At 54.3% G+C, this 68,914-nt stretch overlaps 4 protein-coding genes across 5 annotated transcripts; 1 reads left to right on the top strand and 3 right to left on the bottom strand.

Annotated features, from left to right (window-relative positions):
• Window positions 1–23,542: 23,542 nt before the first annotated feature.
• DEDD2 (death effector domain containing 2) lies at window positions 23,543–38,833 on the bottom strand. The gene is made up of 5 exons (XM_061139425.1): window positions 38,706–38,833; window positions 37,729–38,095; window positions 35,795–35,917; window positions 32,548–32,688; window positions 23,543–24,756 (listed from the first exon to the last, which is right to left on the bottom strand). Exons 2-5 carry the CDS (start codon window positions 38,054–38,056, stop codon window positions 24,362–24,364), a joined length of 987 nt encoding a protein of 328 aa, XP_060995408.1. The 5' UTR covers window positions 38,057–38,095; window positions 38,706–38,833; the 3' UTR covers window positions 23,543–24,361.
• A 1,811-nt stretch (window positions 38,834–40,644) lies between these two features.
• Window positions 40,645–45,625, top strand: ZNF526 (zinc finger protein 526). Its single transcript, XM_061139422.1, has 3 exons — window positions 40,645–40,731; window positions 42,759–42,859; window positions 42,962–45,625. The coding sequence occupies exon 3, from the start codon at window positions 42,979–42,981 to the stop codon at window positions 45,007–45,009; it is 2,031 nt and encodes a 676-aa protein (XP_060995405.1). The 5' UTR covers window positions 40,645–40,731; window positions 42,759–42,859; window positions 42,962–42,978; the 3' UTR covers window positions 45,010–45,625.
• Window positions 45,626–47,656: 2,031 nt separating this feature from the next.
• On the bottom strand, window positions 47,657–56,878 carry GSK3A (glycogen synthase kinase 3 alpha). 2 transcript variants are annotated; one of them, XM_061139424.1, is made up of 12 exons: window positions 56,581–56,878; window positions 54,683–54,870; window positions 53,308–53,391; window positions 53,034–53,144; window positions 51,279–51,409; window positions 51,078–51,184; window positions 50,045–50,142; window positions 49,871–49,966; window positions 49,328–49,514; window positions 48,924–49,016; window positions 48,284–48,336; window positions 47,657–48,005 (listed from the first exon to the last, which is right to left on the bottom strand). In XM_061139424.1, the coding sequence occupies exons 1-12, from the start codon at window positions 56,861–56,863 to the stop codon at window positions 47,943–47,945; spliced, it is 1,494 nt and encodes a 497-aa protein (XP_060995407.1). In that variant the 5' UTR covers window positions 56,864–56,878; the 3' UTR covers window positions 47,657–47,942. The 2 variants fall into 2 exon arrangements, with proteins under 2 accessions (XP_060995407.1, XP_060995406.1); XM_061139423.1 differs by having other exon boundaries at window positions 47,657–48,336.
• Window positions 56,879–60,934: 4,056 nt separating this feature from the next.
• On the bottom strand, window positions 60,935–68,537 carry ERF (ETS2 repressor factor). Its single transcript, XM_061139421.1, has 4 exons — window positions 68,391–68,537; window positions 63,719–63,953; window positions 63,221–63,336; window positions 60,935–63,106 (listed from the first exon to the last, which is right to left on the bottom strand). Exons 1-4 carry the CDS (start codon window positions 68,410–68,412, stop codon window positions 61,824–61,826), a joined length of 1,656 nt encoding a protein of 551 aa, XP_060995404.1. The 5' UTR covers window positions 68,413–68,537; the 3' UTR covers window positions 60,935–61,823.
• Between the last annotated feature and the right edge of the window lie 377 nt (window positions 68,538–68,914).

The following is a 68,914-nucleotide window of genomic DNA, read 5'->3' as shown; positions in this document are numbered from 1 at the left end:
ACCATCACACTACAGCGGCCCCCACACCCCTAGCAAAGGGAAAGAGACAACAGGCGGCACCGCCACCAGCTGTGACCCCCTCGCGCCTCATTTTCTCCACAGTCGCCCCTTCCCCAGATACAGGGTCCAGAAGGAGGATCCCGCCCAGCCCGGGGAGCCTGTCCAAAGCGCCCAAGCCGGCCGGGCGCCCAGACCGCCTTGTCTCTCCTCTCTGCGCTCTCTCCTTTTTGTATATGATGGCCCCAGCCGCGGTGTGTTTTATTTTCGTCTTTTTATTGGTGTAATTTTTTCTCCTCTTTTTCTTTATTTTTTGGCCCGGGGGCGGCAGCGATGAAAGCGCCCACCGCCCAGTCTCCTCCACCGGCTCCGGGCAGGTCGCTCTTTCTCTAGTCTGCGATCCTCTACCTCCCTCCTTTCTCTTCTCTGTCTCCGCTCGGCTCCTCCGTCCTTTCAGCTCCGTCCTCAGCCGACTGCTCTCTCCTCTCTCTATGGCCGCCTCTTCCACGCCTCTCCTTTCCCCTTCTTTCTTGCCCCTTCTCCCCTTTTTTCTCTCCCTCTTCACCTCCTCTTCGTCCCCATTTCTTCCCATCCCTCCCCACCCCCCCACCACGCACATCTCTCCTTCGGTTCCCAAGCTGCCAGACAGTAAGTCGACCCCCACCACACACACACACACCTCGCCCCCAAATAATAAAGATACCCAGCCAGGGGGCAAAGCCCCGACGCCGGGCGCCGGGAGGGAGGCGAGAGGGCCGGGGCCGCAGCGGCGGCGGGCAGCCGGAGCGCGGTGCGGTGCGAGCGGCGCCCGCCCGGCTCCCGCCCGGAGAGCTCTCTGCAATAGGCCGAGCCGGCTGCATTAAGCTTCTTGCAATCAATAAAGCGCGGGTCAGATTATGCAAAGCGCAGATATTAATATGCAAAGTTTTAAAGATTTTTAAATGGAAGGGCGAGCGCGGCGCGGGCGGGCAGGCAGGGGCTGCGAGGGGAGAGGGAGGAAGGGAGGGCGGGCGGGCGGCGCGCAGGCGAGCTGGGGAGAGGAGGAGGCTGCCCGCCGCCCGCCCGCCCGGCTGCGCCGCGCCGCCTTGCCTTACCGCTGCTCCCATCGGTAGGCGCCGCTGTCTTCGCCATGCGCGTCAGCTGCACGGCTCCGAGGGGATGGCCGAGGAGGAGCCGCCGCCGCCAACGCTACCCCCGCTCCCGCTCCCGCTCCCGCGCCCGCTCGCTGCCTGCTGCTGGCGCTGCTCTGGCCGCTGCTCCTCGCCTGAGCTGCCGGCGCGAGCCCAGGCGCGCGCCATCCCCGGCTCCCACCTTGTCCCCATGGCAACCCCGGGCCCAAGGATGCTCAGAGAGAGAGCGCGAGCGAGAGAGCGAGGGGGGAGAGAGGGAGAGGGAGAGGGCGGGGAGCGCAGGGGACACGGAGGCAGGGAGAAGCCCGAGACTCAGAGACACAGAGACACACAGAGACACACAGAGACAGGCTGAAACAGAGATGCAGTAACAGAGAGAGGAGAGTGGGGCGGGGAGTCGAGGGGGACACAGAGACAAGAAGACCACAGAGACCTACAGAGACACACAGAGATACACAGAGACATAGAGAAAGAGACAGAGGGGAAAGGGGGGGCAGGGAAAGAGAGGTGGATGCAAGAGCAGGAAGACACCCTGAGGCTCAGAGATTCACAGAGACACCCTGAGACACAGAGACATCCAGAGACAGAGAAAGGGGGGGAAAGGGAGAGGGAATAAGGCAGGGAGCACAGAGGACTCAGGCAGGGAAAGACTCATAGAGACAAAGAGATGCCCAGAGACAGAGTCAGAGAGACACAGAGATGCACAGAAACATATGAACACAGAGACAGAGAGGGATGGGAAGCAGGGGGGGACTCAAGGGCAGGGAGAGGCCTGAAGAGCCAGAGACTCAGAGAGACACCAGAGACACAGAACACAGGGAGGAAAGGGGAAGGACGGGCGTACAGGGGATGTGGAGGCAGAGATGCCAGAGACGCAGAGAGACATGGAGACACAGGCATGGATAGAGGGGAGAGAGAAGTGGGGAGAGCAGATGGGAACATGAAAGCAGAGAGAGGCGCTAAGAGAGACACTCAGAGACAAAGAGATAAGGAGAAGAGATCCAGGCAGAGACAAAGCGAGACGAAGAGCCAGAAAAACAGCCACAAAGAAGCAGACGCACAGACAGCAGATATGAATAGTTATATAGAGACAGAGACACAGATAAGAGAGAGAGACATGCAAGAATCAGAGATAGAAGAAAGAGCCACACTCAGAGAAAGAGGAAGAGGCAAGACAGAAGTTGGAGAGATACAGAGATAGGAAGACACACAGAGAGAGACAGGCGTGGAGAGATGGACACAGAGATAAGACAGACATCCAGAGTCAGAGATATGAAGACAGAGGAGAGAGGCAATACCAGAAAGACACTGACAGAGACCGAAAGAAAGAGACGGGGACAGAGACAGAGAGAGGGGGGCAGAGAGAGAGAGGGGCAGAGGGCTAGTGAGATGCAGACAGAAACCAGGATTCTGAGAGGGTACCTAAGAGACAGAAAGACAGAAATGTGCAAAAGGAGACACAGAGACCAAGAAAGAAAAAGGAACAAGAAGAAATACAGGCAGTGAGAGATGGAAAGCAAAGACAGACTGAAAGAGTCCAAGTGGTAATACAGAGAAACACAGATACAGACAGAGACATACACATAGAGACTGCAAGAGATGGAGGAGACATTAAAGAGACAGAGAGAGATATGGTGGATGGGAACAGACAGATACTGGAACTAGCTCCCCGGTGGGCAGAGATCCATAGAGAGATCCACGACAGAGACACCAAGAGATAAATGGAGAGTCCGAAACAGAGAATGGGAACTGGAAAAGGTGGGGGGCGGGGACAAAGAGACAGAGCCTAGGGAAAGCGGAAAGGTGCAGGCTGGGGTGAGAACAGAGACCAGGAGCGTGGCAAGGTCTAGGGGAGCAGCAAGGGGAGAGAGCAGGTTGGGGAGGGGAGCAAGGAGGGCAGAGTCTGGTCACTGAACACCTCCGGTGTGCGGGACACCGTAGGCTGGGGAGGTTAAGGAGGAAGGCACCCTGGGCCCTGGGCCAGCCTGCGCACGGTCTGAGGAGGACACGTGTCTGCCGGCCCCGGCCGGTGGGGGCGCTGCGGCGCGGAGAGGAGGACGCCGTTGCGAGTGGTACCCAGGCCGGGAGGCGGTTTGGGGGAGGAGAGCGCGGGCGCGCGCCGCGCGATCTGGGCTCAGCTGCCGCCCGACGCTTTGTTACCCGTCCGGCTGCCCCGCGCGGACCGAATGGGCACACAGGACCCTCGCGTCGGGTGAGTGAGAGAAACAGGAGAATCACCAACTGCCCACGTGTACCGAGAGGGCTCCCGGGACCTACACTGCAAGTGCGTAACAGAAATAAATACAGGAAACACCTACCCCGCAGGCGTACAAAGTAAGTACACGGGACTGCGCAGCGCGCTTAACAGACACGGAACTACCTATGGCCCCCCAACCCCCCGCCCCGTGTGCAGCAGTCTCTTGGGACCCACCCTGTGTGTACAACACAAATAAATGCAAGAAATACCCCCCCGCCGCATACCAAGTAGGTACAGTGACTCTCACAGCCCCTGCATGAGAGACTTAATACCCACTCACAGCAGAGGCCCCCAGGCCCCACACTACCTGTTCAGGACGCAAATACAGGAAACTGCGGGCCGCCCTGCACACAGACTAGGCACACAAGACCTACAAGGCATGAGCATCAAGGACAGGGAACCACCTACCAAGCAGCTTATCAGAGCCCACACAGCGTATGCACAGCACACATGGATGCAGGAGTACCGGATGGCCCCAGCCTGTAAAGCAGGCGCAGGAGTCAATGGGCCTCCCTAGTGTGAACATGGTAGATGCCCACAAGCAGGTTTTGGCATCCCACATCATATCACAAGTTACTATAAGAAACCCCCACTCCACTTGCATACCAAGGCACATGAGTCCCACTAGTAAGAAGGAAACCCCCAAAAAGGGTGTGTGTAATGGCAACATGGGCTTCCCAGGTGGCTCAGTCTTAAAGAATCCCCCTGCCGATCAATGCAGGAGATGCAGGTTGTACCCCTGGGTTGGGAAGATCCCCTGGAGGAGGAAATGGCAATCTTCTCCAGTATTCTTGCCTGGGAAATCTCATGGACAGAGGAGGAGCCTGGACGGCTACAGTCCATGGGGTTGCAAAAGAGTCGGACACAACGGAGCAACTCAACAACAACAATGACAACACAGGAACTGCCCACCCTGGAAGGAGCAAGAAGGAACACGGATCCTGCAATGAACGTACCTGACTGACCCTGGTGTGTGCACAACGGACAGAGGGCGACTGCTAGAAGGGAGGTTCCAGGCCAGGGCTGGGGCCAAGGACAAGGACGGGCTGTGCTCTGCCTTGCCCCCAGCATTCTAAAAGGATGCACGTGGTGGGGGCTCATCCCTCCCAAGAATGACCAAGTCTGTGATAATTATGTGTATGATGGATATGGGCTTCCCTGGTGGCTCAGATGGTAAAGAATCTGCCTGCCATGCGGGAGATCCGGGTTCGATCCCTGGGCTGGGAAGGTCCCCTGGACTAGTGACTGATGAATACACACTAAAGACACAAGGCCCAGTGTTGAGGACCCAGAAACACAGATCTGTTACGTGGGGACCCTTTCAGATGCTCACTGGACAGGCTGCTGAGTGGTAAGCTGAGTCATAACCCCTAATTATCCAGAATATCCACCCTAAGCAGAAGCTGACATGCCTCAGCCAGGAGGAGAGCCTTGAGTGCAGGTGGTCCTAAATGCTCTCGAGGGCTCCACCCCATCCTGAGTCATCCTGGTGGTGGGCTGAGGCAGCCACCAGGCACATGCAAAGATGTATGCAGGACATGGCGCACGACGCTGGGGAAATGTGTGCGCATTTTTCTTCTGAAAGAGCTGCAATTCCAAAAGTTCTGGATTCCTCTGAGGAGTGTGTGCATGTGGGTCTGAATGAGGGCCACATCCAGGTACAGATATGCATGCATGTGGCCCTTCCTGGGTGAGTCAACTTGGATGATTAGGTCTCACCCCTCCTTGGCCTGTTCATTCATATTACAAAAACATGTGTAAAAATAATAGTACCTGGTGTATACTAAATGCACTACATTGTAAGCTGTTGGTACTTGTCATTGTGTCTGCGTATCTGAATGTACCTCTGGACAGAGGCATATGCTCACTAATGCAATGTATCTATTCATGCATCTGTGGCCACCTTTGCGTGCGCATGCATGTGTGTGTATCTTTGTGTCTGGGTCACAAGTCTTGGATCTCCCTTATATCCCTGAGGGTAAAGGGGGTTAGATATGGAAAATGGGAGCACAGGGAAAGGGAAGAAAGCTGGGAGAAGGAGGAGGGAAGTGGTACAAGAAGAAGCAGACAGTGGTGGCGGGGGAGGCTTCCCTAGCAGTCTAGTGGTTAGGACTCCACGCTTCCACTGCAGGGGCATGGGTTCAATTCCTGGTTGGGGAATTAAGATTCCCTATGCTGCCCGTCTAGTCAAGGCTATGGTTTTTCCAGTGGTTATGTATGGATGTGAGAGTTGGACTGTAAAGAAAGCTGAGTGCTGAAGAATTGATGCTTTTGAACTGTGGTGTTGGAGAAGACTCTTGAGAGTCCCTTGGACTGCAAGGAGATCCAACCAGTCCATCCTAAAGGAGATCAGTTTTGAGTGTTCACTGGTAGGACTGATTTTGAAGCTGAAACTCCAATACTTTGGCCACCTGATGTGAAGAGCTGACTTACTGGAAAAGACCCAGATGCTGGGAAAGATTGAGGGCAGGAGGAGAAGGGGACAACAGAGGATGAGATGGTTGGATGGCATCACCGATTTGATGGACATGGGTTTGGGTGGACTCCGGGAGTTGGTGACAGACAGGGAGGCCTGGTGTGCTGTGGTTCATGGGGTCACAAAGAGTTGAACATGACTGGGCGACTGAACTGAACTGAACTGATGCTACACAGCACAGTCAAAAAAATGAAGGGAGGGAAAAGAGAAGTGGAAGTGGAATGGGACCTAGGGAAGGAAGGAAGGAGGCCCTGAGGACAGAAGCAGATGGGAGACAGTGGACGAGGAAGGGGGAACACTAGGACAGTAGTTGATGGATGGGAATGGAGGGGAGGCCGAACGAGAAAGGAGGTAAGTGGGACAAACGGGAGACAAGACAGAAGTGAGCAGGCTGAGGGCATCAAGAAGAGAGACACAGACTGGGGAGAGGAGAAAGGAAATGGGAGATGGAGGGAAGAAAGAGAGGGAAGGAAACCAGAGAGATAGAGGTTTTTCTGGCCTGTACAAAATTTAGAGATTCCCCCCACAGTCCCCATGGGAAAATGTTTGAGTGGGGCACAAAGGGGATGGCAGGAAGCAGAAGACAGGAGGAAAGAGAAATTAAATAATGCAGTGTTCCAGGATGGGGCAGCTCAGAGGAGCTCAGAGAGAAGGGCTCCCGGGGCACAGAGAAAGGTACCCAGAGCCAACCTGAGGTGTGGAGGCAGCTGCAGCAGACAGGTCCTGGAGATGATGGGAGAAGGAGCTGGCGGACTCAAGGAGGCCCAGGCTCAGTGGTACAGAGGCATCCAAAGACCAGCAGACAGGTGTGGGGAACCAGGAACCAGGCAGAGGGAAGAAGCTTAGAAAGGGGCAAGGAGAGAGAGCCCGCTGGCTTGAAATGGCCAAGGCAGGTGGAGGAGCAGCTGGAGGGCGGTGTGAAGGCATGGACATGATGCTCATAGAGACCCTGGTCTGGGGCAGAAACAGACAAAAAATACGTGGCTACTGATACACACAGCAGCACAGATGAACCCGAAAAGCAAAGTGAACAAGGATTGTCACAGGAGACTAAATGCAGTAAGATTCCATTTACACAAAATTCTAGACAGAGTGAAACTGTAGTGACAGGAAGGCAGCTCCGTGGTGGAAAAGAGCTTGGACTGGGAAGAGAGACTGTAGCAAAGGGACAGGAGGGAACTTTAGGGGGTCATGAGAAGGTTTGGCATCATGACTGTGGTGGTAGTTACATGACTCTGCCCTGTGTGTGTGAAGACCCATCACACTGTAAACTTAAAATTGGTAAATGTTATTGTCACCCACTCCCGTATTCTTGGGGCTTCCCTGGTTGCTCAGACAGTAAAGAATCTGCCTAAAATGCAGGAGACCAGGGTTTGATCCCTGGGTAGGGAAGATTTCCTGGCAAAGGGAATGGCAGCCCACTCCAGTATTCTTGCCTGAGAATTCCATGGATAGAGGAACCCGATAGGCTTTAGTCCAGTCGATGGGGTTGCAAAGAGTTGGACACAACTGAGCGACTAACACTTTATTGTATTTATACTGCAGTAAGACTTCCCAGGCAGTCCAGTGGTCAAAATTCTATGCTTCCATTGCAGGGGACACAGGTTCATCCCCCGGTCAGAGAAGTTCCACATGCCACACAGTGTGGCAGAAAAAAAAACTATACTGCAATAAAGCTGACCAAAAATACATACATAAACAAAAAATTATGCACCAGAATATCAAGGCTGAAGATAGTGAGAACTGTGCTCTGGAGGAACCAAAAAGACGAAGATGGGGCAGTGAAGGGGGGCTTCCAGGAAGAGGTGATGCCTGAGATAAGACCTTAAGGATGGGGGTGGGGGTAAGACGTTTCCATGGAAGCAGGACTTTCACATGGAAGCAGGTGAGAACTGAAAAAAAGTTCAGTGTGTCTCAAACACAGAATGCAAAGTAGGACTATCAAGTAATGAGGATAGAGAAATTAGAGTCCAGAATGCAAGCCCCATGACCCACGGTGTGCCAGGCTGAATAAGCCCCACCTGCACCCCCAGAGACCCACTGCATGCAAGACAGAACTGGGAATTAGTAATCTGCCTGCGGCCACCCCACAAAAAAAGGGTTCCTTCCCCTGCCCTTCTGGAACTTCTTCCCTGATCCCTTCACGTGGGAACGTCCCTCCCTACCAGGCAACAGCCCTCGCAGTGGGCCAGCAGCACCCTCCTACTATCTGTGCCCACAGCCCACATCTCTCTGCAAGCTTGCGGGTCCCAGTGGATCCCTCCAACCTGGATTCTGTGTGGCCACTGCCCCCTGGTGGCTGGAGCTGTGCATTACTGAGGATGAAGGGACAGTGCCCAGGCCAGGTCCTCATCTCTGCCCAGTCCAGACCACCCATCAGTGTCGCCCCTCGCAAACCGCCTCCTCCTTGCTAAATCCAACAGGCGTTTTTCAATCCTAGGGGACTTGCCTTCTCTGCAGCACACAACTATCTTTTAAAAATCCTCCTCTTCACATCTAAGAAAGTTCACTCCTTTGGTTTTCCTGCTGTCTGGGCTCTTCTCCCAGAAACTATCTTCTCTCTGCTGGTAACCCCAAATTTGTCCCCAGCTTATCGCTCTCTCCTAAGCTTCAGACCAGATATCAAGCCACCTCCTGGGGGTCCCAAAGGCACCTCAAAATCAACAAGTCCAAGCTGAAATGCCTCTTCCCTATCATGCCTCCCCACACACATGTGCACACACACACACACACCTGGATTCCCTCTCCCCATATTAGCACCTCCATGCGATCTGGCAACCAAGTCAAGAAAAATGTCCCCCAGGTCTGACAGCCTCTTCCTCACGCCCATATCCAAATCAGGCTCAAAATCCAATTCGGTTCACTTACCTCCTTAATATTAAGATAAACTGAGGGGGCAGGGGAGGGATAGATTGGGAGTTTGGGACTGACATGTACACACTGCCATATTTAAAACAGATAACCAACAGGGATCTACTGTATAGCACAGGGAACACTGTTCAATATTCTACAATAACCTAAATGGGGAAAGAATTTGAAAAAGAATAGATACATGGATATGTGTAACTGAATCACTTCGCTGTACACCTGAAACTAACACAACTAGACTCCAATATAAAATAAATAAACACAATGTAGAAACCAACTGAAAAAAATAGAGTAACTTTTAAACAAACATGGGGGTTGAGAGAGGCTCAAGAGGGAGGGGACATATGTGTACTTATGGCTGATTTACCTTGCTGCACAGCAGAAACCAGCACAACGTTGTAAAGCAATCATCCTCCAATTAAAAATAAATTTAAAAAGAAGAAAAAGATGAACCATGCAAAAATTACCAATCATCCATCAGCTTTTTCTTACAAATGAGCAGCTTCATAGACTTCAACCTGGTATTTCTCGACTCCGTCTCCCCTGCTCTTCCTTTTCCCGAGTGCCCCGGCTCAGGCCTCCACTCTCCTGCTCAGTCTGGTGCACCACTTCCTACCTGGTCTCCCAGTGTCCAGTCTGACCCTGGGGGTGACCTTTCTACAACATGGCTCTGACGAAACCGCTCCCTGAGTCAAACTCTTCAGGCCTCCCCGTTGAAAACAGGACAAAAGCCAACCCCCTTAGCCAGCTTTCCATGACCTTTGCAATATCTGGCTCCTGTCCCCTTCCAGTTCCTACCACGTATCCTATCAACCACAGCAGACCACCACCACTCCTTGAACCTGCCTCCTCTCACCTCTCAGCCTTGGTCCTGAAGTTCCCTGTGACTAGAATGCCCTTCCCGGAGCTTCCCTGGTCCAGTGATTAAGGATCCACCTTGCAGTGCACAGGACACGGGCCCGATCCCCGGGAACTAAGTTCCCACAGGCTTCGGAGCAACTAAGCCCAAGGGCCGCAAGTACTGAGCCCATGTACCACAACTAGAGTCCGTGCGCCACAATGGAAGATCCTGCATAATGCAACAAAGATCTTACGTGCCACAATTAAGACCCCATGCAGTCAAATATACATGTTTATACACACACACACACACACACACACACACACACACAAAGAAAAAGACCCTGCACACCACAGCTAAGAGAACCCAGATGCCACAACAAAAATCAAAGACCTTTAAAACTAAGATGTGGCAAAGGGTTTCCCTGGTGGTCCAGGGGTTAAGAGTTCACTGGCCAATGCAGGGGACATTGGTTTGATCCCTGGTCTGGGAAGACCCCACATGCCAGAGCAACTGAGCCCACACACCACAACTGCTGAGCCTGTGTTCCTCAACATGAGAAGCCACCGCAGTGAGAAGCCCAAGCACCACACCTAGAGAGCAGCAGAGAGCAGCCCCTGCTCGCCACAACTAGAGAAAACCTGTACGCAGCGATGAAGACCCAGCACGGCCAAAAATAACTAGTTAATTAATTTTTTTTAATATATTAAAAATTATCTGGTGCAGTCAAATAAATATTTTTTTAAAAAAAGCATGTCCTTCCCACTCTTCTCCCCACTGGCTAACCTATTAGACCTGAAGAGCCAGCTCCCATATCCTATGCTACTGTACATCTCCAGTTTATACATTCTTTCATTCAATACACAAGCTGAGGGGCCTATATGTGACTTCCATGGAAGCTGCTAGGGACGCAAAGCGGGAGAGAATATAATTCCTGCCCCCAAGAGCTCAAATTCTTGGGAACTCCCTGGTGGTCCAGTAACTAAGACTCCGTGTTCCCAAAGCAGGGGACCCAGGTTTGATCCCTGGTCAGGGAACCAGATTTCATGTAATGTAAAAGTTCACATGTTGCAACTAAGACCCAGCTCAGACAAATAAAAAAAATAAATATATTTTTTTAAAGAGTTCAAATTCTCTTCAGTTTTCAAGGGGAAATCGTTCTCCTGAATTGGAGGTGGCGTGAAACTCAGAGAGGCAGTATGAACAACAACAACAACAAAAAGACACATGAAGCAGAGCAGGCCGTGTGCAGGCAGTCAGGGCTATCACTAAAGCACAAGCTGTGAAGGAAAGATGGCTGTTGGAAAGACTGGAGGGGGCCTGGGCATTAAGCATCTTTTGATCTCAGAGGCCATGGAGTTTGTTTCAAGGGCAGCTTTGTGTTTTTCAGAGGGGGCAACCATAAGCAGGAAGAAGCCTGAAAAATCAGGAAGTTGTTGCAATAGCCCAGGCAAGAGGTGCTAAAAGCTGGTATTACGACAACGGTACCAAGGACACAGAAGAGGGCACGGGCTGGAAAAACCTTGAAGTAAACCAAATCAGCCAGGCTTCGTGTTTGATATGAGGGTGAGGGGGAGATGGTGCCAGGGCCACACTCTTCAGCTAGATGCCTGAGTGTGTGGAGGTCCCTTTGCTGACTGGGGAGAAAATGGAAGGTGGCACGGAACTTATTCAATGAAGTTCTTTATGGAACTTCCTATGTCTGAGGTGCTCATGAGATATGAGTCTGTGTTGGCTCTGCAGCCAATATTAGAATATATTAACGTGCAGTATCACAGAGACAGGTTGACACTAAAGATTTGGGCATCGGCAGCAGACAGGTGATAGCTGAACTCATGAGGATGGATGATACCTCTCAGGAAGAATATGTAGACTGAGAGAGCTATGGACCAAGGAAGGAGCCCAGGGGAAGAGCCATATTTCAAAGGTGGGCAGAGTAAGAGGAACCCCTACCTGGACTAGAAAAGCTGTTGGGAAGGAAGGAGAACCATTACATCGTGAAAGCTACAGTGAAAAGTGAAAGTTGTGTCCATCTCTTTGCGTCCCCCACCCGTGGACTGTAGCCTGCCTGACTACTCTGTGGATGGAATTCTCCAGGGAAGAATACTGAGTGGGTAGCCATTCCCTTCTCCAGGGGATCTTCCCGACCCAGGGATTGAACCTGCATCTCCTGTATCACAGGTGGGTTCTCTACCATCTGAGGCACCAGGGAAACTACGGTAGGCAGCCCCCAAGAGGCGCCCAGTGACCCCCACCTCCTGGTGTTCATGCACTTCTGTGATCCCTTCCCTGTGAGTGTGAGCTGGACCTAATGACTCACTTCTTTTCATTTAATATTTATTTTCATTTGTTTATTTGGCTGTTCTGGGTCTTAGTTGTGGCACACAGGATCTTCAATCTTTGTTGCAGCATGCAGGATCTTTAGTTGTGGCATACTAACTCTTACTTTTGTTATGTGGGATCTAGTCGCCTGACCAGGCATTAGACATGGGACCCTTGGGAGTGCAGAGTCTTAACCACTGGACCACCAGGGAAGTCCCATGATTCACTTCTAATAAATCGAATATGGCAGAAGTGATGGGGTGTCACTTCCAAGATTAGGCTACCAAAAAAGATCACACTGGGAATTCCTTGGTGGTCCAGTGGTTAGGACTCTCTGTTCTCACTGCTGAGGGCCTGGGGTTCAATCCCTGATTGGGGAACTAAAAGCCTGCAAGCCCCCCCCCCCCCAAAAAAGAGGACCACAGCTTCCTTGTGGGCGTCCCAGGTGGAGCTAATGATAAAGAACCCACCTGCCAATGCAGAAGACATAAGAAATGCAGGTTTGATCTCTGGGTCAGGAAGATCCCCTGGAGAAGAGCATGGCAACCCACTTCAGTACTCTTGCCTGGAGAATCCCATGGACAGAAGAGCCTGGCAAGCTACAGTCCAAGGGGTCGCAAAGAGTAGGACATGACTGAAGCGATTTAGCATGCACAGCTTCCTGGCATGTGTGCATGTCTTTATTTTTCCCCTTCTCTCCTAGGTCACACTATCCATCCACACTCACACAACCCAAGCCTTCAGAAGAGACAACAACCCCTCAGCTAGGTTGTTCATGGATTTCTGACCTGCTCAAACTATGAGATAATAAATGCTTGGGTTTTTTTTTTTTTTTTTTTTTTGGTGGTGGGGAGCTGTGCTGGGTCTTTCTTGCAGTGCCCCGGGGCTTCTCCAGTTGTGGTTCACAGGCTTATCTTATTACAGAGCACGGGCTCTAGAGCATGTGGGCTCAGTAGCTACCACTAGACATGTGGATCCCCAACCAGGGATCAAACCCACATCCCTGCTTTGCAAGGCAGATTCTTAACCACTGGACCACCAGGGAAGTCCTCAAATGTTTGTTCTTTTGAGAAGCTAAGTTTTGGGTTGATTTCTTATGCTGAAGCCAAGGGAGGAAAAATTTTCAAAAGAGAGGCATTGGTCAAGGAATTAAAAACTGCAGATAAAAACTGGAAAATGTCCTTGGGTTTGGCAAGAGAATGTCATTAACACGCTTGGTGCAAATGGTTTCTGTAAGTGGAGACTCAAATGGGAGATGAAAGCTGGGGCTGGCGAGCAGTGCACATCTGTCAATTCTGCCTGCCCAGCGTTCATTTCCCCATCGGTTACAACAGCTCCCTGATTTTTCTCTGAGTAACCACCCATGGCCTACGGGATAGGATTTCATGAGGCTGTGTCCGTCAGGGTGCCCAGCACTCCACAGGCCAAAGAGGGCCACATGACTCAAACTGTACCAATCAGAAGCTCTCCCCGGAATTTGAATTGTGAGCTGACGTGACAGGATGCCTGAACCTGGTTGGAGCTGAATCATACAGCCATTCTTTCCTGCTTTCTTGATTCCTGCCCCTGCCCTGGTTCCAGTCTTTTCCAAAGCCTGTTTTTTCCGTCTTTCCTCCACTGTGTGTGTCACCTTCATTTCCTTCTAAAAAATTCCTTGTTTGCTTAAATTAGCAAGTCAGTCTCTACTGTTTGTAGCCAAAGAACCCTAACTCACATTTATTCTTTTAAGAAATTTAGCAGGGGACTTCCCTGGTGGTCCAGTGGTTAAGGCTCCCATTGCAGGGGGCCCAGGTTCAATCCCTGGTCAGGGAACTAGATCCCACCTGCCGCAACTAAGAGTTCACATGCTGAAACTAAGACTCCCTCATACTTCAACTAAGACACGAGGCAACCAAATAAATATTTTTAAAAAGAAGAATTCTGGGTGGGATGAAGAGAAACACAAAGGACAGGCACTAGAGGGAGCACAAAGTAAAGGGAGGGAGAGGTTTTCAGTTCTTTTTTTTTTACATGGTAAAAATTTGCACATATTTATAGCTAAGAAGGAGGAGAGGGAAGGAAGGACTGTTGAAGCTGAGAAGGGAAAAACGATGGAGTGATATTCTGGGAGTCATGATGACAGGTGATGCATGGGTGGAGAGGCTGCACTTGCACAGAGCATGGAGAAGTGAAGTAAATCTGGGTGTGAATTCCTGTAGGTGTATATAGGAAGCTAAAGGAAATGCATGACTGATTAGCCTTACTTTTATGTGTTGAGACTGCAAGGGGAGTGCTGGGGGATGCTCATGGGAGAGTGGTGACTGAGGGGAGGGGGGCTGACCAAGAAGTCGGAGTGGCTTCTTGTATGTATAACTTGTCATCATTCTTTTTTTTTCTTGGCCGCAGTCTTTGTTGCTGCTCCCCGGCTTTCTCTAGGTGGACAGGGGGTGCTGTTCTCTGGGTGCGGTGCATGGGCTCCAGAGCTCAGCCCCGTGGTTGTGGCGCACGGGCTTATTGCTGCACAGCATGTGGAATCTTCTCAGACGAGAGACTGAACCCGTGTCCCCCGCATCAGAAGGCAGGTTCTTAACCACTGGATGTGCCACCATTCTCCTCTAAGCCAATCTCAAACCAAGGGTAGGGGCGTGCTGATAGATGAGGCAGAGGCCAGGGCATATGGGAATCAAGAGCGTGCTGGCCATTTCCCCTTTGCCCCCTCCAGGTCCACCTCCACCCTTCTTGGCCCATATGGACGGCATTATCCGGGGTCCCTTACCCCCTGACTTCTAACTGGGTCCTTCAGGGACAGCACCAGCAGGACATTAGAGAGTGGGGCAGTGGCGGGGGGGAGCACTGTTCTGGATATTTCATCTCCTGCTCCCAGCTCTGGATCAGGACTGTGGTTGTGGGAGTGGCCATACCCTCCACACCGCTCAGGTATGTTCCACAGTCTCACCATACTCCAGTAACATCATTTCCTTTCCTCACCCCTGCAGACCACAGAGGGGTCCCAACGTCCTACTGCCTTCACCTCCCTTGTTGGTTCTCTCAACCTGACCCACACTCTCTGCAAAAGTTCCTTCGTTAAATTATCTTCAAAATCCCAGCTGTAGGAGACCTCTGTTTCCCGCTGGGACCCGACAGCTAGAGAGCTAGCCAGAGAAATCAGATGGTCCAATGTGAGGTCCTGGCTGAGCAGAGAAGGGAGAGGAGCCAGGAGGTATCTGGCCAACTGGCAGGAAACAGAGGGATCAAGGCAGTGGCACTCTATGAGTCGGTGCTACAGGTGTGATGGCAGTGGAGGCCTGCCAGACCTGGAAGGCAGGTGCTGGGATCAGAGCCCAGAGTACTGGATTTTGAACATGGAAGACAGAACAGGGTTGTGGTTAAGACCCAGGGATTTTTAATTTGGGACCCAGAGAGTTCTGTGTTAGTAATACAATCTTGGCTCAGCCCTTTACTAAATGTGTCACCCAGGTAAGTGACTTCACCTTTCTGAGCATGTATCCTCATCTTTCAAATACCAACCCTACAGGTTTTTGTGAGGAGTAAACATGTAAACCATTTGGCACAGTGCCTGGCATGTGGTATAAGTGCATGGCAAATGCTCACTATGTGCCCTGCACTTCCGGGTAATGACTAAGGCCAAGGTGTGGTCATGGGAGTGGTGGCTGGCATGGGAAGAAGGTCACTGAAGATGAGGTGGGAGAGACCAAGAGACCAGATAATTAGAAGGATGGGTCAGCACACAGAGGTTAAGGATCCCAGCAGAACGGCAGGAGCTGGGGTGGAAAGGAGGTCTCTGATGATGTGCTACAGTCTTCGGGAAGGAGAAGGAACCGAGGAGTCCACAGATGTCAATGAGGAGGTGGAACAGAGGGTGGTAGAACCTGATGACATAAGGCTCAAGGAAGTCTGGGTTCTGTGAAGCCAGATTAGAGTCAGTGTCTGCCTCATCTGAGTTCCCATGGCCCCTTGAATGTCCCTTTCAGATGCCCTTGGGACTTCCCTGGTGGCCCAGTGGTTAGGAATTGCTCTTGCAATGCAGGGGACGTAGGCTTGATCCCTGGTCAGGGAACTAAGACCCCACACGTCATGGGGCAACTAAGCCTGCACAATGCAACTACTGAGTCCCTGTGCTCCATAACCCAGGCTTGGAGGCCATGGACGTCTGCCCCCCACAATCACAGTCTGTGCCCCTCCACGAAAGATCTTGCATGACCCAACTAAGACTTGATGCAGCCAAATAAATAAATAAATATGTTTTAAATCATTAAAAAGAAAAGGAAATGCCCTCAGTGATCACATCCCCCACAAAGCCAGAGCATGTCAAGAAAGGGACAGGATCTGACCCATCCTGTAGTAGCTACAACAGAAGTTGTTGTTCATTTGCTCAGTCGTGTCCAACTCTTTGCGACCCCATGAACTGCAGCATGCTAGGCTTTCCTGTCCTTCACTATCTCCCAGAGCCTGCTCACATTCATGTACATCAAGTAAATGATGCTATCTAACCACCTTATCCTCTGCCACCTCCTTCTCCTTTTGCCCTCAATCTTTCCTAGCATCAAGGTCTTTTACAGTGAATCGGCTCTTCACATAAGGTAGCAAAAGTATTGGCGCTTCAGCTTCAACATTCAGTCCTTCCAATGAATATTCATGGTTGATTTCCTTTAGGATTGACTAGTTTGATCTTGTAGTCCAAGGGACTATCAAGAGTCTTCTCCAACACCACAGTTCAAAAGCATCAATTCTTCGACACTCAGCCTTCTTTATGATCCAATTCTCACATCCATACATGACTACTAGAAAAACCATAGCTTTGAATACATGTACCTTTGTCAGCAAAGTGATGTCTGATTTTTAATATGCTGTCTAGGTTTGTCACAGCTTTCCTTCCAAAGAGTAAGCATCTTTTAATTTCATGGCAGTAGTCACCATCCACAGTGATTTTGGAGCCCAAGAAAAGAAAATCTGTCCCTGTTTCCACTTCTCCCCTTTCTATTTACTTACCACGAACTTATGGGACCCGATGCCATGAATGCATAGTTTTTTGAATGTTTCGTTTTAAGCCAGTTTTTTCACTGTCCTCTTTCACCCTCATCAAGAGACTCTTTAGTTTCTCTTCGCTTTCTGCCATTAGAGTCATATCATCTGCATATCTGAGGTTGTTGATATTTCTCCTGGCAGTCTTGATTCCAGCCTGTGATTCATCCAGCCTGGCATTTCGCATGATGTACTCTGCATAGAAGTTAAATAAGTAGGGTAACAATATACAGCCTTGTCTTACTCCTTTCCCAGTTTTGAACCAGTCAGTTTTTCCATGTAAGGTTCTAACTGTTGCTTCTTGACCTGCATACAAGTTTCCCAAGAGGCAGGTAATGTGGTATGGTATTCCCATCGCTTTAAGAATTTTTCACAGTTTGTTATGATCCACACAAAGGCTTTAGCAGAGTCAATGAAGCAGAAGTAGATGTTTTTCTGGAATTTCCTTGCTTTCTCTTTGATCCAACGAATGCTGACAATTTGCTATCTGGTTCCTTTGCCTTTTCTAAGCCCAGCTCATACATCTGGAAGTTCTCAGTTCACGCACTGCTGAAGCCTAGCTTGAAGGATTTTGAGCATAACCTTACTAGCATGTGAAATGAGCACAATTGTACGGTAGTTTGAACATTCTTTGGCATTGCCCTACAACAGAAGTACATGTTGGTAAATGACTGTTGAATCACTTGGGGGATGAGGGAAGGAGAAAAGTCATGGGTGACATTTAATAAAGGGACAGAGCCACGATAGTAACACAGGTCCCTCTGGATCCCAAATTAAAAGCCCCTGGTTTTACAGAAATAGACTCAAAGACATATGGGGAGGACTGGGAGTCTGAGATTAGCAGATGAAAACTATTATATATAGAATGGATAAGCAACAAGGTCCTACTGTATAGCACAGGGAACTCTATTCAATATCCTGTGTTACACCATAATGGAAAAGAACATAAAAAAAGAATGTATATGTATGTATAACTGAACCATTTGCTATACAGCAGAAATTAACATGATACTGTAAATCAACTACACTTCAATTAAAAAATAAATTAAAAAATCCCTGGTTTGAGCCACAGTACTGTCTTCCATGTTCAAAATCCAGTACCCTGGGCTCTGATCCCAGCACCCGCCTTCCAGGTCTGGCAGGCCTCTGCTGTCATCACACCTGTAGCATCAGTTCACAGAGAGAGCTCCGCTCCCTTGATCCCTCTGTTTTCTGCCATCTGGCCAGACCCCTTCCTGGTTCCTCTCTCTGACCAGCCCAGCCAGAGCCTCATACTGGACCATCTTATTTATCTTTGATTCTGTTGCATTTATCTCTCTGCATACTTTTTTGCTTTTAATAATTTAATGCTTAAAAAAAAAGCAACCTCTTACTTAATTTAAGCAAATGACTACTGAGACTTTCATACATGCTATTCCATCTGTCTGGAATAACCCATTCTATGCACCCAAATATCTACTACTCCTCATTCAAGAATAAGCAGAAATTAATTATCAGGGAGGAGAAAGATAACCACAATGATATACTACCACATGTCTGTCATATTAGCAAAGTTAAAAGTGTCTGACAGGTGGGAGGGAGGTTCAAGAGGGAAGGGACATATGTATACCTATGACTGATTCATGTTGATATACTGTATATACAATACAATGCTGCTGCTGCTGCTAAGTCGCTTTGTGTCCGACTCTGTGCAACTCCATAGATGGCAGCTCACCAGGCTCCTCCGTCCCTGGGATTCTCCAGGCAAGAGCACTGGAGTGGGTTGCCATTTCCTTCTCCAATGCATGAAAGTGAAAAGTGAAAGTGAAGTCGCTCAGTCATGTCCGACTCTTCTCGACCCCATGGACTGTAGCCTACTAGGCTCCTCCGTCCATCGGATTTTGCAGGCAAGAGTACTGGAGTGGGTTGCCACTTCCTTCTCCTGATACAATACAATATTGTAAAGCAATTATCCTCCAATTAAAAATTAATAAATTAAAATTTTTTTTAAGTATCTGATAGTACCAGTTATTGGCAAGGATGTGAAGCAATCCATTCTAACTCTGTGCTGGTGGGATAGTAAATTGCTATAAACAGATTAGCAAAGAAGTTTTTTAGTGTAGCAGGCTGAAAAACATCCCTCAAGGGAATTCCCTTGTGGTTCAGTGGTTAGGAATCTGCCCTTTTTTTTTTTTTGGCTGTGTCGGGTCTTCGTTGCTGTGCCTGGGCTTTCTCTAGTTGCAGCGAGTGGAAGCTACTCTCTAGTTTCAGTGTGGTGGCTTCTCGTGTTGTGGAACATGGGCTCTAGGCTTCCAGGCTTCAGCAGTCGCAGTTCTTGGGTGAAGAGTGTGGGATAAGCAGTTATGGCACACCGGCTTAGTTGCCTCGAGACATGTAGAATTTTCCCAGACCAAAGACTGAACCCATGTCCCCTGTGTTTGCAGGTGGGTTCTTAACCACTGGGCCACCAGGAAAGTCCCAGGACTCTGCCCTTTCACTGCAGGGGAAACAGGTTCGAACCCTGCTCAGGGAACTAAGATCCTGCATGTCTCTCAGCAGGGCCACAAAATAAAAATAAATTTAAAAAAGAAAAAAAAAATGTCTATGGCTTAATCCCTGGAGTCTGTGAATGTTATTTTATGTGGCAAAAAGGACTTTGTTAATGTGATTAAAGATTTTGAGATAGACTATTCTGGTATTCTGGATTATTCTCATGAGTCCTAAATGCAATCACATGTATCCTTATAAGAGAGAGGCAAAGGGGGATTTAACACTGACAGAACAGGAGGCAGTGTAACTACAGAGGCAGAAATTGCAGTAATGCAGCCACAACCCAAGGGATGCTGGAAACCACCAGAAGCTGGAGGAGGCATGGAACAAATTCTCACCTAGAGACTCCAGAGGGAGTATGGGTCTGCCAACACCTTGACTGTTAGACTTCTTGCCTCCGGAACTGTGAGAGAACACAGTTACGTTGAGTTAGTCCACTAGGCTTGTGATAATTTGTTACAGCAGTCATAGGAAACTAATTAGGCAGTATCAACCAAACCCCTTGTCCATACCCAGGAATTCTCCAATTCTTCTAAGTATATCCCAACAGAAATGTAAGCATTTGTTCACAAAAAAAAAAAAAAAAAAAAGTGTAAAGATGTTCACAGCAGCATTATTACAGCTCCAAACTGCTAAAAACCCAATGTTCACCCACAGTGCAATGCAAGAACTACCTGTGGGATAATCATCCAGTGAATACTGCTGCAGCTATTTAGTCACTAAGTTGTGTACAACTCTTTTTGACCCCATGGACTATAGCCCGCCAGGCTCCTCTATCCACAGGAATTCCCAGGGAAGAATACTGGAGTGGGTTGCCATGCCCTCCTCCAGGGGATCTTCCTGACCCAGGGATCAAACCCTCATCTCCTGAACTGGTAGGCAGATTCTTTACCACTGAGCCACCTGGCAAGTTCACAATGAATACTACACAGCAATAAAGATGAGTCAACTACAAATAAACAAAACATGGAAGAATCTCACAAACACAACATTGAACAAAAGAAACCAAAGGCAAGAGGACACATAATTGTTCAATTCTATTTATATCAAGTTAAAAAAAAGAAAATTAACTATTTCATTGAGTGACACAAAGCTAAAAACTTAAAGAAAAGCAGGGAATTATTACTGTAAGAGCCAGGATAATATTCCTAGCTAGGGAAACAGGAGGGATGTGATCAGGAGGGGGTGGGGACTACTGGGGTGCTGCTAATGGATGTCTTCTCAAGGTGTTTTACAACAGCTTATTAACTGTACATTTATGTTGTATGCACTTTTCTGAATGCTATATTTCACAATTAAAAAGTATCTTGGTGGTGGTGGCAGTAATTTTTTTTTAAACATTTTAATTTATTTATTTGACTGCACTGGATTTTAGTTGTAGCATGTGGGATCTTTAGTTGTGGTATGTGGGATCTAGTTCCCTGACCAGGGATGGAATTCGGGCCCCCTGCATTGGGAACCCGAAATCTTAGCTACTGGACCACCAGGGAAGTCCTGGTAACTTTTAATCAAATGAACAGGGAGCTTCCTAATCCATGAAGCCTTCCTGGGTCCCTCCACCAAGGGTCATCTGAGTCATTGGCCACTCTGGGCTCTGACCCACAGTGTCCTATCTGGCTCCCCCACCAGAACAGGAGGGGTACAGAGCTAGCACCCTGGGGCTAGAGTCCTCTCAGGGTCCCCAGCAAGGGGTCAGTCAGCCCCAGGGCCGGGCCCCCTTAGGCCTCGGGGAACATGTGAGGCCCAGCTCCAGGCACACCAAGACTGCCTCCCTAACCACCTCACACCGTTGGGGTCACCGTCGGGGCCCCTGGGTGTCGACCGGCACTGTGGTAGCAGATGACTGCTGACCGAAAGAGGGCGGGGCTCACTGCATTGCCACTTACCTTTGACTCTGTCTCTTCACATCCCATTCAGGAACTTCCCTAAGGCCTCCTTGAAGAAGGGGCTCTCCCTGAAATGGCCCCTCTCTGTCAGTCTGTTGAACTCCTACTCGTCCTTCAAGAGCCAGCTCCCGGTTCATCTCCTCTGTGAAATCATGGCCCACCTTCCTCTGAGCCCCCACAGGCCCCTATTTCCCTTGGCTGCAGCCTGTCTACGTCCTGCTCCAAAGAATCTTTCTAGAGTTCCGAAGCTCTCTGAACTCCCCGGGTTGTTCTCAGAACCTGAGTCTGACCCACTTCTCAGTCTCAGGACTCTGGGAAACACCAGACGCGGGTTCCAGCAAGCCCAGGCCAGCGCTCGGGGACCTTCTGGAAGCGCGAGACACTGCCTCGAGGTTCCCGCCACCATGGACTCCCGGCATGCACTGCGCCTGCGCAAGCTCCAGAGTCCTCAGGCTCGGGTGGCCTCCAGGTCAGGCTCACTTACTTCCGGTGTGCACGTGCCACAAAGTTCGCACCTCCCTCCCAACGGCTCCCCTGAAAGAAGTGGAGTGGGCGGGGCCTAAATAATGGGGCGGGGCCTGTAAGGATGGCCTAAGGAATGGGTCCGGGCTGAGCTTTAACAACGAACTGAAGTGGGTGTGGGAGTAGAGGTTGGGGCAGGGCCACGGCCTGAATCTTGTCCAGTATGGGGTGGGGCCCACCATTCCTAAATTGGGGGTGGGAAGGGAGACTCCTCGGGGCCTTAGGGAGAGGTGAAATGCCGAAAATTTAGCTCAGGGGAGGCAACGACAAACAGCAGCTCCCACCCAACTACCGCAGGGGCCCCAAATCTTGAAAGGTTGTGAAAACAAAGCCTATTCCCACCCCAGCCAAGAGTCCTCTAGCTGAGGGAAAGGGAAAGCTTGTGGAAGCCCCAACTTGCCTCCCCAACCTGCCTGCATTGGCAAGGAGAGAGCTGTTTTCCATCTCAGTACTTCTCTACTCCTCAGGCAAGTCACTTTCACTCTCTGAACCCATTTCCTGTCAAAAATGGGGGTAAAATCCCTACCTTACACAGAGTGCAAAGTATTAAATAGATCTTATTTAGGTGCCCAGAGAAGATAAACAGAGAGAGCCTGGGATGGACCACGTCTTGACTCCTGGGCAGGATTCAACTCCTGGACTTGCCACTGTATCCCTGCCTATCAACACAGGTCAGGGGTCCAGGACAGGTTCCCAGGTGCAGGTTTTCAGTTCAGTCCAGTCTCTCAGTCATGTCCCAACTCTTTCCCACCCGTGGACTGCAGCACGCCAGGCTTCCCTGTCCTTCACTCCCAGAGCTTGCTCGAACTCATGTCCATCCAGGTGGTGATGCCATCCAACCATCTCATCCTCTGCCATCCCCTTCTCTTCCTGCCTTCCACCTTTCCCAGCATCAGGGTCTTTCCAGTGAGTCAGTTCTTCGCATCAGGTGGCCAAAGTATTGGAGCTTCAGCTTCAGCATCAGTCCTTCCAATGAATATTCAGGACTGATTTCCTTTAGGATTTGATCTCCCTGCAGTCCAAGGGACTTTCAGATATAGGTAGCGCATCCTTTCCCCCAAGAAAAGCCAGCAGTTTGGAACCCCTGCCCACCCCATCCCCAGCCCCCTTCTCCCCCAAGGAAAACTCTGGATATTGTGTAAGAAACTTGAGTTCCTACTGTCTTAAACAAGGAGTGGGTAAAGAGCAAGAGGCCACAACCTCAGCTGTAGCCATAGGATACCAGAAAGAAATGCTTGGCCTCAGGAGGAGGAACAGAGATCCAGGTTTTAAGATAACTGCCCAGAAGGTGTGAGGGGTGGAGAGCCACTTGGAGATGCTTTCTAGGCAGAGAGCACTGGCTGCTGAGCCCTTTGGTTTCCAAATCCTTGAACTCTGTTGACACTGGGAGATAAGAAGCTGGCCCACCTCACTGAGGGTTAAAAATGCCAGCAATCCCCAGAACATACATGAGCGAAGCGTGTGAGAATAAGGCTGGGAGAGCCTTTGTGATTCCAAGGTAGTATCTCCTCCTTCAATAGATGAGGAAACTGAAGCCAAGAGGAGGGCAAGCCTGGGCCAGCAGCCAGCACATGATGGTCCAGCATCCTGCCCACCCTCCAGCCCAACACCAGGCCAGGAACTCTGGGACTGATACCTGGCCCTGGCTCTCACCAGCTCCTTCCAGCCCATGAAGAAAGAGTACAGCCCTGGTGCCCACCTGTGCCCTGTCCAGGGCAGTTTTATTGGTGCCACTGGTACAAGGCCTTGCCCAATAACCCCAAGCCTTTGCCTCCCCCCTTTCTAAGAAGGAAGCTGGATCCTCGGCCTGGCCTCCTAGGAAACAGCACATTTGGTCTGATGTGGCTGCAACACACATGTGACACTCTGGGCACAGATCTGTGTACAAGTCTGTGTCCAGCTCCAGGGAGCAGGAGAGAGTGGAGGCCAGGTTGGTGGGTGGGAGCTGGGTGGAGCCCCAGCTGGCTGTAGAGATGTGTGGGCAAGGTGAGCAGGCCCCAGGTACACCTCAGCTCCAGTGCCCACTGGTGTGGCTGAAGCTCAGGGCTGAGGGGCCGTATAATCGGAGATCCTGAGAGAGAAGCCCGAAGGCCAAAGTAAGTGGAGCACACCAGGGCAGGCGCCCAGGGGTGGTTTCAGAGAGGGTAGTGTGGATGCACACACACAGCCCAGGGTTGGGAGACAATGTGCAAGGGGCCTTTGGTGAGTGCGGGGCTATGCCTCCCTTCCTTTCAGATCTGCATGCCTGAGCCCCTGGTCTCCTGAAGCTGAAGAAACACACCTAAGGGTGGGGTGGGGGATGGGGGGAGGCTAGGAAGGAAACTCAGCTGGAAGTGGTTTAGGCCTCAGAGCCCACATCCTGTGGGAGGGTCTAGCAAGGGGCCTGGTGTCTGTCGCAGTCCTCGGCACCGCTGGAGTGACAGTCCTCTAGGGGCAGAGATGGTCGACATCCTCCCAGGGAGAAGGTGGCCCAGAGGCGAGGAGGTGGGGTCAGTCCTGCCGCATCCAGGATCAGGAGGCCTCGGGCGAGCGCCGTCCTCCCCCCTCCTCTTCCATCAGCAGCAGGCGGCGCCGGCCAGCCTCGTAGTCGGCCTCGTCCACGCTGACCAGCAGGCGGACGGCCTCCCGGCCCACCGCCTCGCGCAGCGCCTCAGTCAGGAACACGCCCCGCAGGGCCTGCAGCAGGGCACCGCTCAGGTAGTCGCCCCAGAAGGCGTCCAGGTAGGAGAGCTCGGAGAACTTGATGTCGCACACCACGGAGCCCAGGTCCCGGGAGCGCAGCACCGCGGTGGCCTGCCCAAACACATCCAACTGCCGGGCCAGTGCTTGGGGCCGCCGCGAGGCCACGCCCTGCTCCAAGGCTGGCCCGTGCTCACAGTACTCTGCTCTCACCCTCAGCCGGATGTCTGCGGAGAAGGAGGGGCTGGTCAGGGAGGGGCCGACACCCAGCAAGGGGACCGCCACCCACCCTCCCTTCCCCACTGCCCCTCAGCGTGAGTTGCACTGCACCAGCCCCACATCCTTCCTCCTTCCAGTAACCACACCCAAGTACGGCTGACACCCTCACTCGGCTTCTCTCTTGTGGTCTGACTTGTTACCTCCTAACCTGCTGGCCCTGTGCTTCCCCTCACGTGCCCCACTCCAGCCTCACCACCTCCATGCTCCTCCCCGCAACACCTGGCAGCTTCCGCCTGGCCCTGGCCACCCCCGTCCTCCAGCTAGGGACGGTCTCTCCCCAGTGTCTGCAGGACTTACTCTCTCATTTCCTTCAGATTCAAATGCCGCCTTCCCAATGATCCTACTCTGACCATCCAATTTACCATCGTCCCCAGGCCTCTGCACTTCCCAGGCCCCATTCCATTTCTGCTCCATTTCCTCCCCCGGCATTTAGCATCTTCTAACCCACCTCAAGCTTTTATTCACTAGCAAGCTAATCACCTATCTCTCCACAGCATGAGCTCCCTGAAGGGACTTTTGTTTCTTGTTCACTTGAACAGGTAGCCCCGTGGCATGTGGTAGGTATTCAACACCCATTTGTGAAAGAACCAATGCATGAATGAATGGATTGGCTTTTAGGTAACCAGCCGTCCCCCTCTTCTGCTCCGAAACAGTGAGAGTCATGTGGGGCCAACCATATCCTCAGCCCCCCACCCACCAGGAAGGCACCAGGCCCAGGACACTCAAGGCTGAACTGGGCTGGCTCTACTGGAAGCAGGTGCTCTCATTCCACAAAGGCTTCCCAGAAGGTGGGCTCTGAGCCCAGGCCTGCTGGGGGCTGTTCTGCCACCAGGAGCGGGGAGAATGAAACCTACACAAGGCCAGGCACAGACAGGAAAAGACTCCTGAGTTCATCAGGTGTGCGTGGAGCACCTGGATTTTCAGCTCTGATCAATTTCCTTTCTGCTTAAGCCAGTCTGAGGTGTGTCTGTCACTTATAACCCTGTCCACATCTACCCAAATGAGGTGGCAGCTCTCGGCAGGGGGTGGGACATGAGACTTCCAAGGCCATCCCTGTAAATGTGACCTCAGGCTTATCACTTCCACTCAGTTCAATGGGATGACTGAACTCCCACCTGTGAATCTGACTGCTGACTACTGATACTCACAGCATGGGCTGCCCTGAGGACAGCTTACAGACTTCCAGCTTACAGCTGGAAATGACAAGCAGCCCTCATATAAACTCATTTAATCCTCAAACGACCCTGTGAGGCAGGCCCTAGTAGCACCCCAATGTACAGATACGGAAATGAAGGCAGATGAGGAAAAGGGGACAACAGAGGATGAGACGGTGGGATGGCATCACTTACTTCATGGACATGAGTTTGAGCAAACTCCGGGAGACGGTGAAGAACAGGGAAGCCTGGCCTGCTGCAGTTCATGGGGTCTCAAAGAGTCAGACATGACTTAGCGACTGAACAAATGAAAGCAAGGAGAAGTGACCTGTCCAAGGTTCCACGGGCAGGGGATGGCAGTGCGTAACAGCGTGAGGGTCAGAGGGCAGTGACCCTCCCATGCCCCAGACAGCAGCTTCAGGTCAATGGAGCTGATCCCACCCCAAGAGCCTTCAGGCACTAGCTATGTGACCTGGAACGAGTCACCACCTCTCTTGAGCCCAGGGTCTTGCCTAAACCAGGGGAATGTCCCTCCTGGGGAGAGTTCAGATGACTGTCCACCAGTGGGTGCTACAGAATAGCAGCCACCAGCAACTCAGATGCGGGGGCATGTTCACCCTCTTTGACAGATGAGGCCGCTGAAGCTCTGGGAGGGGAGTGTCAGGCCCCTGACTCCTTTCACCTTTCAAAGACTGTGTCAGCCGCAGAGCAGAAAGCAGCAGGCAGGTCCCCGCTTCCCCAGGCAACTTCTCAGCACCACCCACTTCCTCCTCCCACCCCAAACCCCAAACGCTTCCTCTTTCTGCCTCGAGGGGAAGCTCACCCTCTCTGCTCGAGGCCCAGGAAAACCTGCTCAGCCTCGGCCCCCAGGACTTCCCACGACACTCAGGACTGGCTCCCTCCATCCTAGGATCAGACAAGACCTCTGGGCCCACATCCTTAACGCCTCTGAGTGTCTGACCAGGCCCTCAACAGGCGTGAGCTGGGAAGCAGGGGACTGGGGGGAGCAGCACCTGTCCAAGGCCACACGGGGGTGCTCAGCAGCAGAGGCACAGAGCCAGGTGGCGGAGAATGACAGACCTTGAGGCGAGTCCCGGCTCTGCCACTCTCTAGCTGTGGGGCCTTGGGCATGTGACCTCACCTCTCTGAGCCTCAGTTTCCCCATCTGAAAAACATAAACAGACAAACAAGAGGTCCCTGCTGCACGACGGGGTCATGAGGATCAAATTAGGCAACGCATGAAGCATTCGACCCAGAGCCTAGGCACAGAAGGCACCCCAAAAACAGGAACTGTGATTTCGACACTCCCCTCTCTACCCCACGGCCCCTGCCTAGGCCTTGCGCCCTCTCACCTGGGCCCGAGCCAACGTCCTCCCTCGTCTCCTCCTTCAATCCCAGCTCCATCCTCCCACACCCTGCCCTCAGTCACAAGGGAAGTGCTCCCAGCACAAGCCTTACTCACAGAATGACCTGGCCATCTCCTCTGCCCAGAATGCCCCTCAGCCACCAAGGCCTGGCTCACCTGCACCGGGGCCTACGGCCGCCCAGCTAGTATTTCTCCTCAGCACAGCCGGCTACTAGACCTGGGGTGGAGCCTGTCTACTCACACAGCCCACCGGGCATGGTGGGGGTGGAAGGAGGACTGGACCAGGGGGACCCGCACATCCCATCCATTCTTCCGTTTGACAGATATTTACTAAGTGCCAGAAGCACTGGGGAGACACAAGTGGGACTGGAAGACCTGTGAGCCGCAACCAAGGAGCACTCTGTGTGAGTCACACCCTGTGTGCTGGGCTGTGATCCGTCACGTCTGACTCTTCACGACCCCATTAACTGTAGCCTGCCAGCCTTCTCGGTCCATGAAATTTTCCAGGCAAGAATACTGCAGCAGATTGCCATTTCTACTCCAGGGGATTTTCCTAACCCAGGGATCGAACCTGCATCTCTTGCGTCTCCTGCACTGCCTGGTGGATTCTTTACCATTGCAACACCTGGGAAGCCTACAGCACACAGGTAACACTTAGTACTTACTGCACCAAGTACTCATTCACACTTGTTGACCCTTTTGATGATGCCTGAAACCTTATAAGGCTGTGCTGCTGTCCCCTTTTTGTAGATGAGGAAACTAAGGCAGAAAGGGTGAGTCACCTGCCCCAGGCCACACAGGCAGGAAATGGCAGAGCTGGAATTCCAACCTAGACGCTTACCTCCAGAGCCCAAGCTCTCAACAATCCCTAAACTGTGTGCTGCCTCTCACACAACCATACTCAGAAGTCTATAATTAAAAGACATTCCAAGGGTCAGGAGAGAAAATTATAGAGCGCGAGTTGTAATTTAGATCAAAATTATCAGAGACAACCTCTCCAGGAAATGACATTGGAGGTGCAACGTGAAGGAGGACAAGGAGGTCGAGGCAAGCAAGCGGTGAAGAGAGAACAGCGACTCTCCCAGAAGAGAGATCAGTGTTTGTCAAAGCCCAGAGGCAGAGCATGAACTCAGGGCACTCACAGGCCGGGGGCCAGCATGGCCAGGTCATACTGGAGAAGGGCACAAGGGGACACCTAGAGGGGCCGGACTGACCGCGCCCTGGCAGGCCGGGGAAGCGCTAAGTCTGGGGTCTTCTGAGCTGACTGCATGTCTCCGCACCTCGGTGGCCTCCTCCATAAAACCGCCTCACCCAGCATCTGTTCTCATGGGGCCACTGTGAGGATGACAAGGCTGGATGCAGGTAAAGGGCAGACTGAGGTCAGTGCCTGGCAGGTAATGAGTCCTCTGCAAGCAGCAGGAAGGAAGTGGCCTCAGGACACCAAGCAGCAGAGGGGTCAGGAACAGAGCCAGGGAGCACTTGGGGAAGGCGGGAGGCAGCTGAATAGCCAGGAACACCAAGTTTCCACTGGTAGGAAATGCTGCCTGCCCGCAGGGTGGAGGCCGGTGCCAGGTTTTCTTGGAGAAGAGAGCTGCTCCTGCCTCCTGCACTCAGGTGGGCGCCAGTACCCCCTTGGCTCCCCTACCCCACACCTCATCAGTCTCTCTCCCGGGGCAGGATGGGCCCCAGAGGGGAATCAGGGAAGGTCTGAGGGACACAGGCCCCAGAGAGCAGGTAAGCCACCACGCACGCCACACCCTGTGCCGCATGTGGCTGGAGGCCAGGGACGACTCTCACTCAGGTCTCCCCTCTGGGAGCTACTAACAGGAAAGGCTGGGGAGCAACAGGATGGGTGCCCAGTGAAGAGCAGCTGCCAGCCAGGACTAAGGGACAGACTCTGCTCCCCAAATGCCAGCACCTCCTCTGGACAACAGCTCACCCTGCCTCGGCTCCAGGTTCTTCCCCAAGGCATAGGCAGAAGTCCTTCAACTTGTCCTGGACTAATGGACAGGGAGGGACAGTGAGTACACTCGGCCAACAAGGCAGAAACAACCTCTGCCTGCTTCCTGAAGGAAGAGCGCACCACACCTAGAAAGTGCGCTTGAAAAAAAAAAAAGAGACTTCCATGGCAGCCCAACGGTTAGGACTCCACGCGTTCGCTGCTGAGGGCGGGGGGTTTGATCCCTGGTCAGGGAACTAAGATCCTGCAAGCCACACAGCACAGTCAAAATTTTTTTAAAAAAAACATCAAACCAGAATCTGATCAGGCCTCTCCAAGCCCAACTATCAGTTTTTAGGAAAAACAGACAACAGAGGAACATGGTCAGTCAACCCTATTGCAGAATGTAATTGGCAAAATCCAGTCTTTGGGAAACACAACCACACAACTCCCTTCAACATATACAATGCAAGGCGGGTGGGGGAGAAACAAGACGGGGGTTGGGGGAGTGGACCCGATAAGATTAGAAGAGACTCAAGAGCACCAATATTTAGACAAATTAGACATTTAGGCACCGAGAAGACATTTGAGAGTAAGTTGTTACTGGCTTTTTCTGAGGTTTTTTTTTTTTTTTTTTTTTGGCAGGGGGAAGGTGGGGGGCAGGTGCTGAGCTGCACAGGTTGCAGAATCTTAAGTTTCCTGACCAGGGATTGAACCTGGGCCACTGCAGAGAAAGCACCAAGTCTGAGTCCTAACCACTGGACCACCAAGGAACTCAATTCTTATCTTCTCGAGATACACACTGAAAAATCTACCCATGAAACAACAGGACACCTGAAACTGACTCCAAAACAACATGGCTAATGAAATCACAACCTGAGAGTGGCAGGGGTTGGGTGCTGGGGAGCCGAGGGTCGAGGTTCTCAATGCTAGTCTGTCTGCCTCCGTTTCTTATCCAGAAACAGATGGGGGGAGGAGCAAACAGTTGGGGGTGGGGGGTGGGAGGGAAGCAAAGCTCAGCCTGTCATTCAAGCCCTCCAATTGCTTCCCATCATTTAAAAGACGCAAAGCCCTGGCCTGAGGCTCACGGGCTCTGCAGGACAGGACCCTGGTCACTCTCCTGCCCTGGCCTCTCTCCTGCCCTGGCCTCCTGACCACCCCTGCACAGCCCCCTGCTCCAGGCTCGCCAGCTTCCACTCCACCGACATGTCCCCACTCGGGTCTCTGCTCCCGCTGTCCCCTCAGCCTGAAACACCCTTCCTCAGCCATCCACATCCTCCTACCTCTCTCCCTGTCTTCTGAGAGGTATTCCTAGACCACCCTACCCTGAAAATCCGCCTAGAACTGCATTTTCCATCATTCTCTGCGCCCTGCCCCTGCTGGTTTCTCTCCACAGCTGGTATCGTCAGTCTCTCTCTTCCTTCTCTTAGCTTTCTCCTCCCACCAGAATACAAGCCCCATGAGGGCAGGGCCTCCCGTCCCGTCTGTGGGATGTGAGCACACAGTCAATGCTCTATAAACACGTGTGGGACAACCAAATGGACAAACCCAAGCTTTTGCCCAGCCCGCCCACTCCACACGATGGCGGATGACATCTCTACCTCAGGGGCCGTCTTGAGGACTCAAGGTCCAGGAGCAGCACACTCAGCACAGAGCACAGTGGATGCCTGAGAGGGATGAGGAAACTCAGAGGTCCCGTGTCTGAGTCCAGGATCCCCCAGGGCCCATTCCTCACACTCTGGGGCCCTCAGGAGTTCAGTTTGGTTCTATCCCTCAGCGGAGCGCAGTTGACTGGGGGGGGTCCAACCCCATGGGTAGCACAGGTGAGGAGGGGCCCCCCTTCCTCAGGTCTGGAGGAGCCTCCTTCCAACCCCAGGACTAAGCCATCTCCATTTTCAGGGGAGAAAACCTGGGCCCCACAGGGGAGAGCCTCACGCCAGCCCCACCCAGCCTGGTGAGTCAGCAGTCAGACCTGCTCACTCATCCCCACATCAGGAACCGGCCACACCCAGGCTAACCACCTCCCCACCCTCAGCTGAGACGCTGAAGCCTCCACCAGCAGGACCCCTCCCTGGCCTCAGCTTGGCCTGCTCCCCCGGGAGGCAGAGGCTCTCCGGGCCCCCAGCCAGGAGCGGCCCTAATACCACCTGACTAGGTAAGAGTCACACCAAGCAGCCACCCCCTCGAGTGGGGGCTGTCTGCGGTCACGGCTGGTACTACTGGTCTGCTCCTCCCGACAGCACCCAGGACAGGTATCTGTAGCCTCAGCTATGGGGCAGCTTTGGTGCCCAGGGCCTGGGGGGCCGAAATGGGCACTGGGAAGAGGCAGAGCATGCGCTCTGAGGGGTGGAGGCTCTGTAGGTGAGGAGGAAGGTCCCCCAGGAGGCTGAGGTCTCCTGGGGAATGCAGAGCTGCTGCCACTCCCCCTCAATCTTCCTGCCTGTGATCCCACCCCCACCCAGTCCAGCCTGAGCCTCTCACTAGCTGATACCCTCTGTGACCAAGCCTTGTCCCACTCAGAGGAAGGGGTACCAGAGCGGCGTGTGGGAGTGTGAGAGAGTGAGTTCCCCCTTTGCGACCAGTGAGAACTTTCCAACAGGAAGGTCTTCATGAGTCTGCACAGCAGAGGCCCTACCCCAGCCAACCCAACCCGTCTGCAGGTCGTCAGCCCTGTGGTTTATTTCCGTAGGTTCCCCTACTTCTCGCCTCTCCCACGCCACTACCCCAGGCCAGACCCCAGCCCCATCCGTGTCAGACCTGAAGCCCCTCCACTCAGGTGCCTGCTTCCACTCTGTTGCATTTACTTTCCGTGCACCTGACAGAGCATGTGCTACCTGTCCAGCACTGTTCTAAACACTGTGCAAAGTGTAACTCATTTACTGACTGATTTTCTAGATGGAATCAGAGTTCACTTCACTGCCATGCTAAAGGAAAAAATCCCTTGGAAAAACTTGACCTCTAGTATAAAGTCTAACTCCCATCTGCTCTGAGGCCTGCCAGGCCCAACCTCTCAGGCTCTGCCTGGCTCTTCCAAAAAAAAATGAAAATGAAGGTAAGGGGTTGTCAGGAAAGGCCTCCTGGAGAAGGCTCCACACAACATAATCCTTCGACTATGGGTGGGAGGTAGACCACCAAGACAGCTACAGAAAGGGCAAGAATTTTGCTGTGCTGAACAGGTACCCGAGCTGCCGCCCGCCCCCGGGTGTCAGACGGGGGGCTGCTTCACCCCCTCCAGCTCTACACTGCACATGCGCGCCCCGAGGCACATACAGACACCTACCACAGGTCACTTTGCCTTCTGAGGTGGGCCGGGCTGGCTCCTGCTGCTGCTGGGGGGCGGTGGTACCCCCCCTCCGCCGCCGTCTGGCACCACCACTGGGACGGCCTCGACTCCGCCGCTGCCGCTTCGTTGGGGGAGAACCTGAGGAGAGAAAGATGAGGTAGGCTGAGGGCCAGATGACAGGTGGAGCACCAAGATGGGAGCCCAAGGAAACACTCAACTCTGGACTCTGGGCTGGGAGACCCTGGGTGAGCCCCTCTGCTTCCTGGGCCAGAAGATGGAGAGTACGGACAAGTGAGCATCATGTAGGACAGGTGAGCACACCCCACCTGGCAGTTCAACCCTCAGGTGTGACTCTAGAGAAACTCGGACTACTCACACCAGGAAACAGGCAGGACAACAGCTGCAGGAGCCTGGAGCTTTGTTTATAGGTTATAACCATGTAAACCTGAAAACAATGTAAATGTCTGACAAAAAGTGCATACAGTAGTTTCCAAATAGATTGCTTAGTGAAAGAAAGCAAGTATCTACAGTTTGCTACATTCTGTATAAAAAAGGAGAGGAAATAAGAATGTATACATTATTTGCTATTTCTGCAAGATGAAATACCATAAGGCTATACAGGAAATGAAATTGATTATCTACTGGGAGGGAAAGAGACAACAAAAGAAATGATACTTCTAAGAACATCTTTTCTGCATACTTTAGATTTGACTTTGGAATCATGTAACTGTTTTATGACATACTCAAAAAATTAAGGAGGCAAAATAAAGCATAAAATTAAACAGAAACAAATCAATCTATACATATATAGAATAGGTAACACACAGCAGGAGAAAAGGATTTTAAGTAACTAGGAGGAATATTCTGACCATGAACTCTTAGTAGGATACACTCTGAAAGCAATTAAAAATCACACACACACACACACATAAATCACACGCAAAAAAATCTTGTTTCATTCAATTGACATGGTTAGCACTTTGTAAGTTTGAAATTGTTTTATTATTGTTGTAAAATAAAGCAAATAAGTCCATGTCTTAATGTTACCAAAACCAAGATTTTCAGCGTAAGATAAAAACGTCCTTGTAAGGACTTCCCTGGCAGTCCGGTGGTTAGGACTCTGTGATTTCACTGCCAATGATGCAGGTTCAATTCCTAGTCAGGGAACTAAAATCCCCACAAGCCCTGTGCAGTGCAGTCAGTCAGGAAAACAAAACAAAATAAAAAAGGTCCTTGTAATGTTAATTTTGAACTGAAAATACTAACGTGAATTTTTATTTAAAGGCACAGTTTCTAGTTTGGTTCATTGTTAAGAGCCTAGAAACAATGCGCCTACTCAGCCCCTGAATCTTGGAATCTAAATACCACTGCCTCTAAGAGAAGCCAGGCTTCTGCAAACAGTTGATTCCAGGGCTGGGGAAGGAAAATTCGAGGGAACCCAGGACATCCTGCAGTCCTACCTACAAAGCAAGAAGCACTCAAAGAATCAGGCAGACACATCAAAAAGACACAGGAGCTAGCCAATTTGAACAGCAGCAAGAATAACTGATTCTAACATATTAAACACACAAGAATACATGAATCCATGGTGACACTCCTCACTTAAAAAAGAGAGGGAGGAATGGATGGAAGCAAAGAGAAAAGTAAAACTTCTCTTGAGAAAATGCCAGGTAACAGACACAAGGGAGAATCCGAAAATCATCACTGTGAGAACACCAGGATAACAACTGGTTCAGGCAAAGATTTCCAGTGGCTGCTAAACCCATTGGGGATGCTGCTGGGGAACAGGACGGGTGAAAATGTCATCCCACAGACTATCTACTAACCACGAAGGGAAAAACACCTCTGTACAAAGGGCAAATACAGCAGATAAACAGGTGAACAAACTTGCTCGCTCACAACAGGAAAATCAGGCCTCCTCATGTGCTCCAATGTGAAGCTGACAGCATCAACCAAGGAAAATCCTGGCCAAATCCACATAACCTGAATCTAACAAACTCTCTAAACATCATTCCCAAAATACAGAGGACAGAAGGATAAGTTAAAAGATACTCTCAGGAAATCATCAGACACATCCAGAAACAATCAGGACACTAAAAAACAAGCGGTCTGGTCAATGTCATGGGGAACTAAAGAAATCGGTACACTGTGACGGGGGTGGGGGGGTTCTATAGTAGAGATTAAGGTGACTAATAACTGAGTGCACAGCAACACATCTATGACTGGATCCTGAAAGTCCAGACAGTATTGAGAAGATCTGAAACACGATCACTAGGATACCAGAGGATTAGTGCTCATGCCCTTTCTCAGGTATGATAATGGTCCTGAAGTGGTATCAGACAATCTCCAGATTCTCAGGAGATGCCTGCTAATTTAGGGGTAAAGTGTCCTGATGCCTATAATTTACTTTCAAAGAGTTCAATAAAAAACCCAGTTACATACACACACACACATAAAACAAAACTGGCAAAACGTTAAAATTACTGAATCGAGGTGAAAGATATGAACAAGTTCACTGTACTAATCTTTCAACTTCTCTGTATGTTTGAAATTACATTTGAATGATTAAAAACTCAGGAGAGAGGAGGAGAATACATAAATTCACTGCCACGGCAATGTAACAAAACCAGTTAGAAACCCAATGTGAATAAATCTCAGAAACACATCCAATAAAGACAGCCATGTGAAGGATAACACCTACAATGTGATGCCATTTAAATGACATAAAACCACAAAAAACAACTGCACAGGGTGCTTCTGGACCCAGGCTTTGGCAGCAATAAACACACAAACACAAAGCAAAAATGAGACTGAATTGGGACTTCCCTGGTGGCCCACTGGCTAACAATCCATCTGACAATGTAGGGGACAGTGCTTCGATCCCTGATCTGGGACGATCCCACAGGCCTTGAGGCAACTAAGCCCATGCACCACAACTATTGAGACTGTGCTCTAGAGCCCGTGAGCTGCACCCACTGAAGCCCATGCGCCCTGGAGTCCATGCTCTGCAACAAGAGAAGCCACCGCAATGAGAAGCCTACACACCCCGATTAGAGAGTAGTCCGCACTCGCCACAACTAGAGAAGGCCCGAGTGCAGCAATGAGGACCAAGCACAACCAAAAATAAAATAAATATATACATTTAAAAGACAGACAGACAAAATCACCCCTCAGGCTCCCTTCCTGATGGGTCAGGATGAGGTAGGTTCATGAGAGTTCAGAAGGGCCAGAGAGGGACACTCACCTGTCTCCCACTGACCCTGCTCAGCATTCGACGAACTGCTTGACTGGCGGCGGCGCCGGCAGCTGCCCTCCATCCTCCTCGAAGAAGAGTTGGACGAGCCATAGCTGTAGCGCTCTGGAGACACTGGGGATGGGGCAGGGGATGGAAAAAAGGATTCGAAACCTCCAGCCTCTCCCAGGCCCAGCCTCCAATCCTCACCCCTCCCCCCCAAAGATGAAAGCCTGCCCCACAGGGTGCCTGAGATCCCCAGAGGTCAAAGCCCAGACAGCCACTTCTCAAACACCTCCAGCCCAGTAACTGCCTCCCAGGAGAGAAGACTCATCACCTTCTGGGGCCACCCAATCCACGTCTACAGCAGCACCAACTGTCAGAGCTATTCTGTAAGCTGAGTTACGGTCAGGATTCAGGCAATACTGCCTACGCACTCCCCACCCGCAACCACCCTGGGTCTCCCTGAGGCCCCAAGGAGTAGGCAGGCCCCTGCAAGCTCCCCAAATCCTCTCTTCCAGAGCCTGACCTCCAGACACATTTTTCCCAAAATGCTGTCAGTTCTGCCTTAAGGATATCCTTCTCCTGGTTATCCAAACCCCATGGGCTTACCCTGGACAGGGAAGCTCACAAACGCCCTCCCCAAACTAGCCACAGCACCTCTAGTAACCCAGCCAAGGGCTCAACAGCTCACAGCCTCAGCACACAAGGGGCTCCTCACCTGCTCGGGACTGCTCTAGGAGTCTTTCCAAGGGTTAAGGGCATTAACTCTAGAGATAAACTAGCAGGATTTGAATCCTAGCTCCCACTTTCTAGCTATGTTATCTGCAAGCTCCTGTGTGACACCGCTTCTCACCTACTCTCTGCCCTTACTTCAATCTCTGCTCCTGACACATTGGCCTCTGATAGTGCCAAACTCAGTCCTACCTAAGGACTAGACAGTCTGTTTTTCCCTATTTCTGGAATGTTTTCCTCTTGAGATCTAGACACTCGGGCAGTACAGCAGCCTCAGTTCAAATGTCACCTTCTCAGAAAGGACTTAACTGGTTATAAAAACTTAAGGGGGCCGCCTTTCACTCTTAAACACTCCACACTTCCTACTCTCTCTGCTTCACTACTCTGTTTCAGTCTTTTCATAACCACATCTAAAAGTAAATCATTCAAATAAAATCATCTTCATATACTAAAATAACAGTAATAATAAGTCATTCATTGTCTCATAGTCTGATATCATTTAGTCACTGGTCACGTCCAACTCTTGTGCGACCCTGTGGATTGTGGCCCTTCAGGCTTCTCTGTCCATGGGATTCCCCAGGCAAGAATACTAAAGTGGGTTGCCATTTCCTTCTTCAGGGGATATTCCTGAGCCAGGAATATCGAACCTATGTCTCCTGCATTGGCAGGTGGATTCTTTACCACTGAGCCACCAGGGAAGCCCTCTATAGTCTGATACCCCCACTAAATGAAAGTCTCAGGGAACAAACACTTTGTCAGTCTCATCAAGCTGTACCTCCTGTTCCCTATTTCCCAGGAACACACAGGATTCAACATGTGGGCAAGCTGCTTAACTTCTCTGAACCTACTGTGCTTTCTCTGTACAGTGGGGACAGTGACAGGACTTCCTCTTAGGATTACTGGGGAGGGGAGGTCATAAGGTGGTAGTACACATGAAGTACGACTTACTGCTATGCCCGGCATGAAGTAAGCCCTCCATCAACAGTAGCCACAAACATCACTACTGACGTGGCCAAATTTCACAAGCTCACCCCTCCCAAAGCCATGCCTCCTCCCTCTTGTGTTTCTCATTGATACCCTGGGAGGAGGAAAGACTGCGATGAGACACATACTCTCTGATACGGCTCTCTTCATATCAGGCACCAGGGAAGCCCAGCGAAGGCAAAGCCCTCTCCCCAGCGGAAGTCGCTCGCCCTCCCATTCCACCATACCTGGCCGACGCCGCTTGCGCGCCAGGTGCGGCAGCAAGTCGTGGCGGGACAGTAGGCGCAGGAGTTGCCCCAGCAGCCTCAGGTTGCTCTCGTCGCACTGCCCGCGGCGCTCCAGCTCCAGCAGCAGCTCCAGGCCACTGCGGGCGTGGGCCAGGCCGCCTGGGGCACCGGGGACCTCGTCCAGCAGGAAGGCTAGCAGCTCCAGCTCGCACTCGGTCAGCTGCCCGCCCACCACCTCGAACATACGGTGAAGCGATAGCATCCCGTAGTAGTCCAGACACTCATCCTCCTCCCAGCTCGGGGCCGGGGTCGACCCGGACAGCGCCATACCCGGGGGAACGGGGCAGAACAAGCTCAGAACCAGGGCCTAGAACCCACACAGCGAGCAGGAGGCAGCGGTCAGCGACGCGGGGACCCAGACCTCAACCCCCGCCAGTGCGTGTCCCTAGCCGCGTCCCGCCGGGCAGGACCACCCTCACGTCCCAGCCCTTGGAGCCTCCCCCTTCTGCCACAAGAGAATGGTATCGCCCGAGGTCCCCTAGTAACAGGTCCAGACGCCAGACCCCGCTCATCCTCCTACCACTCGGACTGGCCAAACTCGAGGGCCCCTCCCTAGGTGGTAATGTTCCGAACAAGCCTCCCACCCGAGCAAGTGACTCGGTCGGAACAAGCCTGGGGGCCCAACGTAGGGCACCCCGCCAATCGCCCTTTGTGGGCAATACGGTCCGGACATGTTCCTTGGCTCCATCCAGAGGTACTGTCCGATCGGCCATACAGCTCAACCTAAGTGGTACCGCCCGAAAGTGACCCTCTGTCCCCTACAATGAGACCGATCAAAGCCACCCTTCGCTCCACACAGGTGGCGCTGTCCGAATCCGACCCCCTTGCCCTGGAAGGGCGGTACCTCCCTCTCCCCAGCACCCAGGTGGTCCCGTCTACCCGCCACCAGTCGCTTGTAGGCCTCTCTATAGCCTTACCGAATTCCGGCGTCTCACGACTCCCAGGCGACGGCCGCAGCCACTTGTTTTGGATCTTTCTGGCACCTTCTCTATTATTACGCCTGCGTCACCTCGCTCCTCCTCCTCCGCCCAACTCACGCAGGTGCGACCGCCACGCCCCTTGGGCGCAAGCGCAGAGTGAGCTTCCAAGCCCCTCCCCTGGGCCCGCCCCCAACTATAGTGTCTGGCAGGCCTGTGCTGCGCCTGCGCAGAGCGAGAGTGGCGCCGCATCCGGGCTGGAGCTGGTGGTATCCTTTTGCAGGGTCGCTTCGGTCTATGACTCGAGCCCCAGTGTCCTTGTTGCCCCACATGACGACCTGCTGATACTACTCATGTCATGGACTACAACCGCTCCTAATCACGACCTAGAAGCCCACGTTACCACTGCTTTCACCTGCCCGTGGCAAAGGATCATAATCACGACCGTCCTGGCTCTGGGTAGTGCCAAGACCCCTTATGATCAGGACTTGGACTTCCCTCCATTAGACTGCCCCTTACTTCTACTGGCAACCTATACCCCATCTGTGCCATCTCGTGATCCTGACTGGAATCCCACCTCATCGAACAGAAATTCCCCATCTATAAATTCCTTCCTCAATCAAGACCAGGACTCCCCATCTCATTTTAGGAACCAATACCTCCTTCTTGATTGCAATAGGCCCTTATTTCTTGATTGTGCACCTCCGGATGGTGTCCGTCATGACTCCCCCATTACAGTCAAAATCCCCTCCAGGAACTCTAACGCCCTGCCCCCATAATCCTTTAAAATCTCTGACCTCCAAGGTCACAGGGAACTCTCAATACCCTCCTCTCTAATCTGCACCTACCAATTTCAGTCTGGCAAAAGCAGGTCTCTATCAAGAGAGTTGGTGTCAAGACTGCATGTCTAAGCACTACCACCCCCACCCCCCCCAACCCTGCGGCAGAGCCCTGGGCGTTGTGGCCATCCTGCCCCCTCCCCACTTGGGTGACTCAAGGTGAGGGCCCTCAAGTGTCTTGGGACAGGTTCCGGGACTGGTTCCCATCCCCTTGGGACTCCTGGGTCCTGCCTGGCACTGACTATAGCTGTGACCTCGGAAGAGTTCCTTCCCTTCTCTCTTATGGCTCTTTGCCACCCTATGGACTGTAACCTGCCAGGCTCCTCTGTCAATGGGATTTTCCAGGCAAGAACACTGGAGTGGATTGCCATTTTCTTATCCAGGGGATCTTACCAACCCAGGGATCGAACTCAGGTCTCCCGCATTGCAGGCAGACTCTTTACCCTCCGAGTCACCAGGGAATCCCCTCTTTTATGGCAATTGTCACCTCTTGAAACCCAGTCCTGGGCCAGACACACAGTAGGCGTCCAATAAGTGAATATCATTAAATTGACCGAAGAGTGGGAGGGAAGGGAAAGCAATTTTACAAACTGGGAAGGACTATGTCCAGGTTAGATGGTTTATAGTGAGCATCCACGTTGTATCAGGCCCTGTGTTGAGTGCTTCTACCTGATTGATTTCATCCAACCCCCTCAATAGCCTTTGAGGTAGTTGTGATTCAAGCCCATTTTATTCAGGAGTAAAAGTGAGGCCCACAGAGGGGAAATACCCCAAGTGTGTTTGACTTCAAAGTTGTGCTCTCAGACATGCTCGGTCTCTTCAGCTATAAAATTACACTTCTGTCAAGGTCTCTTGCCACCCAGTCCACTCCATGGTCACTTGCTTTCCAGTGATGCCCACTTCTCTCCACTCAACTTTCAGACTTGGCAGTAGAGCTACCCGGGAGAACTGCGCAGGCGCTTCTCCGAGCCCGGAGCCCCGCCCACAGAGCACAGTTGCGTGCGTGGAGAAACTCGCTGAGCCCCGCCTGAGCGTCCACGCGCAGGCGCAAGGGCGCGTGCCCTCCGTTTTCGTCTCTGATTGGCTGCCACGGGTAAGGGAGCCGCCCAATGGGAGGTGTGAATAGTGAGGGGTCCCGCACGCCTGGAGCTGAGGGTCTGTGTCAAGAGCGGCGGGGGCTGCAGGAGGTGAGAGAGACGGGTGAGGGCGCCCCGGGGCGGGCCGGGGAAGAGAACGCTGGGCATACGGAGAGGGCGGAGGGAGAACGAAGGGGACACCGAGGGTCGAGGAGCTTTGGGGCCTGCGCTAGGGCGGGAGCGGCGCGGAGTGGAAAGAGCGCTCCTTCCTCGGTGCCCTGTAGCGTTGACTGAGCTCCTATGGCGTGCAGGCCCCCCACTGTTTGCAGGGCTCTCTCAGGCTGCGGAGTTGATAAGTTTGGTCAGAGAAAAGGATTGTGTCTCAGGAAAGTTGAACTTCCAGGCCCCTGGTGGGCTCTTTCCTGAAGGACTTTTGTTGATCTCCTACCTCAGCCCATCTTTCTCCTCAGTAGTTCACAATCCAAGATTGGGAAATGGGGAATGTTGACTAGGGAAGTCCACACTTCAGGTCTTTTAGGCCATGTTCTACACATTTACTGGGTGCCTCCTGTGTAAAAGCCTTGCACCAGGCTCTGGGCCTCGCTAAAGGGGAATTCTCTTTTGGCAGCAGAGCTGTAAACAATGAAAAGTTGAACTCTCAGGCCCCTGGTTTCCAAGAAGATCCGTTGTTGAATGGCTTTTGTGTGCCAGGGCCCCGGGCAACTCAAAAATTAGGGGAGTCAAAAAGTTAGCTCTTGGGCTTTTAATGAATCATTTACTCATGGAGGATTTATTGGACATCAGCTGATAGCAGGGCTCAGTGATGGGCCTTGTTATTGTTGGAATTCACAGCTTAATAGGAGGGCTGGGCTGGTGGGAAAAGTGGAATGTGTGCAGAGACCCTTAAACTCTTGGGCCTCGCTTCCTGGAAGGAGCATTATTCATTCAGCAGATATACTCAGAGCCCTATTGTGATGAGACCTCTGGGAGCTTCACATTTTTAACTCTGTCCCAAGTTTATGATACTTGTGATGCCGGAGGTGGCACAGGATACCATAAAAACCCCCAAGGAGCGACTTCCCTGGCAATACAGGTTATAACTCCGTGCTTCTAGTGCAGGGTGTACAGGTTCAACCCCTGGTCGGGGGCAGATCCCACGTGCTGAAAGGTGCAGAAACTTTTGTGTGCAGAGTTGTAAGCTGAACTCTGGCACTAACAAATTACTACTGAGGCCTGCATGGGGGTGGTCAGAAGGACTCCGAACCCCCATTGTGTGAAGGGTCCTGGGTTGGGTTGAGCCCACACCAATAGAGGGAGATAGGGGGCACATAGAGGGAAGTTCAGAAGTTAAAATCCCTGCACTTCATCAGTGGTTTTGTTGATGACAGCAGCCCCTACAATGAATCACATCTGCCTTGCCAGCCTTCTCAGCTTGATGAGTTTATCTCAAGTCCATGATATTTGCTATGATGGAGGTGGCACAGAATACTATTAAGAAACCCGAGGAGGGACTTCCCTGGTGGTCCAGTGGTTATAAGTGCAGGGGGCACAGGTTCAACCCCTGGTCAGGGCAGATCCCACATGTTGAGAGATGCAGCCAAAAAAAAAAAAGAAGAACCCCAAGGAGGAGGGAGTGGCCACCACCTTGTGGATATAGATATGTTATTTAAAGAGACTTCACAAAAGGAAATGCCGGGTGGGAGTTTGTTAGACGAAAAGAGAAAACTTTCTTGCCAGAAAGAATAGCAGCATCAAAGATTTAGAATAGAAAAACATTTCTGGAGAATTACAAGTAATGATTCTATCTAACCTTGATCAAGTACCAGGGACTTTGTGGTCATTACTACTTTTAGCCCATTTCACAGGTGAGAAGACCATCTCAGAGAGACAAAGTAAGGGGAGGAGCTCAGATTCAAGCCAAGGGCAGTGTGGTTCCAGAACCTGTGCTCTTAAACTTTGCTGTATCCCTGTGTGTACACATAGATGGAAGAAAGATGCTGCACAGAGAGGAAATGCACAGGCAAAGGCCAGGAGGCCCCCAAAGACACATTATGTTCTTGGAAAGGGTGTGACTGGCCCTCTGGGTAAGGAGGGTAGCATCAGAGGCCAGACTGAGGAGGGCTGTCTCTCTCTTGCAGATGGCTGGCCGCCATGGGATGCAGTTCAGCTACAGAGTCATGGGCCTACTGAAGACTGAGGTTTAAACATTGAATCCAGACCTGCTAGTTGGTAGAGACTGGTGAGTGATGACATACCATACCATAAAAATGAAGGAACTCCTGAAACATCCCCCCCTCCCCTTGAGTTCCTGGTGTCTCATTAGCCCCCCTCTTTTCTCCAGGCGCTGCCTTCCGCACAATGGCAGAGGTGGTGGCTGAAGTGGCTGAGGTAGCTGAGATGCCTACACAAATGTCGCCAAGGGTAGTGGAGATGTCAGCACCGATATTAGGGGAGAAGATGGAGATGTCAACGGAGCTGACTGAGATGACACCTGGGGAGGCCCTTGCCTCCTCCCTCTTCTTCCAGTTCATGTGCTCTGAATGTGGCAACCTCTACAACACACTGGAAGACGTCCTCTCACACCAGGAGCAGCACGTGCCCACTGTCACAGAGGAGGAGGCACTGACCACCCAGGACACTGGCCTGGAGCCAGAGCTGCTGCCAGGCATTGAGGAAGGGCCTTTCCAGTGCTGCGAGTGCAGCCAGCTCATCCTCTCCCCCAGGGAGCTCCTTGCTCACCAAGACGCCCACCTGCGGGAGTCTGCAAGCCAGATCCAGTACCAGTGTGGAGACTGCCAGGAGCTGTTTCCCTCACCTGAGCTGTGGGTGGCTCACCGCAAGGCCCAGCACCTTTCTACTGCAGCAGCTAAACCTCTGGTGCCACCCCCTCTGCCTCCCGTCACACCACCACCTCCACCCCCTGCTCCACCCGAAGTCAAGATGGAGCCCTACGAGTGCCCCGAGTGTTCTACCCTCTGTACCACCCCCGAGGAGTTCTTGGAGCATCAAGGCACCCACTTTGACTCTCTAGAGAAAGAAGAGCACAATGGGCTAGAGGAGGAGGAGGAAGAGGATGAAGATGACAATGAAGAGACAGAGGAAGAGGAGGCAGCAGCCGAGGTTGGTGACGATGCAAAGGGAGGTGACAAGTCTGCAGCTGGCCAGGCCCAGGGCAGTGGGGATGGTCCTCCACACTGTACCTCAGCAGGGACACGCCGGCGACATCGGCGGGCATCCCACGGCCCAGCCTCAGCAGCTCACCCCTTCTACTGCAGCCAGTGCCAGCGCAGCTTCAGCTCTGCAAACCGGCTTCTGGCTCATGGGCGGGCGCACGTGGGTGGTACCCACGAGTGTACGACCTGCTCCAAGGTCTTCAAGAAAGCAGCCTCCTTGGAGCAGCACCTGCGGCTGCACCGCGGTGAAGCCCGCTACCTCTGCGTGGACTGCGGCCGCGGCTTCGGCACGGAGCTCACTTTGGTGGCCCATCGGCGGGCCCATACTGCCAACCCATTGCATCGCTGCCGCTGTGGCAAAACATTCAGCAACATGACCAAGTTTCTGTACCATCGGCGCACGCACGCCGGCAAGAGTGGGGCACCCCCCTCCGCAGCACCACCCATGGTAGCATCTGCGGTGGCCTCCCTGGCTCCAGCCGAGCCCACACCTCCCCCCCCGGCCCCTCCCACCCCACCCGCCCAGCTGCCCTGCCCGCAGTGCCCCAAGTCCTTTGCCTCAGCCTCCCGGCTCTCCCGGCACCGGCGCGCCGTCCACGGGCCCCCTGAACGGCGGCACCGTTGCGGCGTCTGTGGCAAGGGCTTTAAGAAGCTGGTCCACGTGCGCAACCATCTCCGGACGCACACAGGCGAGAGGCCCTTCCAGTGCCATGCCTGTGGCAAGACTTTCGCTTCTCTGGCCAACCTCAGTCGCCACCAGCTGACACACACAGGTGTGCGTCCCTACCAGTGCCTGGATTGTGGCAAGCGCTTCACACAGAGCTCCAACCTGCAGCAGCACCGGAGACTGCACCTGCGGCCGGTGGCGTTTGCCCGCGCGCCTCGCCTTCCCATCACTGGACTCTACAACAAGAGCCCCTACTATTGTGGGACTTGTGGCCGCTGGTTCCGCGCCATGGCAGGCCTGCGACTGCATCAGCGGGTCCACGCCCAGGCACGGACCCTGACACTGCAGCCTCCCCGGTCGCCCCCTCCTGCCCCGCCCCCACCCCCTGAGCCTCAGCAGACTATCATGTGCACCGAGCTCGGGGAGACCATTGCCATCATCGAAACATCCCAGCCGCTGGCCCTTGCAGACACACTGCAGTTGTGCCAGGCGGCCCTGGGGGCTTCTGAAGCGAGCGGGCTGTTGCAGTTGGACACAGCCTTCATGTGACAGTTAAAGAGCAACAATAAAAAAATTTGGTTGCAAAACAAGTGTGGGCACCTCTGGGGAGAAGGGGACCACCCCCTGACAAGCCACTTTGGCACCCACTGGGTGCCAGCATCCACCCTGGCCTCTTCCCTACTGACTCCTCAGAACGGCCCCACCAGGTGTCACTTTTCTCTGCCTGAGGGGACACTGAAGCTCTTGAGACACCAATGTGTCCCAAGTCACCCCACTGCGTTGCAAAGTGGGGTTCTCCAAGACTCTGCTCCGCGTCACCCTGGTGCCTAGCAACATCAGGTAACCTTTCCTGAGCCCTGAACATGTGCCAGGTCTCTGCTGGGCACCTTCACATACCTCTTCAGGTCCTCTGCTTGTTCTCCACCACCTGCCCCTACCCTCGCCTTCCCTGGACTCCCGGCTCCCTGCATTTGGCTCTGCCTGGTGGAAGAAGGTACTTGACTTCTCTGGGCTGCTTTCATCTCACTTCCAGCTGAAAGATGGGTATTCAGCTGCAGATGGGTGATAACTGGGGACCCAGGCATGAGTCAGACAGGGGCTGTGCCCCAAGAGCCACGCAGAGGGATTGGAGGAACACCACCCAAGTACAGATGGCCTTGTTCTCTGAGTGTCTTGTTGATTTATTCAGCCTGCATGTCCTAAGGCCACCCTCCGTGTGCTGGGGCCCAAAGAGTCAGGCCTCTGCGGTGCCTGAGGCAGGGCAGGCACTCCTCAGCCCCAGGGTCCTCGGCGGCAGTGGGGAGGTGTAGGGACAGTAGGAGCCCGGAGCAGGAAACAAACTTCATGGTAGATCAGGGGTCAGAGACTTGTAGAGAAGGTAATCCTCGAAAAGGTAAACATCTGCTAGTAGAAGAGGAAGGAAATATTACAGGCGGACAACATCGCAAGGGCGTTGAGTTCTTGGTACAGTCGGAGGTGGTCCAGTTATTGACAACAGTGACAGCAGACATTTGGCTGCCCAGCCATGGCAGGCACTACATGTATTGTGATCCCAGCAGGCCTGTGAGGCCATCTCAATATTATCCCAAGAAAACGGACAGACTCATCCAAGGTCTCATAGCTGGGCAGAGGCCTCAGCCGGGATTTGAATCCAGGTGGTCCTTTTGGCTCACATCTGTAACCAGTGCTGTTGAGTGACTGTGACCTGAAACCAGTGCAGGGGGCGGCGGTTCAGAGGAGTCATTGTAACTGGAGGAAAAATAACTGGGCTTAAGGGGCCTCGAGAGAGAAAAAGGTCTTGGGAGCAGGAAGGAATCCCCAGCGTTAATGAAAGCAGATCACTTATGGCAGGCCTATGGGGCAGGCTCCTCTCAGGCCGCTACAGACCGAGGTGCTCGGACAGGTGCAGTAGGACAGGCTGTGGCTGAGGTGTCCGGGAGGGAGGCCGGGCAAAGGACGGGTGATGAGGTGGGGGTCGGGGGAAGTCTAGACCTGGGAAGGCCTTGAAAGCCAGCCTCAGAAGTTAGGGAAGTGCAAGGGATGGGATGGGGTAAAGGTTCTTGGTGGGGTTAGGGCTCTTTGGCATCCATCAGGGTGGGGCAAGGAGGAAGCTGAAGATGGGCAGGGGAGAAGATGGGACCAGACCTGGACAGAGGCCAGCGAGGTGGGCAGAGGGTGTAGGGACGCCCTTGGGAACCTCATGGCCCACTGGTGTGAGCAGCAGGCAAGGCTCCCCAGGAACCCAAGGTCAGCCCCTTGTCCAGACCCCTCCTTCCCTCATCCAGTGCACCTGTTCTCGGTGTTCATCCTATGAACAAGGTGACAGCTGATGGTGCTGAGCAGGGAGGGGCAGGGTTTGCTCTGGGCCGTCAGTATACAGATGCCCCTGGGGCTCACCTCACGAGATAGCAAAGCCCAGATACCACAAAGTCCCTGAACACCCTCGGGGGTGTGTTCAGAACTCTCCCGTTTCACAAATGGAGTCCAGTACTGGACAGTTCAGTTGGCTCCTCTCCAGGCCCCCTTTTACTTCTAGGGCCTCCTGCCTTCGCTACCATTGGCACCATGTGGAGGAGATGCCATTTCACTCTGCCACAGCCCCAACATCTGGCCCCAGCATGCTCACAAAGCAAGGAGAAAAGTCAGGCCCTCTGCAACAACCTTCCCAGAGTTGTCACTTCCCACCATCCCTAAAGGTGGGCACAGGAGGGCCCTGTTTAAGACAGCAACGAAGGCTTGGGGCTCTCTGCTAGGGTTTGGAAATGGCTCCTCTGCCCCCATCCATGCCCACCAAGAGTCTGTATCAAGGTTGTTTTGGCCCAAGTGACCCCCCACATCATCTTGTGTCCCCCTTAAGCGGCATGTAGCTCAGGCTATGATATAGGGAGCCCTTTATTCAAACTTTGACTTTGCCACTTACATTCTGTAGCCCTGACCTATCTGATGGCCAGCTCTCTCACCAGTCACCTGGGAATGACGGTGCTTCCCTCCCGAAGTGGAAGCAGATGATATGTGCTGTGGTGGATGAGCCAGACGCAGCTCACCACATGCACAGAGCTGAGGCACAGGAGGCCTGGGCCAGCCTGGATTCACTCCACCCTGCTACCCTGCCTAAGACTGCAGCCCACTCTGTCCAACGGCCGCCCCCCAAGCTCCTCCCTCACCTCTGTGAAAACAGGTGTCTAGACAGGAAGCAGGTTTTCATGCCAATAATTTATTGAACGGAGGTCTGTACACAGGCAAACCTTACTGTGAAAACTAAGACATCAGGAGCTCCCCCACTGCCCCTGCCCTCCAGGGTGGGGAGAGGAGGGAGGAGGCCTTAGGGGCAGAGGACAGGAGCAGGGACACAGCTGTAGGAGGGGAAGGGGCCAGGTTGGACGGTGCGAATCGACATTTTCTTTAAGAAAAAAATTATAACAATCTATTTACACCCGGGGGCCAGGGGAGGGAAGAGGAGGAGAGGGGCTGGTCAGTTCTATTTACAAGGGACGCAGTAGGGGAGGGGGTTGGAGGAGGTGGAGACCTGGGGGGAGGGGGAGGGGCTGAGGGGGTGGAAGGTCCTCATGCCCCCCATCCCCTGTCCTTCCTTCTCTTCCCTCCCCACAACCAGTTAAAATCCTCTTAAAAAGCCCACCGCAGGAGTGAGGCTGGTGAGGGAGGGACTGGAGGGGGGGTGGGGACTCATTTACCTCTGCCCTCTAGTCTAGGGGCCCAGTCATGGCAGGAGCTTGGTGGGCTATGGCCCCCCCTTCCCAGCCCCACACAGGGCTCCCAGATGGAAGGGTAGTTGGTGGCGCCCTCAGGAAGAGTTAGTGAGGGCGGCTGTGGTATCGGTCGACTGCCAGTCCGAGCTGGTCTGAGCCTCACTTAAAGCTGAGGGGGGAGGAGCAGATGGTTAGCCTGGGCCTGCTGGCCCCCGCCCCCACCCCCACCCCGCCACCCCAAGGCAGGAAGCTGGTGTGAGATGCTACGTTAGAAACCGAAAGCTGTCACTTTAGGTCGAGGGTTTCAAACTCAGACGCCAAAGGGCCAGGTTGGTCACTAAGTGACTGACAAGGGAGCAAAGCCCCCCTAGCGCGGGCGGGGGGCAGCCGGACCTCAGCTCCAGCTGGCAGGACCACCCTGAGCAGAGGCAGGCCCACTGCTGCCCAGTCTGATTTGCTTCCCCAAGAGAAACAGGGAATCTGGATTTGCACATAAAATAGCCCTCATTTTTAAATGGGAGGAACAAATTTAACTGTTTGTGCAGGCCAAATGTATGTCTTTGGTTTTCCAGTTTGCATCTAAACACAAAATACAGGCAATAATGCCTTACAGAGGTGGCCATTCATGCGGGAAACATGCTTTCTGCCAACAATTTCTGCATGCTTGCAGTAAACTCAGGGGCTGTGAGAACAACTCCCCCCTCCCCATACACTGAGAAATGCGCTTCACTGCACAGGAGATGGCCCCCAACTTACCTTGTGAGGATGGGGTGAGGGAGGCAGTGCCCGCCGGGGACCTCAAGTGAGGAGGGATGAGGATGGCATTGAGAGATGGTTGGATGGTGAGTTCTAGAGACAGGAATGGACATGTCTAGTCAGGGGAGAGGGCACCTGGAGACCCAGTCCTGGTTAGAAAGGGGCACCAGATAGGGACAGGTGTAGCCACTGAACCCTTTAAATAAAAAACTGGAAGGAGCATAACACGGGAGAGTGCAGAGGAGGTGGGTTGGGGTCTCCCTGCATCAGGGAGGGGTGTATTTCCTGAGCCCCAGGACTGCCTTGCAGCCCACCCTCAGCTCTCTACTCCTGTCTTCCACACCAAGCTCTTCGCTGTCTCTGGCTGCCCCCCCAGCACCCCAGATCCCAGGCTGAGTTCTCACCGCCAGGACTGAAATTGAAGAGGGGGGGAAGCGGGCGGTTGTTGGGGAGCTGGGTTCCAGGACATCGCAGTTCATCGAAGAAGCTGTGGGCGCAGGCTTCCAGCGGGGAGAGCCTCGAGGACGGGGTGTACTCCAGCAGGCTAGAGCAGAGCGCGATGGCCTCGGGCGGTGTTCGGGATTTGAACACCTGAGGGGTGGGGAGGGGGTAGAGGTGACAACGGGTGAGGCCCTGGGCCTCCTGCTTGCCTCCCACAACCCTACTTGCCAGATGAGGAAACTGAGGCGCAGCCTCTTGAGGGGAGGTGAGTTTGTATCGGATGAGCAACCTGCTCGGGTCCCATGACTGTTTGGGCCCTGCTGTGCTGTGAGCCCGTTTCCCCATCAGAAAGTAGGCCTCTGGGATTTACTGGGAGTCCTCAGCTTTAAACTTTGCCATGTGATCAAAGTTAACTGACTGAGCCATGACTGTAGCCAGGCCCCCTGACCAGTTGGCCTCCAGCGGGGACCTCAGTCAAACTGCCTGAACCCCTAGCCCTGCCCCACCTTTGTCCAGGGGTGAGCTTTAATCTGGGGGAACTTGAACTCCGTGTAGTTGGGGTTCATCTCGCGAATCTGTTCCCGGCTTGGTGTTCCCAGCACCTGTAGGGAAAGGGAGGGGTCTGAGCCAAGGTCCTTGGCCCTGAGCCCAGGCCCTGCCCACCCTGGCCCTGCCCTCACCTTGATGATCTCCACCAGCTGGTCCACCCCACTGTCCCCAGGGAAGATGGGCTGGCCCAGGAGGAGCTCAGCCAGTACGCAGCCAGCCGACCACACATCTGAGGAGGAACGGGGGAGGGTCAGAGCTACCATGCCCATCCCCGGGCAAGCACTTCTGTCCTTCATGATCACCCTGAGAAATGCCAAGAGCCCCATTTTCTTGGCTCAGAGAGAAAGGGCCTTGCACAAGGTCACACAGCATAGGAACACAGAAGCCTGACTCTGAACCTCCAAGTCTGCCTGACTGCGCCGTACTCTCCAATCTAGAGGCTTCCATCGCCTCTCCACTCTGATCCCAGTAAGCCTTGTCTCTGCAGCCTCAGAGGACACATCAACAGGCCCAGAACAGACACCTGTGTTCTCTGGGCCTCAAGAAGGGAGAGCATTAAATGAGCTGCCTTACTCACTTCTGGCCTCTTTTCTGCTCTTGGAAATAGCTGGCCTGGTTAGTCACCCCTGCCAGTCCTGTACCTTGGCCCCCACAGCACAAGTTCACACCTAGGGACCATGAAGTTTCCTCGCAAAGCTGATGAACTTTCTCTTCCAAACACTTTCACACCCTCTCCTCATGCCTGGAAGTTGGCACTCTCACCCCCAGCAACAGGGAAGGACATCGAGGCCCTGTGAACAGGTCACACCCTCACGGTAGCAAAGTCTCTCACCTCCCGATTCCCCCAAGGTCACTGTCAGCCCCTCCTGCTGACTGAGGAGAAAGGACTTCCTGGGAGGTTTCAGGGCTGTATGGACTCTGGAGTCAGGTCCGCTTTCAAAGCCCAGCCCTGCCCAGTCCCACCTGACTGTGGGCAGGTGACCTCACCACTCTAAGCTTTAGACTGTAAAATACACCTATGACAGCATCACCTTCCTGAATTTGTGAGGACCGGTTAAAGGAACAGATGTTAAGCTTTTATCACTGGACCTGGCAGACACACAGAAAGACCTGAAAAACTGCCACGACTGCTACTCCCACCCCCAACCCTCCCTCAAGTCTGACCGATGGATGAGGTGTAGTCGGTGGCTCCGAAGATCAGCTCTGGGGCCCGGTAGTAGCGAGAACAGATGTAGGAGACATTGGGCTCCCCGCGGACCAACTGTTTTGCACTGTGGGAAGATATGGGCAGGAGTCAACACAGGCCAAGGGTCGGGACCCCTCCTCGCCCCTTCAGCCACCCAGCCCACCCCAGGTGAGGCCCACCTGCCAAAATCACAGAGCTTGAGGACAGCAGTGTCGGGGTCCACCAGCAGGTTCTGGGGCTTGATGTCGCGGTGACACACACCCTGGGAGTGGATGTAGGCCAAGCTCCGGAAGAGCTGGTACATGTACACCTGGGGTGGGCAGGGGACAGCAGAACTCCAGCCCCGTTCCTCCAGCCCAGTTCTCCCCGCAGAGCATACCCCTGCTCCACCATCTCGGCCTGCAGGGCCCTTCCAGGCCCACTCTCCCTGTCTTAAAAACACTTCTGCTGCCCCTTGGTTCTCAAGTTTTGGTGAGCACCAGAATCACATGGAGGCCGTGTTAAAACAAGGACTGCGGGGCCCACTCCCAGAGGTTCTGATTCGGTAGATCAGGATGAGGCTCTGCAACCAGCCCCCTAGTGCTGGTGCCGGTCCACACTTTGGAAACCACTGCTTCAAACACATACTTCGGCAGAAGCCTGATGGACAAGACAGATACATCAGGAAGGCCTTGTTTTAAAGCAGGCTGGGGAGCCTCACCAAGAAAACCACTGGCTGTAGGAAGGGCTCAGTCTCCTTCACTCAGCAGTCAAAACCACCCTCAGGCCAGCCCTTTCCACCTGGATTTTTCTGCTATTCTCTTTCCTACTGACTAGGACGTTAAGTGCCAAAGAGCAGGGATCTCTGTGTTTCCGTCACTGCTGCAGCCCCAGGGCTTCGTCCAGTGCCGGCATGTGTAACTGCTCAGGCCTGCCTCCTGGGCACCGCCTCCTCGGTTCCCAGTGCCTGTGGCCAGAGATGCCCACTTCTTGCCCTGTGCCCAGTCTCCTCCCAGAAGCCTTCCTCGATCCTTCTCACTCCCAAAGCAGGCGGGGCCAGGGGCCTCTTGTTTGCAGAAGCCCTGTGCTTCTTCCGGTTCGGCCATTGTTGGTAGTTTTATAGTTCTCTGTGATGATGCCTGGCTACCCTGCTAAACTGAGAGCTCTTCAGGAGCAGTCTGGGTCTCAGTCAGTGGGAACTCTAGAGCTGCTCAGTGCTGGGTCCAGGACACAGTTTACAAACCAGACCACCACCACCCACCCCCACAGAAGGTGAGGTCCCACAGCACCAATCTAGGCCTGAGATACGTAAAGCCAGCGGGAGGAAAAACTGGGCCCATGCAACCTCCGCAAACGTGAACCCACCCTCCTCCCGCCATGTAGCTGCCTGCTCCGGTCCCGTTCTCCACAGCATCCCTAAGGCCGCCCGCCCACCCACCCACCCACCCACTCACTCACTCACTCAAATACGTCCTTAGGGACAGTAACACACAGGGCACAGTACCAGGGGAATGAGCCTCTGCAGGCCACGAATGAAGATGCCAGAGTCCCTGGTTCCATGGACACTAAGTTTCCTCCAACCCTGCCTCCTACCGTCCCCCTCTGCCAGGGCTCCACAGGCCAGGACTCTGACCTCATTGTGCCTCTGCATTCTAAGTCTCTACCTCAATTCTGAGCTGACTGCACCAACACTAATGGTGCTGGTGGGCTCCTGGTGTAGATCTGAGCAGGTAATGTGCAGCCTCCCCAGCCCTGGTCAGCCTACCTCCCTGATTGAATCAGGCCTCGGGCCGGGCTGCCCTGCCTTTAGGAAGCTCCATCTCTGGGGATGTAGGGACAAGGGCAAGGCACATGAGGCCTCTAGAGACCAACATAAACTTGGAAATGACGGGAGAGTCTGTCTGGAGCCCCTGACTTGGTCGGCCGGGACCCCTGCAGCCCACCAGCCTGCCTACCTTGACATAGATGATAGGGATGCTCAACTTGGCCTTGGTAAAATGGCGGGCCACCCGGTACACTGTCTCGGGCACGTATTCCAGCACCAGGTTTAGGTAAAGCTCGTCTTTCTGCAGAGAGCAAAGGAGAGGTGTGAGGCGGCGTGAGAAATGAGCAAGGAAGAGGGGGAGGAAGGTCTGTGGGGAATAACGGGGGAAGGATGAGCAGCCATGAGAAAGGCAGGCAGACGGGTGGAGCCCAAGCGGAGGAGGAATCCCCACACCCAGGTCTCACCTTCTCCCCACTGGAGTAGAAAAAGTATCTCAGTCTCACGATATTGCAGTGATCCAGCTTACGCATAATCTGCAGCTCTCGGTTCTTGGGAGGGCAAGGGAAGAGAGCCTCAGAAGACAAGCCACTCTCCCTGCCTCCCCGCCCGAGCACCCCTCACCACAGCTCTACTCCCCCATTCCTGCCGGCAGGGCCAAGCAGCCACTCCGTGAGTTCCAGTTCCAAGGCCCCATATGAAGCAGCCCCTAATTCCTCACCCCAACTCTCCTCACACACAACTAAACTCAGACCACTTACATATGCTTCCTGCAGTCTACTTCTTAAAAATGTTTGATTTTTTGCTCAGATTTACAAAACAAATGACTTCACATGTAAATCTAAGTTTTTCAGCTTCTCTTGAAAATCACATGATGTGGCCACATGAGGCCCACCTCCCTGCCTGGCACCAGCAACACTAGACAGGGAGAGGTCATCCAGGTGCCCCTAGGCCCCACACCGCTCCACTGCTTTCACGGGAGGCATCTGAGCACTTGGATCCTGAGTCCAGGACTCCAGGCTTCTCATCCTTACCTTCCCAGTAGAGATCCAGCCTCAACCTCTTCCCAGAAGACCTGTCTTAACACTCTTCCCTCTCCTCTGTTCCCCACTGGGGCCTCAGAGGCCCCTATCCTCAGATTCCTCTCACTTCAGGACTCACCTATAGTCAAATTCTGACCAGCGCCCTGGAGGAAGACCTGCCCCTGAGAGTCCTCACTGCCTGAGACCTAAACTCTGACCTGGTTTCTTCAGCCCAGGCTCAGTTTCTCCTACACTCCTACATAGGATCCAAAGGGCCTCTACCAGCTCACAGGTGAATGAGGAAAGAGGACCCCTTCCTCAGGGGTGACCGGGCCCCACACCCAGGCATCTGCAGCACAGGCAGGGTTTCTCCCAGCACGTGCCAGACCCTGGGGGCAGAGCCGGACCTTCGCAGACAGAAACATCAGCCCCACCAGCTTCCTTTCTCTTCTGGATAGCAGAGTAACTCAGTGGTTAAGGTGAAGCGCTTGGGAATCAGATTCTAGCCTTGACCTTGTGCAATTCTCTTATCTGAGTCTCAGTTTCCAGTTTCTGCTTACTTAGAATGGGAGTAACAACAGTACCTACCCTCAGAGATTCTTTGCATAAGTTAAACTCACCTACAAAGCACTTACAAAGAACAAGAGCCTGATAAAAGTCAGCTCTGGGTTCTGGAATCCACATCCCCACACAGCTCACTCTCTTCTCCTCTGGCCCATGCTTGGACCCTCTGTACAAACCCAAGGCCAGCACTCTTGCTGGGGTGCCCCCACCAGTCATGTGCAGTCAAACCTCCTGATCCCCGTTCCCCGCAAGCTACCTTGAACCTCTTGTCCTGGAGAACTTTCTTGATGGCCACCAATTCCCTGGTGTCTGCCAGCCGTGCCTGGTACACGACCCCAAACGAGCCACTGCCAATCACTTTGATGTCTGTGTAAGCCACCTCCTGGGAGCGCTCCGGGCCTTGGCCTAGAGTGGCTACCACTGTGGTCACCTTCCCACTGTCACCTGGGGAGCAAAGGGAACACACAATCTACTGACCTTTCCCCTCGGGCCACCACCCCATCCTGGGGCTGGGAGAGGGCGGGGAGTCTCTACAGGAAGCTCATGGGGTGGGGGATGGTCTTTGTCCCTCCCCCATCTTCAAAGGTGGCTCCTAGATCCCTCCTTTTCCCCTCTTCCCTTCAGGGAACCCCAAATCCTGACTCCTCCCATAGGGGAGAATACTGACACATAAAACCTCTTGCTGTACCAGGGTTGGTAACCCCTAATTTCCATTTCTGGTGAGCAGCCAATTACTGGTCCCTCCTGATGTGAGGAGGCACCACCACTCCCAGGTGTTGACTCCATCCATGATGAGCCCTAACTGCCTTCTGCTCCCTCCTCACTAGGGAGAGCCTGACCTAACCTCTTCCACTTGACAGCAGGAACCCTGAGGTAATTCTATGTTAGGAAAGCCCTAACCTTTCCCACAACTTGGGGGACAGTGATCTCTAATGCAGCTGGTAACTTCACCACTGGTTTCTGGTGACAGAAAAGAATGACTCCTCTCGTAGGGAGTGCCAGCACCCTAACTCTCACTTTTGGGAGACAATTAGCTCTTACCCAAATACTCTGGGGCTAGAAAAAGGCATTGGCCTGACCTCACCTGTGAGGTTCGGAGCCCCAGACCCCATCTGTATGTAACCTGATAGTGAGAATGGTGAACCTGATCTCTATCATCAAGGGTTTATCCTGGCCTCAGTCCTTTAAAGGAAATTCTCAAAACATTCTGCGAATGGCAGCAAAAGTTGGTGGCATTCTTGGAGGGCAGGGATCCCTCTTCTCCGGGTAACTGGTGAAAGGTCCCCCAAAGAAAAGAAATCAGTGATGAATCAGATCCATTCAGAGGGCCAGTGAGGGAGAGGATCCTATATAGCTATTTATCCAGCCAATGACATCATACATCAGAATAATGAAATGGGTATAACTTCACATCCTTATTCTAGGGGACGGACTGGTAACCTCCCCTGCCCCCATTCCATTTTCTGTGAGAGGAAACACTTCAAGAAAGACATCTTTTCTTGAATATTAGTGACTATGAACTTGGTCTGAAAGGTATGCTAACTTCCAATCTGCCCTCAAGAAGCAGCAATCATTAATTTCCACCATTGGAGATACAATTCTACATATTATGGACAGATAGTGTTTTAAAAGGTAAGATGACTGGGTATAAGATTTGGAAAGCCCTGGCCCTGTTCTTTGGGGCCACAGCAAACCCAAATCCCTGCTTCTAAGTGATACTCACTCCAAATCCCCATGCTCTAATAGGGAGCAAATTCAGATCCCTTCTCTGGGTGGTGGTGATCTTATTCGTGTTCTCTTGAGAAACAATAACCCTTGAGCCCCATTTGCAAGCGACAATGACCCCTGATCCGTTCTCGAATGGATGGCAACATCAGATTTCTGTTTTTAAGGCTCACGGACCCAAGACTTCGGGACTGGAAGAACAGAAACCTGTGACCCTGGATTTTGGAGGATTACTAATTCTAATTCTAAACTCCAAGTGATGGTAACCCCCCCAAATGCCTCTCTCCGGGAGGGGGTAGATCTCAGATCCCAGTTTGGGAAGGCACAGTGACCTCGAGCTCCTCCCTGAGCATAAAGAAGAACCTGATCGACGTCTGAGTGGCTTCAGGGATCCGATCTCCACCCGCCACGGGCGCCGCTAGTACTCACGGCCCAGCTTCACTCCGGGCGGCGGGAAGCTGGTGCCCGCGCCGGGGCCGCCGCTGCCTCCTCCGCCGCTGCCGCTGGGGCCACCCCCGGAGCCCGAGGCCCCCACGCCCCCGCCCATGGCTCCGACTGACGTCTTCCCGCCGCCGCTGCCTCCTGGGCCAGAGGCCGAACCCCCCGGGCCGCCGCCGCCGCCGCCGCCTCCGCCGCCTGGCTCCGCGAACGAGCTGGTCCGCGCCCGGCCCGAGCCCCCAGGGCCGCCCCCCGAAGGCGCGCCACCGCTCATGGCGCCGAGCGCAGGCCCAGGCCGCGGGGCTCGGGCTGCCCGGGCTGCCCCCGCCGCTGCCGCCGCCGCCGCCTCCCCCGGGCTCCGGCCTCTTCCAGGCCGCGCCGCTCGGGCTCCGGCTCCGGCCCAGCGCCCGCCGCGGGGCACGCTGGGAGATGCAGTCCGCCGGCCCTCCGCGATGCCGTCGCCGCTCTAGGCCCTCACAGAGAGGCGCGTGGCACGCCGGGAAATGGAGTCCACAGACCTCAGAGAGAATCACGGGGATGATGAGTCGCGCTGCACCTCGGGAAACAGAATCCCGGGCAATAAGTTGGACAACTGTGCCCACAGCGGACTCTGAAGCACTTTCTGAAGTAAAGTCAGATTCGCACACTCACTCCATTGCGGCAACCGCGTGCCCCTAGGTGTGCCTCAGAAATGTAGTCTCAGGCAACTCCATCAGGGAGCTGTATAGGCCCGATGCACTCCGGGGAACGGAGTCCAATCGTTCACTTAGTTTATTGGTTGTATGCCGACTGGCTCCAAGTGCACCCTGGGAAATTGAGTCGGAGCCGGTGGACCCGCCGCTCTCTGGCTGTGAGGCAAGCCGGGAAATGTAGTCGTCGCCACGCCCTCACCGCATTGCAGGGATAAAGCTACTTCCAAAGCACGCCGGGAAATGGAGTCCTATGTGATTCCTAAGCCCCAAGTGGATATTGCAGTTCCGGAGATAGGCTAGGAAATGGAAAGGCAGAGCATTCCTCCACCCTCGTTCGCTAGGCCGCAATCCCTGCTGGGAAATGTAGTCAACACCGAGGCTTCAGCGTAGTTGCTACACCGAGCCTTGTGTCTTCTGGGAAATGGAGTTCAAGGCGGCCTTACCATTGACTGAGGGGGCGGGGTCTACCATAATCCTGAAGCATGCTGGGGAATACTCCAGACCGGATCCCGACCCTTTTGTGAGAAGACAGCTGAGGCTTGCCGGAAAGAGCGTGAGCGAAAGGGGAAAGACAGTCGCCTAAGAGAGACTGCAGAAAGTTTCAACGCCTCCTCTCCTGACGCCAGGTCCCAAGAAAGAGCCGAAGTCGATCAGGGACTACTGGAAAATGGAGCGCAAACACTCCCAAGTTTCCACAAATCCGGAAGGAAAACCCTCCCCGCCAACGATTTAGGAAACAAAGTTTCCGGTGGATTTTCAAGACAATACAGTCTTCGGATGTTGTCTAGCTTTTCCTAACAATGTAGGTTGCACCAGGAGGCTGAACTGAAGGTGGAAAGAAATGAAAACACAATTTATCTTGAACATCCAATTAAGCTTTTTGAATCCTCAGCCTTCCTAAATTACAGGATCCTGGAAGGCCCAAAACAAGGAAGCCAACTGCTAGGAGTAGCCTCGCGTTTTGTGCTCGCATTATGTTGCCCCCACTTATCCATTAATACCCGGAAGGACGGTAGTCCAAAGCGCGCTGGGAAAGGGAGTTCGTTTGAGAGTGTGTGCTGTGAGTTCAGGTGAATGTGTGTCTATGTGTTCCGGAAGTATTTGTAACTGAAATGAAGTCACCCTCCCCTTCTCCTGCCTCGTGGAATGACGGGAAATGGAGTTCTAGGCTTCACTTTAATCAGATCCTGTGATCACTCTAATTGCCTTGCCCTTTGAAAAAAATCTCGTCCACGGTGTAGCTGAGTGCAATTCCCAGCGGACACAAACTCCTGGGGCAGGACGGATAGTAACGCTGAAGCCTTCCGTACTACATTAACCAGAAGGCAAAGCACAGTCACACTTCCACTCTCCTAATGAATGTGGCTACATCACGCACGGTCTAGAGCGGGTGCTTCTGGGAGTTGTAGTAGTTCCTCAGTCAAATAATTCCTGCTGCCCTCTGACGGCGGCTCGGAGTCCAAAAGCAAAAATCTGACTCAAGACCCAAGTCCTGGGGAATCCTAACCTGGACCAAGAAGGCTTACAAGGGCAGGAGTACAGGGCGGAATAGCGGCGGTTACTTAACGGCCAGAACCCGTGGGACGTGCGGAGTGGACCGCGCGTGGGCAACCGCCAGAGGATATTGGGGTCCGTGGAAGTCTGAGGGAGTCAGTCTGAAGGAATCTTATCCGAATGTCTGTACGAGATGAGAGCATTTGTTGAGGGGTGCTAGAGCGGGTTGTAAGTGGCTACGAGGGGCCTCTGGGTGTCTAGAGGTGCTCAGAGGAGTGAAGAGGTAAAGTGATCTTCCTGGGGAGAAGTGAAGTCAGAAAGGACTTGAGGTGTCTGTAAAAGGTCTGTGGGAGACTGTGAGAAACTGATGGTGACTGAGGGTATTTCTGAGGGACCTGAAGAAGTGAGGGATGGTTGAGAAGCCTAAGAAAGGAATTTCTGGGGAGTGAGGGAGTGCTGGGGATTATAGGTAAGGAGAGGGTCTCTGATGTTATGAATTAATTGATGGAAGTGTCTTGAGATCTATAAAGAGCTTTTACTTGGTATCAGAGATCCTGGAGGATGTGGAAGGGAGCAGGGGTATGACCTTGCAGAAACTGAATAGATTTAGATGGGCCACTTTAAAGATGAGAGTAGCTGCTGGAGTTTTCAAGACCAGAGGCCACCTGTGACATCCCACTCAGCCAGAATTTGGGGGAAGAAATCTGGTTGGGCTGTAGTCTGACCTGGAGAGGGGTTCTGGGGCTGAGTGCCTTTGACTCCATGTTAGATCCGGTTTAGATATGCTTTGAAGGCACTAGAATCAGGTGCTGAGACTACTAGTCGGGGTCCTCCCTCCTACCTCAGTGATGACATCCCCCTTTCTCCATCACACCACCACCAACTTAGCTGCATCTACGTTGCCAGGAGACATGCCTCATCCCTACTTCCAGATATAGCCCAGTGGCCCCCACCCCAAGGGAATGACTTACATCACCCAGGAGAGGGAGCAGTTGTCTGCAGGCCTCCACAGGAGCCTCACAGTACCCCAGCCCTGGATCCTTTCTTCATTGCCAACGGGCACCATCAGGGACCACCCACCTGGGGCTGACTTGAAATGAGGATGAAATGAGAGTGGGTAGGAGTTTCCAGTTCCTTCCCCCAGAGTTGCACAGGGTGGGGTTTCATGGTGAAGCCCTGCAAGCCCAGAGCCCTCAATTCTCTTAGCAGCTGTGTGGCCTCTGGAAAACTCCTTTCCCTCTCTGGGCCTCAGGCACCTCACCTGCACTGGATGGGTTGTGCTGTCTAAAAGAACCTCCAGGAAAAAAAAAAAAAAAAAAACTAAAATAAAAGAACCTCCAGCTTGGATACCTCCTCCTGATTCTTTCATCTGATTCAAGCTCTCCAACTTGGGCTTCCGGCCTAATGACCTCTCCTGTCAGATCTTAGGAACTTGAGATCCTGGTCTAGATCCAACCATCCTGGCTTTAGGAGAATTGAGTTGTTGAAAGAATATGTATTTCAGAGACAGACTTCATTAAAGTCCCAGTTGGGCTTAAGGCCTTGGGCAAGTCATTAAAGTGAGCCGCTTGCTCCCACCTTGCTGAATGTTGGAGATAAAGAACTCCAGCTCCTAAGTACCTGGCACACAGTAGGTGAACAGCAACTGCAAGTAAGCCAGTCTCTTCTTAATTTACAAGCGGACTGCTCCCATGGGTTGATGGGAAGATCACCAAAGTGCCTTGAAAGATCTACATTGGACTCCCAGATAACTCAAGCACCTCTAAGAGCTGACGTGTGAGAGAACACCAGAGGTAGTGCAGGAGTGCCAGGACTTCACCAGAGCCTGGAGGAATGAACAGGGGTTCACAGAGAAGAGAGGCATTTCAGGCAGAATAAGGGCCATAGCCTGGTGTTCAAGAGCCGAAAAGTGCTCCCAAGAAGAGTGGATCCCCACCAAAGAGGGGGACAGTCAGAGGGCCAGAGAATGCCCGAGAACTTCATCACCAGGCCCAGAGGTTTAGTGGCCCCCAAGGTCAAGAGTTCATTTTCCAGACCTGGACTTGACCCTCTCAGATGGGGTTAGGCCCTCTGGCCATGGATCCACTCAGGGCCCTGGTCCAAGAACCAAAGGATGTGGCCCTGAGATGGCTGCACGCAACACTCAGATCACTGCATCCAAAGGTCCAAAGTTTTTATTGTTTTGAATACATTCTCCAGCAGCCCCCGACTTCCCTCCCCACCCACCCTCCATCCCCAATACAGAATAAGGCTTGACCACAGACCCCCACCCCAGGGGCCCCAGCTGGGAGGCAGAGGGGGCTTCCAGTTTGGTTTCAGGGCACCCCCTTCCCCACCTGCCTGCCTATGGGGCAAGTCCTAGGAGCAGCTGGGGGGTGAAGGGGTTGGACTGGCACTGGGGTGGGGACCAGGAGAGGGGTAGCAGGCACTTTGTAGAGATTTGTGGCCTATGGGCGGCACCCCTCACCCTCCTCTGCCCCCACCCCCCCCCCAACACGGAATTTTTGGTTCATCATAAAATGTCCCTCCCTCCTCTGCTGCAACCCTGTGGGGCTATGAGAAACCCAGGCACTCACGGCCCCTGGAGGGGCGGGGAAGGCAGGATTGGGGCTGAGGACGGCCGGGGATGGATAGGGAGAGAGGTACAGGAGGCAAAGGACAGGGAGGGACAAGGCTTTACTTCCTAAACGATTGTAATAAAAAAAGTTCCTGGGCTTTGAGGCCAGAGCCTCAGTTCAAATATAAATTCCCCAGAATGGAGGTGGCCCCCTTAACTCCCCCCTCCCTCCCACCCCCACCACTTTGCCCGGAGCTTAGAAACCCACAGGGACAGGGGATGGCCCCCCACCCTGGGCACCCACCCACCCTCACCATTTAAAAAAAAAAAAAAAAAAGAAATTAAAAGTTTTATACAAAACATGGGGGAGGGGAAAGAGGTGGTGGCGGAGCAAGACTAAAAAGCTGCCCTCACCTCCGGGAAATGGGGGGGGTTAAGGCAGCAAAAGAGGCATGGGGGTGGGGGGAACGGGGGTCCCCTGCCCACAGCCCTCAGGAATCTCGATGCTCCAGAGAGAGCTGGGCTGTAGCGTGCTGGAGGTCAGAGCTCACCCGCCTTGGGGTGAGAGGCCCCCCAGCCTCCCCAGGCCCCTCCCCACGCACCTTCTTGTCCTCACCCTCATCCTCAAGGCCCCCAGCAGGGCCCCCACCCCCTTCGAGGCGACAGTCTTCACTCCAGCGGCGTTTAAAGCGCAGCTTGAGAGGCATGCACTGAGCGACCCCGGGCGCCTCGCCCGGATCGGGCTTTGGGGGTGCAGGCGGCACACGAGGTGTCTTGAACACCTCCCCGTCTTCTTCGTCCTCGTCGCTGATGTCAGTCACCTCCACCTCCTCCGACTCGCCTTCGGAGATCGGTTCCACCTTGATCTGCGGCGGTGGCGGTGGCGGGGCCAGAGCCCCAGCCCCCTCAGCCAGCCCGCCTGCACCGCTGCCGAGGGCCAGGCCGCCGCCCTTGTCAGCGCCTGTCGGGGCCTTCTCCCCAGCAGCCCGCTGCCGGCGTCCCAGGGGGGGCGGCTGGAGCTTAAACTTGAATGGAGAGGAGGAAGAAGAGGACGAGGCCGAGGAGGGGACCGGTGGGGTCTCGGGGGCCATGGGCGGCAGCGGGCACTTGTCGGGGCGCTGGGGCTGTGGCACCACCAGCCCGGGGTAGTGCAGGAAGGCGCGGGGGCTGAGGTGGTAGTTGTAGACGCTTTGGGTGTGGGCCTGCAGGTACCGTTTCATGTCCTCGGGGCTGAAGGAGAAGTGGGAGCCTCCCCCTGAGCCGCTGGGGCCCCCGCCACCACCGGGGTACATAGGGCTCAGCGTGGGAGACGGGGTGTAGGCCAGGTGGGTCGGGGTCATGGGCAGAGCCGGGGAGAGCTGCGGGGGCAGCAGAGAGCCAGGCCCAGCTAGAGGCGACACGGGGAAAGGGCTGAGGGGCTCAGGGCCACCCCGGGGCCGGGGGTAGACACGGAAGACACCAGGGTCGTGGGGCAGGCGGGCCAGCGGGGGCCCACGGAAGGCACCCAGCTCCGGGGGGCCGGGCGGTCGGGCCCGGGGGTCCTCTCCCAGGGGCTCTTCGAGCTCTGATGTGCCATCGCTACAGTCACTGACCGAGCCCCGGCCCAGGCGCCGGGCCACCACAGCCGAGAAGAGGGATGACGATGACGAAGAGCAGGCCGGCGGTGAGCGGGGATCCTCGGTGGGAGACAGCACCTCGGAGGGTGTCGAGGGAGGAAAGCGGAAGTGGCTGCCGCCTGTTGGCACTGGCGGGGCACTCTGGGGCACCGCACCCCCTGACGGGAAAGGGAAGACATGATGTCAAGGCCCCTCCCCACTCTGCTTCACCTGGACTTTCAGGTAGACCCTGCTCTCCCTCTGAGGACATACCCACCAGCCCTGGTACTCACCAGCCAAGCCCACGTCGATGAAAGGATAATTAACCAGCACCAGTTTGTTGAAGTTGAACTTGTAGGTGAACCGTTTCCCCTTGGTCTTGTGCAGAATGCGTTTGTTGTAGTAATAGCTGGGGGTACAGAAACACCGTTCATCAGAGGGTCAGTCACAGGGGACCCGAATCTAGAACCCAAACCTTGACCCGTATTAGTGCTGCTCGCAAAGGGTGACTGAAGAACGTGGGCCACACAAGAGGAATCAAGGTCCAGAGAGTGGGGACCAGTTCTCCCCTTAGTTCTGGGGTCAGACTACAGACTACATCCATGACCACGTTCTCGCCTCGGTGTGACACGTGGGCTCAGGGGGGTTAGGACTTGGTCCGAGGTCACACAGCTACCATGTGGCACAGCCAGAAGTCAAACCCAATGCCTATTCCCATGGGCCAGGGGGCTCCCAACTGGTGTGTGGGGGGGAGCTGTCCACGTCTGCCCTGGGGCCTCTGCCCTCCTCACCGCAGAGCCCGGCTCAGCTTGTCATAGTTCATCTGGGGCTTGCACTTGCGGACCCCCCAGAGCCGAGCCACCTCGTCGGGGTCCTTGATGACAAACTCTCCGTAGTCCCCCTGCCAGGCGATGACGCCCTGGTACTCCTCCTTCCGCAGCAGCTCCAGGATAAAGTGCCACAGCTGGATCTGCCTGGAGCCGGGGGACGACTCGGGCTTGTAGGCCCAATCCGGGAAGGCAAAGCCTGGGGACAGGAGGCAGGGGAGCGGCCCTGGGTCAGGGCGCCAAGTCCGGGGCCCTGGGGCCTATCCCAGGGTCCACCTCCTAGCCCCGCCCTTACCATGGGGAAACCCGTCTCCCCTTGCCAAGCCAAGACCTGGTTAGAGGGAGACAGTGTGTGTCTGTGTGTGTGAGGGGGGCTAGACAGGAGCTGGGGGGAGGGGAAGCTGGAGCCTGCTCCAGCGACACCGGGAGAAACAGGAAACCGTCGGCGGCGGGTCCCGGGGCCAGTGCCAGGGGGCCAGGCACCAAGCCAGGCCGGCGGGCAGGGCTGCCAGTGGGGGAGGAGCAGGAAGGGGCACACGTGGCCAGACGGGTTGGGGCTAGCCACCCCCAGCCCACCCTCACTCCCATTCAGGGTCAGTCATTACCACACCCCTGCCCCCACCAGCTCCTCTGTTCCCCTCCTAGGAACATACACTGTTTCCCTCCCAAGACCTACCGGAGCCCTTACTCCCACCCTAGGCCCCCAAGAGAAGGCTTTTTTTTTTTTTTTTCTTAAAAGGACCAGGAGGGGTGGGGTGGCTGGTTGACGATGAGGTCAGCGCTTGCACACACAGAGGCTTCTGTCTTCCCTGGAGAGTGAAACCCAGACTGTCTGAGAGAGCGCCCCCCCATCAAGCCCAGGACCCTCTGTGCTGCACTGCCCTACCCAGACCTGGGCACATGGACCCAACCTGGCTGGAGGGCCTTAACACTGAACAGGCATCGCTCGCTGCAACCCGTTCCCCCTTCTGCCTTCTCATCTTTAGTGTCTTCCTTGCCCACCTACCTACCCGCCCCCAGCATTAACCTTGGGTAGAGGTTGGCGGTGGGCTGGTTGGTCCCTAGAGGGGGTGGGCAGCCTGTTGGGGGGGGAGTTGGGGGGGCTGCGGTTGTTGTCATTTCCCAAACCCCCGGGTAATCAGGGGCCATCAATAATTCAGCACTAGGCAGCCGGTAATGGAGGGGTGGGAGGAGGGAAAAGGGAGGAAGAGAAGAAGGGGGGGAGGCAGGACAGGAGCCCTGGTGCCACTAGAGGGAGAAGACCAAGGTGGACAGCTAAGGATGGGCGGGTCCCAAGTCCCAGTCAGGCTGCAAGGGTCAGCCTTCTTCCCATGATCCTGGCTCAAACCCCAGCTGAAGCAGGTACCAACCCAACCTGAGGCAACATGGAACCTCCCTGAAAGTCCCCACCCAAGTCTGGAATCCAACAGGGGAGCCTTCCCCATGGGGACGCCGGGGATCAGCAGCTCCTGGTGCCAAAGGGACCACTCCCTCTAAATCAGAGCTGACTCTAATCCCTGACCCCCGGCCTTGGGCAGACTGGGATGGCCAGCATTCCCCACCTGGTCCCTGCCCCATTCAGAAATCCCAGCCTCCAGTCAGTCCCTCTGGGCTCCAGGGATATGACCATATGACCTCAGGGTGTCACAGACTCAGGGTCCTGTACCAGCAGTTCCTGCTCCATTCACAAGTGACAGGCCCTGACATCACCTTCCACGGACCCCAGCATCCACAGCCCCATCCCTCTCTTGGTAATCCAGGTGTTCACCCCTTGATCCTCACCCTGCTAGAGAACCCAGGTCTGACGGTCTTGTTCAGGGCCCAGAGGTTCTTGGGAACCCAAGAGACCGCCCGCTTCATGTACCCGCCAACCTTCTCCAAAAAACTCCTGTCTCCCTTCATGGCACCAAGCTTCACACCCCCGCCCCCACCCCCAACAAGCCCCAATTTGGCTCTTGGACTCGGGGTGGGGGCCGAAGCCCCTGAGACATCAGTCTAGGGTTGGGAGGGTGTACTGATTTCCACCCTCCCCCCAAAATTAAAGCCACCCTTCCCAGCCCACCCGCCCCAGCCTCCTTGTCCCGGTAACCAGGCAACGTGTGTGCAGCGACAGTCCTGGGAGCGGGGGAGCAGGAGGCTAAAAATAAACTTTGCAGAAGAGAAGGAGTGAGAGAGACTACATGCAACACAAAGGGAACTCAGAAGGGAGGTGGGGGGCTCTGGAAAGGCCTCAAGCTGCATTCCGGGGGCTGACCCAGGCCCCCTTAGTTAAGCCCCCTCCCTGAACAACCTCGCTCCCGGGCCAGGACTCTGGCTCCCACTCATGGCAGCGACCCTCCCCATTCCCAGGCCAACCCCAAAGCCAGCTTTCCTCATCGGACACGGCATACATGAGGGCCTGTTCCCAGCTTTGGGGGGAGAAGGAAGATGGGGGGTGACGTCAGGGTGTCTCAATGGGGCTCTGTTCCCCAGGCTTTGGAGCCAGGAGCCAGGCACGGGCAAGGGGAGCATGTGTGAGTGTGTGTTGTGTATGAGTCCACGTGCTTAAAACAGGGAACCACCCGGCCTACACCAAGAAAGCCTGGGGATGCAGGACCTCTGGAGTATGGGGGGGGGGACAGTGAGGCAGAGACAGAGCAGCTGACACTGAGAGAAGAACTGAGGACGTTGGCAGACAGGGTGGAGAAGAGGCAGCAGACAGGAAGGGCTGGGATGGCGGGGTCCCAGAAGACACACCTGGATCCCACATAGGCGGGGTAGGGAATCTCCCAGACAGACTGTGGAAACCTGCGGGGGGGGGGGGGGGGGGGCGCGGTGCAGAATTCTCGAGTACCCCTCAAATTCACCCTAACTGTCCAAACTTTTTTCAAAAGGACTATGGGGGTCGGAAGGGAGGGGCAGTGGTAGAGGAAGAACACGCCGGCCTCCTGGGGGGCCCCACCACCTCCCCCACTCCAGGCAGCCTTCGGTGGCGCCAGGGCCGGGAAGAAAACAGGAAGTGGGAAACAGCCGCGGCAGAGAAGAGAGGGGCCGGGATGGAGGATCGGATGGAGGGGCGCGCAGCGGCCAGCCAGGAGTCAGATGGACCCATGGACCCATTGGGAGGCCAGAAAAGGCTCCCGCCCCTTCCCCCAGCCAGAGAACCCACACACGGCGCGGCCCCAAGACTGGGATGGGGGAGCGGCCCAGCCGGTCCCACCAGGCGAAGGCCCGTAGCAGGGAACGAAGACGAGGCGGGGTTGTCTGGGTCCCTCGGCCCCCTCCTCCGGCGAAGGAGGCTCCGGCTGCCCCCGAGGCCCAGCGGCCCTGGAGCCTTCGGGAGCCAGAGAGTATGTGGGACGCACGTGACTGACCCTACTGCACTCCGAGCCCCTGCCCACACCCAGCCCCCTCCTCGGCCCCCAATCCCCAGGCGCCGGAGCCCGGCTCGGAGCCCTTTAAGAGCCGCCCCCACCCGCCCAGCGAGGGGGGGCGGGGTGGGTGGGCCGGTCGGGGCACACACCCGCACACAGGAGCCCTAGCCGCGGCCGCCGCCGGGGGAAGGAAACAAGTTTGAACAGCGGCGCCCGGCCCCCTTCCCCCTCCCCCGTCCCCGCCCCGGGCCGGATTCCGACGGGGTAGACGGGCAGGGGGCGGCTGGGACCCCTCCCCCAGCGCGCCCGGGCGCAAAGTCCAGCCTGCGAGAGCCCGGGGGCGGCGGGGGAGGGGAAGGGGGAAAGTCCGAATGGGGGGGGGGGTTAATCCTGCTGCCCCCCGCCCGCCGACCGAGGGGGGGGGGAGGGGAACCTTGGTCCCTTAAGGAGGAGCAAGTTGGCGGGGAAGAGGGGGGCGGAGGGAAGAGACGGCCGGTTGAAAGAGAAGGGCTGGATGAGGGAGGGGGGGCGAGGGGGGGAGCCTCCGCGTCCCCCCCACCTTCCCCACCCTCCTCAACCCCAGGTCCCCGGCGGCGAGGGAGGAGGGTTCCCAGGTCTCTCCGGAGCGACCTTAAAGCCGCGCGTTCTAAGGTCGGAAACAAAAAGTTCCTTTTTCGAACGTTCGGGCTGCGCTTTGGAACTTTGCGACTCGGCGCGGGCGGGGGAGCGAGGAGCCGGCGGAGACGGGCGGGGGAGGGGCGGCGCAGCCTGGACCCCTAGTCCCGGGCTCCCCACTCACGCCCTCCTCCTACAGGCCATCCCGTATCCCCCTCTAAGCCGGTGCGGGGCACGCATCGCGGTGAAGGTCACGGGCCGGACCGTGCAGCGCCGAACCGGGAATAGCGGGCCCTGTGGACAGCGCCCCCCCCACACACACCCGCACACGTCCCGGCCCCCAGAGTGCAACGTGACAGAGCGGCTGGGAGGAACCCAGCCACCCCCGTGATCCCGGGTGTCAGGGAGAGCCCAGGTTTTGGGGTCCAGGCAAGGAAAGAACCAGGACTCGCAGCACCCAACCACTGCGTCCAGAACCAGGAATTGGGGGCCCGGTGCACACCCCCGCTCGCACCGCAAGAAGCAACAGGTCTCGAGTGCTTGGGGGTCCCCCGCAACTGGGGATCACTCGGGCTCCCCCAGAACCCTTCAGCCCCCCCCCCCAAAGTTTCTCCGCCTGGTTTCCCGGGGCAACAAGTCTCCCCCACACGTGCTGCCCCCGCCCCCACCTGTGTCCGCCGGGGTCTTCATGCTGGGGGGCCCGGGGCGAGGCGCCCCGACTCCGGGCCGCAGCTCCCGGCGCCCGCGCTGCCCCGTCCCGTCCCGAGCACGTCGGGCCGCCCTCGCCGATTCACCCGGCCTCGCCTCTCAGAGCCTCTCCCCTCCCCGCCGCCGCCTCCCGGGTTAATATCGCACTCCGGGGCCGGGACGCCCACGCCCCCCGGCCGGCGACGTCACCGCCGCGTCGCCATGGAGACACTGTGCCCGCCCCCTCCCCGCACACTCACACAGACACACACAGGCACACATACATACACGCGCGCGCGCGCGCACACACACACACACACACACACGCCGGCGCGCTGCCACTGAGGACCGGCCGGCTCTAGGCTTAAAGGGGCCGCGCGACGGGGGAGGAGAGATGGAGGGGCTGGGATAGGATGGGGTCCTGGGGGTCATGACCTTTCTCTGAGGCGCCAAGTCTGAAGATAACTTTAAGTCCTCAGGATCCGCGACCTGCTGCCCCTCCTCC

The sequence above is a fragment of the Dama dama genome, chromosome 4 (assembly GCF_033118175.1).
Source record: "Dama dama isolate Ldn47 chromosome 4, ASM3311817v1, whole genome shotgun sequence".
Taxonomy (NCBI): domain Eukaryota; kingdom Metazoa; phylum Chordata; class Mammalia; order Artiodactyla; family Cervidae; genus Dama; species Dama dama.
Note: the sequence above shows the minus strand (reverse complement) of the source record. Positions and strands in the feature narration are given on the sequence as shown.

Coding starts and splice junctions, on each gene's coding strand:
- ZNF526 (XM_061139422.1), top strand. CDS start 42,979: ATGGCAGAGGTGGTGGCTGAAGTGGCTGAGGTAGCTGAGATGCCTACA.
- GSK3A (XM_061139424.1), bottom strand. CDS start 56,863: ATGAGCGGTGGCGCGCCTTCGGGGGGCGGCCCTGGGGGCTCGGGCCGG. Junction 51,185..51,278: donor AAGCTCTGTGATTTTGGCAG/GTGGGCCTCACC, acceptor ATCTTCCCACAG/TGCAAAACAGTTGGTCCGCG. Junction 49,967..50,044: donor AGCTGGTGGAGATCATCAAG/GTGAGGGCAGGG, acceptor CTTTCCCTACAG/GTGCTGGGAACACCAAGCCG.
- ERF (XM_061139421.1), bottom strand. CDS start 68,412: ATGAAGACCCCGGCGGACACAG. Junction 63,954..68,390: donor GAAGACCCCGGCGGACACAG/GTGGGGGCGGGG, acceptor TCCTGTCCCCAG/GCTTTGCCTTCCCGGATTGG. Junction 63,337..63,718: donor AAGCTGAGCCGGGCTCTGCG/GTGAGGAGGGCA, acceptor CTGTACCCCCAG/CTATTACTACAACAAACGCA.
- DEDD2 (XM_061139425.1), bottom strand. CDS start 38,056: ATGGCGCTGTCCGGGTCGACCCCGGCCCCGAGCTGGGAGGAGGATGAG. Junction 35,918..37,728: donor GCGCAAGCGGCGTCGGCCAG/GTATGGTGGAAT, acceptor CCCCATCCCCAG/TGTCTCCAGAGCGCTACAGC. Junction 24,757..32,547: donor AGAAGGCAAAGTGACCTGTG/GTAGGTGTCTGT, acceptor CCTTCTCCGCAG/ACATCCGGCTGAGGGTGAGA.